A 61,455-nucleotide genomic window follows, 5' to 3' on the forward strand; every position below is an offset into this window, starting at 1 on the left:
AGGTGCGGATATGCTCGGTGACTTTGGACAAATCCCGGAACACCTCTAGGTCAATTTCTCTGGCAGCCCCGATGGAAATAAAGCCACTTCCTACTGCACCTTTCACTATCAGAGGGTCTAAAGGATATTTTCATGCCAAGAGATGCTGGATCTTTCCAATAATAGCAAGGATAACAACACTACTGACTCTTGAGCACCTACGTGCTAAATTCTTAAATGACATCTTCTCATCCTAGCCTCTTGTGGCCAGCTGTGTTTTCTAACACAAGCAATCTCTCCCAACCTATGTGATCTTCTGAAACCTTACCTCTCCCCACCTAGAGGGAGTCTCTTCCCGCTCCCCTTGAACTTGGGTGGGCCTTCGTTACTGCCTCTATGAATAGCATGGAGAAGACTGACCCTGAGTGACTTGTGAGGCTAGGCCATAAGATCTGGGCCCTGGGAACCCAGTCCCCTAGGCCGCAAGGAAGCCCCCTGTGTAGCTATTCTCGCTGATGGCCCCAGCTGAGTCACAGATATGTGAACGCATGAGCTTCCAGATGATTCCAGGCCTTCAAGCTGCTCCAGGTGCTGTCTGATGGAGTCGAGTCAAGCCATCCCCAATGAATCCGGTCAAAACTGTGCATATATGAGTAACGTCACGTTGCCATTGTTGAAAACCATTAAGTATTGGAGTGCTTTGCTCCGCAGCACTGGTAACTGGAAGTTACTAGACTTACTAGACTGTAACTTACTAAACGAGGGACTGTTATCCCTTCTCAGAGATGAGGAAGCAGTGTCTTGCTGACTAAAGGGGTATCAAGAAATCAAGTTTCAGTGCCCGGAGTGAAGGACTCTTAACTGATAGGCCGGGGTCATAGGAGTGACCTCAAAACCCAGCCTTGGGTGCCTTCTGATCTGTGAACTGTGTGGTGGTTCTGGGTTTGGGGTGGCGGAAAGGGGATGCAGAGAGCAACTGACAGACAGGCGGTGGTCCTGAGCAGAAAGTCTCTCCAAGACATGGTGATTCTTGCTGCATGAGAGCTGCCCCTCAACCTCCTGGGGACACTGACAGGCAGGCCATCCCCAAGGTGGTCGGCAGCCCCTGAGCCTCATGCCAGGACTTGCCACGCCGCCACCGCGGCCCCCTGAGATGCCCTGGGTGAGGTCCTCCGGGCCACGCCCAGCGCATACAAGAAGCTTTGGGGGCCCACCATGCTGCTCCGCTTGCGAGCCTCGGTTATCATCCCGGGTGCTGAAATGCGGGGAGCTGAAGAGGAAGGGGGCTGGGAGAAGTGCTGGGTTGTGGAGATGAGGTCCGGGGTGGGAGACCCAGGCTTGTGGTTTCATCTCCTTCTTCAGATCCAAATACTCAAGGAGTCCCAAAGCAGCACATGGTTCTCCAGGAATGATCTCGATTCCCCTGCCTCTGTTCCCAAGAACAGGAAGATCAGTGCTTCCAAGAAAATAGATTACAGGGTGCGAATTTGGGCAAGTTGCCTCCCCCTCTGGGTGTGTTTTCTCATAAGCTAAATGGGAGGTAAGGACCCACGGCATCCCTGGTGATGTCCGGGCTCCACTGGCTGGAGGTGGCAGTGGCAGCAGGGGAGCCAGTTCACCTGGTGAGTGGCCAGGATGGGGAGGTAAGTGGGCGGATGCTTTGCACCCTCAACATCCATCTCCCTCTGGTCATTCTATCCCAGGTTTCCTACCCTTCCCTCAATCCTTCTTGGTCCCATGAGGTTGCCCCTACTCCAACGCTCTCGAGCTGGGCAAATGGCCCAGCCTGACCGACCAGAGTACCCCATCCCTCTGGCTACAGTGTTTGGTTCAGGAATGTCCTTGTGACCCGAGCCAGAACTTTCCCAAGAACTTTCAGGAAAGGGGCACTCTGTTTTGGGAGGGGTTGCTAAGTGGATAGATTGGAACTGTTGCCACCAGTGGTGGAGGGAACGGTGGTGGGAACTCTCAGAGATTTAGGCCAAAAGGAAAACAGGGGCCCAGAAAATTCCTGATATCATTTAAGCATCTGGATCCAGCTATGCCTGAAGCTAGAAACCCCTACACTCTTCAGTTACATCGGCCAAGAAGTTCTCTTTTTGCCTAAGCCATTTGAGCAAAAGCCAAATTCTCCAGGTGGATATAAGAATTTTCTCCATGTTCTGGCGCCATGGTAACAAGAGGCTAGCAGAGGGAGAATAAACTGGGGTGGGGGGTTGTTTTACATGTTTGGGCAGAACCCAAATAGAAATACCCTGGACAGAAACTTCCTGCTGCCTCTGCCTTAGAAAGGCTTCCTTAGTCTCCACTTTGGGACTACCAGTCCAGCTCCCACCCCAAAGTGGTGACTATTTATTCAACAAACACTGGTGAGAATCTAGGGTGAGTCTGACCCTAGGGCATACCACAGACACAGAAATGGAAAGATGGTCAACTCCCTGGAAGGGTTTTCAGATTGGAGGGGGACAAAGGTCTGCAAACAAGCCTTTATAATGCAGTTTGATGCTTTGGTGGGGGACACACAGGCAAGGAGCATTTGGATCCCAGAGGTAGAGGCGGTGCAGAGAGAGTATCTCTACCAGAGAGGGTCTATTCCCACTACAGTGGGGAGGCAATAAAGGAAGGCTTCCCGGAGGAGGTGATGTCCGAAATAAGACCCAAAGGACAAGTAGTAGTAAGCCAAGGAATACCAGTGGAAAGGATTTATCCATGTAGAGGTAACTATCAGAGCAAAGTTCCAGAGGCTGGAGAGAGCAGAGAGGGTGCTGGAAAGGAAAACCAGCTCCTCGTCATGAGGTGCAAAGACTTAGGGAAAGAGCGATGAGGCTGGAGGCCAGATTCTGCAGGGATCTGTAAACCACTAAAAAGTTTGGCATTTAAAACTGAAGGGTTTAAGCAAAGAGGTCAGGGGCTGGATTTGTGTCTTGGAAAAATCACTCTGGCTGCAGCAGCAAAGATGGATTAACAAGAGTTCAGTTCTGAGGCTCTTGTTCTCCCCTCGGCAAGAGATGAATCAGCCTGGCCTCGGAGAGTGACAACAGGGAGGAATGATGACATTATTGGGCTGTCATTTATTGAGCCCTTAGTATGTGCCAGGCTCTGTGTTAAGCCTTTTACAGCAATCAGCTTTCTCATCCTTTGAACAACCCTATCAGGTCATCACCAGCATCAACCCCATTCGACGGAAGTGGAAACTCAGCTCCAAGCAGATGAAGCATACTTCTGGAAGCGAGAAAGCCAGAACTCCCCCCGTGACAGGCCTGCTCCCTGGTTTCTGTCCCAGGTGCCTGGAGAAGGTTGGGCAGTTACTAGTGATGGAAAAATCCAGAAGTTTGCTTAGGGCAGAGTGGGGGAATAGAAAGTGGGGAGCTCAGTTGGTTGAGCAGCTGCCTTCAGCTCAGGTCATGATCCCAGCGTCCTGGGATCGAGTCCCACATCGGGCTCCTTGCTTGTCAGGGAGCCTGCTTCTCCCTCTGCCTCTGCCTGCCATTCTGTCTGCCTGTTCTCTCTCTCTCTCTCTCTCTCTCTCTCTCTCTGATAAATTTAAAAAAAAATCTAAAAAAAAAAAAGAAAGAAAGAAAGTGGGGAGTTCTGTTTGAGACTCTGAGGTTTGCGTCCGGGTGGATGGCTCTGGGTTTGGCACTCAGAAGTGAGGTGGGGGCCACAAGTCCGCACAGAGCACCAGGTTACCAAGTTCAATGTTGAGTTCAACACCAGCGCATGTGCTCCCTGACATTGCCAACTGATCCCCAATGATGCTTCTCAGGTTCCTTCTCTGGGTCCTGCCGCCAGCCTGTCCCTGCTACCACCTGGGTTCCAGCTGCTCCTCCAGGGATTGGCTGATTCCCATTTCCCTGAGGGCAGGGAGGTTTTTTGGAAACCCTCTGCCTCTGGTCTAGATTTTGCCCCCAGCTACCTTGGACACTGGCCTTAAGGACCCATATTTGAAGATCCTCACCAGCCTGAGAGTTTGTAAACTCTGCCTAGAGCTCACCTCTGAGAGATCTCCTGGAGGCGTTCGTAGAGTCTGTTTGACCCTCCCTTTGACTGAGGAAGAGGAATCTGCAGGCCAAAGACGTCAGCCATCTGCCCAAGGCCACTGTCATGTCTGTGTCAGCCGGTCTTGCTCTTTTGGTGCCGCCCCTGCCTTCTGCTCCACAGCAGCCCATCTGGGAGAGCCTTGGTCAAGCACTGCATTCACTCACTCACTCATTCATCCACTCATTCACTCACTCATTTACTCATTCATTCATTCACTCATTCATTCACAGACTCATTCATTCATTCACTCATTCATTCATTCATTGGCAGATATTGAGAACATACTACATATCAAATGCTGGGGCCAAATAGAGAAAGCTGAGTAATTACACAAGTAATTCATCTCTTAACACCTTGAAGAGGGTTACAATAAAAGGTGGGACTATGAGAGGGGATTCTGAACTACGACAGGAACAGGGCTCCAGGCCCGGGCTGAGCATGCATCAGTTCCCTTGCCTGTAGCATTTCCCAGCGATGGCTACGTCAATGTAACTCCCGTCCTGTGTGCTCTTCTTGGGACAATGACTTCCATCAAAAGGTGGGGTCCATGTTCCCAGCCTTGAACTGGGCAGACCCTGATGAACAGACAGAGGCAGAAGTTCCAAGCCTAGGTCATGAAGTACTATATCACTTCCACCTGGCTCTTTGGAGACAAGAACCTTTGTAGCCCTCAGAAACCTTGTAAAACCTGAAGCTGGCGTGCTGGAGACACCATCTAAGGAGACCATGAGGGAGCCAGGGCAGCGGGTGGAAGGCTGAGGTGCTGACAGGTGATGGAAGAAGCCTTCGGGATGACTATCATTCAGCCACCATCCAACTGCAACCTCTTGATGGCCCGGCTGCGCTACTCCTGAATTCCTGACCCACAGAAACCCTGAGAGATAAGAAATGGTTATTTTTGTTTTAAGCCACCAAGTGTTGGGGTAATTGGTTGACAGCCACAGTAACAGAAACACTTTCTGAAAGGTGGGGATGGGCAGACAGCAGTGCTCTGGACAGAGCAAGCAGCATGTGCAAAGGCCCTGAGGTGAGAAAGAGGTGCTGAAATGAAGGTGCTGAGGCTGCCAGGGTCATCATTTCCCAAGCTTTCCAGAGCTCTTCTTTTGGTCCTATCCACATTTCTCCCATGAACAGGTAATCTCGTTTCCTCTTCTGTGCAGAGAGCCATTCACATAATAATGGGACCTTGGGAAGAAAATTACATTCATTCTTTAAGATTAAATGCATGGCCTGGGTGTCTGTGGGTGGGGAGGAAGGGAGAGCTCCAATGCTCTCAGAGGTGGTATAGATGCTCCCTGCTGTGCACCGAGGAGGGGACTGGGGCTGGAGGTGGGCTGGAGGTAGGCGGGGAACAGGTGGAGGCCAGGCTCCTGCACTGCCCAGAGGGATAAGTGGGAGGAAGTGAGATGGGCTCCAGACCCTTCCTGCCCCAGCTCCAGGTCAAGCCGTCTCCAGGCTTCGGGCGAATCACCCTCCTGCTCTGGGTTTGGGTTTCTCCTCTGTTAATGGGGATGATAATGACACAACCTTGGGCTCATACCATGTGACTTAATCATTACATCCTCATGAGAGTCGCCCCTTACTCTGGGCTCATCTGTGCCAGGCACCAAGACAGACACCTGACTTGAGTTAGCACACTTCTTCCTCACAAGGTCGGGGATGGTATGACCCCATTTACAGTCAAGACAATTGAGGCAGAGGTGGGCAAGCAGGGTCCTGAGCACACAGGAAGTTCAGCGAATGCTGGTGGCTGATAACCAGCTGTCTTTCCTTTTCCTGCCAAAGCCCCACACACCTGGTTTAAAGTTCTCAATTGGCCGGATGAGCCCCCTGGTTCCTGCTGCCCCCAAGCAGGCTTCCCCATTCAAAACTCTGTAGGATTTGGGAAAACAAAGGGGAAAAAAAAAAAACAATACCAAACAGCTGGATGCACTCCCCACCCCACCCCCCACCAGCTCTGGGAAAAGCAGCAGAAGAAGACAGAAGGCAGCACACCCAGGAGAGGAGCCAGCACTCCTGGGCATCTCCTGCCCAGTGACCGTGTCCCCCCAAAATAAGTCCTGCCCTCGTGGGGTTTACATTCCCAAGAGCTCAGGGAACAGATACACAGTAACTATGACGCTGATCACCGCCGTACAAAGTATTTATTTAGTGCTCACCTCTGCCATCCCTGCTCCAACTTACTGAATTTTCACACTCTGTGAAGTGGGTGGTATTATTTTCCTCAGTTCGCCAAGAGGAAACAGTGGCACAGAGAGGTTAAGTGACTTGCCCAAAGTCACACAGCTGGCATCGCCAGGATTTAGACCAGTAAACAGGTAAGCGAGTAAATCAAACATTCCTCAGTTTCCAGGCAGAGGACTCACATACATTCATCCTGTAAGAGAAGGGAGTGGCCCTGCTGACAAAGCAGGATATGGGGACACAGAGAAATTCAGCTGCCTACTCAAGGGCCAGGGGCTGGAGAGAAGGATTTAGAGGCAGCCCCCTCTGGCTCCAGGGCTGGCAGAGATACTTCTTTACCCCAAGCTATTCTCTTTGCAATCCATTTCCCCACTCCGGCCAAAGGCAGTTCTAGAACAATCTGCCCCAGGACAGGACAGCCTCTCATTAGTGTCCCAGCCGCTGAACCAGAGCCACCCTAGGTCACAACATCTCCCCAGGCCCCAAGGGAGAAGGGAGTGCTGGAGCCAGCTCCCGGCTAAAGCACCCACTTTCCCTGGCCTGGCTAAAGCACCCACTTCCCTGGCCTCGAAAGGATCTTCTCCTTCTCTAGGAACAGTTTGGACTCACCACCTCCTCCCCAGCCTCACCCCTCTGCCCCCTCTTGCTCTCTCTGGGGTCACTTCACTCATGTTCCAAGCGCTGACATGGAATCAGAGGGGGGAAGGTGCGGGGGAGCGGGAAGGGGAAGGGGAGCTGAAACTTGAGATCCCAGCCTTGGTGGGGGGAGTTTGGAGAGACACACAGAGAGAGAGAGAGAGACAGAGACAGGAAGAGAGGGTTCAGTTGGGCTTGGTTTTCTGAAGCAGGCAGCTTTGGGGGTTTGGTGCGTGTGTGTGTGTGTGTGTGTGTGTGTGTGTGTGTGTGTGTGTGTTGTTTTCTTTCTCACAGGGAGGCCAAGCCTCCACTGGATAATAAAAGAACTCAGGGTCCAGGCCAAGCCGGGGGAGCAGGGCCGGTGTGGGGACAGGGCAGCCGTGGGCAGGAGCGCGAGGAGGAAGGAAGGGAGAGGGGGAAGATTGGAGGTGAGGGGGTGTCTGCGGGCGGGAGCACGGGCGGTGGGAGGAAGCCGAGCAGCTGTGGTATTTGGAGCAAGTATAAATAGCCGCCTGGACAGAGATCGGCCAAGCAGGGGTTTGCCGCTGCAGGGCTCGGGGGCAGGCCTGTCCGCCCGCGGCTGGCCACGGCAGCACATCCCGGGTGCAGAGCAAGGCGGGGGGCAGGCGGAGCGCTGGGGGGGCTCTGAGCCCGCAGCCCTCGCCCTTGCCGCTTCTCCTGATGCTCTCCCGGCTGGCCATGCTGCTGGGTGGCCTCCTCCTCGTCGTGGCCGCCGTGACCGTGGCCCAGCGGAGGGGGCAGGAGGCAGGCGGGCGCCGCCGGGCACACCGTGTCCAGCACGGCCAGTGCAGCTACACCTTCGTGCTGCCCGAGCCGGAGCCCTGCCCGCCGGAGCCGGAGCCTTTCGGGGGCTCCAACAGCCTCCAGAGGGACTCGCCAGCTGCCACCCTGAACCTAGGGGACTGGCCTGCCCAGCGAGTGCGACAGCTGGAGAAGGTGCTGGAGAACAACACTCAGTGGTTGCAGAAGGTAAGGGCTGGGCCTGCAGGGGCGTGGTGTGGGGAGGCACAGGGGCCTGTCCGGTGGATAGGTGGGGGGTCCTCCCCAGAAGCCTTCCCCAGTGCAAAGGCCAGGCTGATCGGACCCGTGTCTCTGATTTGTACAGACTGGGCTAATGGGGAACAGAGAGGGACAGCGATGGCCCTGATGCCACACAGCAAAACGAGGCAGGCTCAGAGCTGGAAACCTGGCTCCCTCATTCATTCCCTTATCTGAGGAAAATCCACTGAGCTCTGATCCGGGGCCTGGCCCATCCTAAGTACCAGGGATATAACTGTACACAGAACAATATGACCCCTGCTGGCCTGGTGGGGGCCATAAAGAGCTATGTCAGATGGTGACAGATGGTGAAGCAAGATGAAGGCGGAAAGAGGGAGAGCAGTGACGGGGCGGCTATTTGAGGTCAGATAATCTGAGAGGACTTCTCAGAGGAGGTGATGTTTAAACCCAGAGAACAAGTAAGATAATGTAGCAGCCCATGCGGATACATGCGGATACCTGCTGGGAAGGCGTTCGCTACAAAGGGGCCAGCAGGTGCAAAGGCTGTGAGTGCAAAGGGAATGCAGTCAGGGTGCCTGGGGAACCGCGGGGACCTGGAGCAAAGGAGGAAAGAGATGGCTGCTCTGCTGCTCGAGCTGGAGCTGATCAGAGAGGTGAGGGAAAGAGGGAGAGCATGTCGTGCCTTGGGGTGGGGCGGGGGGCACTGGGAGGACTTTGGCTCTTGCTTGAACTTCGCAGGAGCCAGTGCAGACCTTGGAACAGGGGAGACACAGCTGATTTGTTCTGAACAAAATACGCTGCAGGGAGCAGGGTGCATTCTGGGAGCCCAAGGAGGGGGGCTGCTCAGCTGCCAGGCAAGCAGAGATGGAGGCCTGGATGGAGCGGGACGGGGCTGGGCAGATCCTGCTTTATTCTGCAGGGGGCCACTCAGCCCTGTTGATGAGGAGCTGAGGACACCCCGGGCTGCTCTGGCCCAAGGCCAGAACCGCTCCAGAGTTCTCTGTTCTCATTCTTCCAGCAAACAGTGAGCTCCCATTGTGTGTGGGCCTGCGACAAGGCACTGAGCACAGAGATGAACAAAGCCGGGTTGCAGGAGGCCCTAAGTAGGAGCAATGGAAGGAGAGAGTGAGACCCAGGCCGCAGGTGCAGAGAATGGCCTGAGCAGCGACATATGATGGAGGGAAGTGGCCCGACTTCTAGAGCCTTCGGGTGTATTAAACAGCACACAGCAACCGACAGGGAACTTCTCCAAGGAGCAGTGCCTTCTCACTCCTTGCTTTCCAAACTGTTCAGATCGTGCACCCAATCACCAAAGAGTGTCCATGCACATTTAGTTAACAATTTTTGCACATGTACCCATATTAATGCAAGTACAGGGAATAAAATGAAAAGGAACCCTCCATTTTCAAAAAGGTGACCTACGAAATCATCATTTCAATTGAAGTTCTGACGGTTTCCTCTGTTTTCCAAAGAATTGCCTTGAGCACACCTGGGTTTATCTGTCCCCAAGGTGGGGAGACTGCCCTACGTGAGACTAACCAACCTGCTTTGCACACACTCGCATATCACTTACGGGCACGCACACTTAACCGCCTGTCTTGCTCCTGCCCTGATCTCAGTCCCCTCATTCACCATCTCCCCATAGGCCCTTGCCTACCTGCCCTCTCACCCCCCCCCCACTCTGCCACATTGCCAGCCTGCCATAATCCTACCCCAAGGTCCCCTCGAGAAGGTTCTTGCCCTCCCCTGCTGGAGTGGGAGCTCCATGCAGCCTTGAAGTCTGTGTGTTTCCTGTTCCATGAGGGTCATTCCAAACCTCACCTCCTCCTCAAGCCTCCATCTTTACTGTCGCCCATCCTCTCACCAGAACAATGATGCCCTGCTTCAGTGAAAGATGGGGACAAAGGGAGAGCTACCCGTCAGCTGCCTCTCCCACACCTGCACGTTCACCCACGCATCCATTAGTCCCCAGGAGTTTTCTTCAGCTCAGAAGGAAGAGGTTCCTTCAGGGGCCAAGGCCACTGTTCCTTCCTAGGATACAGATCCCATCCCCAACCCCTACAGCCCCTGAACTTCCCCAGGCCGACTATCCCCTCCTGTGCTCCCTCTCTGCTGATTCTTCCCCTCAGGGTTTGATCCCATCTAAGTATCATCCATTTAAAAAAAAAAAAAAAGGAAGGAAAAAAAAAAAAGAAGTAGAAGTAGAAGACAGAGGAGGAGTAGAGGAAACAAGCCTCCTCCCCAGCCCCCACCCTCTCGGACTTCTGGCCTGGCTCTCAGAAATCCGCACAACCTGCCTCCATTTCCTCACCTCCCATGTACTCCTTCCCCCAAAAGTCACCTCCCACATGCCACCTCCCACATCCCAAGGCCACGACTCCATCTTCATCATACTTGATCTCATGACAAATATAATGTTGCTGGCCAGGACTATCCTTCCAGAAACGGTCTCCATCAGCAAGTCCTCAGCCACAAAACACGCCTCCCCTGACCTACCTCCCAACTGCTTTCCCTCCCTCTGCAGCCACCATGGGCTCCCTATTTCCACCCTGGCTCCCCACAGTCCATTCTCTTAGCAGACAGAGGGAGCCTAAGTTAGATCCTGTCCATCCTCTGCATAAAACCCTCTTAGGAGCTCCCATCTCTTTGGAATGAAAGCAAAAATCCTTAGTCCCTAGGACACCCCTTCTCCCAGATGCCCACATGGCTCACCCAGCCCCTCTCAGGTCTCTGCTTAAATGTCACCTCCATAGGGAGGCTCTCCCTGTCTGCTCCATTTAAAACAGCCGCCCTGCCTCCGTTTCTGCATCCTCTCAACCTGACTTTGGTTTTCTGTCTTTGCACGTCCCACTACCCATTCTTAAAGCACTTCTGTGGGTCTTTGTGCTCCAGAAGAGCAAGGATCATAGCTGCTTTGTTCATGACTGAGTGCCCAGAGCCTGGCACAGCGCCTGGCAGAGCAGGTGCTCCTTACATGTCTGCGGAGTGAACGAACGCACGGATGCATGAACATCCCTGAGTCCCTCCAGTCGCTTCGGGCCCCCTCCCCCACCCCCCGAAATGCTAGTGTTGCCCAGGACTCTGTCCCTGCTCTTCCTTTCCTCTCACACTTCATGACACCGTCCCCAAGGCTGCCCCCAGCACTCCTGTGGCACTGTCTCCCACATTCCCCCTGATGACACAGAATTGGCATCTGATAGTCTCCTGAGCCCCAAATCCATGACCGTGACCCCACAGGTGTCTCTCCTCTGAGAGGTCATGGTGCCTCAACCCCGAAGCTGCCTGACTCTCAGCTCTTCCCTTCCTGCCTACCTGTCTCTGTTAAGGCCTTCTGCAGCTCTGGGCTGTCCTTCACGCCCACCTGTCCCCAGGCAGCAGGTCCCACCCGCCTTGTGGCTTTGGCCTCTCTCCTTGTGGTTCATTGTCCTATCTCCCCAGCTGCCACCCCACGCAGGCCTTGTCACCTCCCCACTGGCTTCTCTACTCCGAGCATCACCCACTCATCCCTCTTTGATTCCCCTGGGCACCTGGTGCTCGGCAACATGGACTGAGCCGAAGGATGAATTTAGACCAGAGGCTCTCAGGTGAGGTCCCCCCGGGCCACCTCTTCAGCCTGAAGTGCAATGTCTTCTCTAGATGTCCATGGAGCAGAGAATGCCAGTGTTGGAGTCAGGCCAACCTGAGTTCACATCCTGGTCTGACACTTGCCACGTGGTTGTGGATGAGCAAGTCTCAGTTTCCCCATCTGCAAAATGGAGCAAATGGCAACATGCTGGGGGATGGCCGGGAGGACCACTGAGATGGCTCCCACGCTGCTCTCAGCCCGCTGCCCTCCGGGCAGAGCATGTGCTCCGTAAGACCCAGCCAGATAGGAAGGATCAATGGGCTCTTACTTCATTCAGCCGCATCACTAGTTTGAGCCCGGCACTGCTGGGTGAGGGCGGCTCAGCCCTTGGACAAGTCAGTCCAAGGGCCCGAGCCCAATCACCTGGGGGCTGGCAATGTCGCTCGTCCCTGCTGGTGTCCTCTAGGGCTTCCCAGTCCTGCCTGATCTCTGCTGGGGTCCAAGTAGGTGTTTGCTCTTGGTTGAATGCCCCCTTCGTGCCCTTTGGGCTGGGCCTATCTCAGAGTCTTTGAAACCCAAAGACCTCTTCTTGGTTTCTGTGGTAACATCCCAGAGAAGAAAAAAAAAAAATGAGATTCACAATATGCTGTTGTAGAAGCATCATCATCACCACCATCGCCATTAGGGATTCCGGGGGATGAGCAGAGAGGTCTGGCCTCCCCAGATCAAGCTCTTGGCAAGATTCCAATCATCAGGGCGCTTGGGTGGCTCAGTGGGTTAAGGCTCTGTCTTCAGCTCAGGTCATGATCTCAGAGTCCTGAGATCAAGTCTGGCATCGGGCTCTCTGCTTAGCGGGGAACCTGCTTCCTCCTCTCTCTCTCTCTCTGCCTGCCTCTCTGCCCACTTGTGATCTCTCTCTGTTAAATAAATAAATAAAATCTTAAAAAAAAAAAAAAGATTCCAATCATCAGGGTGGACGTAGAAGAGAACCTCCCTGCTGCCAGTTGTCAGTGGCCAGCACCTGCTTGGCCCATGCCTCCGACTCCAGCCCCTGTCCCCTGCCCACCCCCCCCCCCACCCGCCCAGTACACAGGTGAGGAAACAGGGAAAGGGGACTTCCGGGAGGCACCTGCAGTGACAGCAAGCCTGCAGTCTTACTCCAAACTCCAGGTCCTTTCTCCTGACTCTGGAGGGTGCCAGGGAGGTGGGTGAGGCAAGATCCGAAAGATGGTATGGGGGGGCGGGGGTGTTCCGTAGTGCCTTAGAATTCCCAAATCCCTGACACTCACTCCCTTCTCCCAGCACACCCGCCAGCTGGCTGGTGTCCTCCTGCCTGTGCTGGGGTGCATGGGGTGGGGGGCTACTCCCTCTCCCCTTTCCTCACTCCCCTCCGTTTCTTCCTTCTACTCTTCTCCCCTTTCTCCACCTCTATTCTTCTCCTCCTCCTCCCCCCTCCCTCTGGACCGCCTCTGCCCTAATGACTCACGTCTGGAGTCTTCTCTCGGTGGTCTGGGTCCGTTGCGCATCAGCTCCTGGCTCTGCTCCACCCTCTCATGTGGGTGGAAAGCTGCAGCCAGGAATGTTGAGGGGGTGAGTGGACAGAGCCAGAGGGGGCGGGGGTGGGCAGGCTTCCCCAGCAGGCTGTGCAGCATGGTGGGGCCTCCTGGGTCCACTGCCCGGGCAACCTCGCGCTGGCCCTGCGTTCCATGCCTCGTCCGTGTGATAAGAGAGTTTGATGTGGGCCAAAGAGAAGCAGAACTGGGAAAGCATCTGCCTGCAACAGGTGCTCAGGGAAGGGTCCCTCTTGTTCTTGTCATTCCCTGAGCTGACCCGAGTCTCTGCCAGAAAGTGCCCCACTCTGTCTTCTCCCGTTGCAGGATCCATTCTACAGATGAGGAGAGCAGGGAAACCCAGGCCAGACACAAGGGCAGCCCAACTTCCTCTGAGCTGCTGGAGTCCCAGGGGCAGGGCAGATGTCAGACCCCCAAACCATGGGGCCTTCTGCTCTCTCCCTGGTCCCAGTGACAGTGGGCCCTCTCTGCTCACCTCTTCGTGTATCTCTGCCTCTCCCTTTTTATCTCTGTGTCCTTTGCCTCTCGTGGGGTCTCTCTCCTGAGACCTTCACCTTGGCCTTGACATTGCCTCTATCTCTGTGTGTGTCTCTGCCACTGGTCTCTCCCTGCCTCTCTCTCAGACCCTCCTTCCCTCCCCCCCTAGATGGGCCAGCCCTCCCATCTCTACCTTCCTGGGTGTCCACAGGCTCTGTCCACCCCAGAACACACAGGACCCACAAGCCAATGGCCCAGTGTCCACCCTTCAGCCAGGGCGCTCATCTGGGGCCTCTTTCTCTTCCCTCTCTGCACCCCAAAGCCAAGTGGGGAGGGAAGAGGGGCTGGACAGCAGCCTCCCAACCTGGCACTGCCCCAGCTTCTGCTACTCACTCCAGATCCCTGACGCCAAACCTCAGAAGAGCTCCAGACCTCAGCTCAGCGCTTGCAAAGCCCTGCCCGGCTGGATGTGGGTCAAAAGCACATCCAGCAGAGCGCAGCGTGGGTTCCTGGCCCAGCCCAAGACCCTCCCAAACTGGCCCAGGACTCCCAGCTGCCCCAGCCTCCCCAGGCTGCCCGTAAATTCTTGGCATTTTCGGCCTTCGGTTATCCAAACAAGAAATGAGTCTCAGTTGCCGAACAGAATGTCTTGGGGTTTGGTTTCCTAACCTCACCGCTGGCTGCTTTCTAAGCAGTTTGGGGCTGGGGGGGCGGGGAGAGAGAATAGCATCTGCTTCTTGGAGAAATGGGGCTATTTTCCCAAGAAGGGAAACTAGAAATGGCTGGCACAGATGCCCTTGGCCTAGGGATGACCGAGGGCGCCACAGGGGCAGTAGCCCCCCAAGCAGCTTCCCCCTAGCGAAGGACAGGTTTATTTGTTCAAGCTCCTGGGCCAGGCCATCCCATGGGGGCAGGGCCTTGCTTTTCTGGCTCTCTCCTCTGGGGCTCAACAGCTAAGCTGGGCTCACAGACCCTCTCCCCCCATCGTCAACTAGGGCAGGAAATGTGAGAAGACAGGCCCCAGGTCAGCCCCTACGTCTGCACCTCTGGCCTTGGAGCGTTTGCTTAACCTCAGAGTCAGCTCTGAAATGTCTGGAATGGACCCAGATGTGGGGGGGTGAGGGTGGGGGTGGTCATGTCCCAGTGGGGCTACTGACCAGCTGTGGGACCCTGGGGAAGCCACCAGCATCACTTGGTCCCTGTAAAGTGGAAATCAAAACACTCACTGCCTCCTGGAGAGCACACAAGACAAAGGAAAGAGAACAGAATTCAAGCGCAGGGTTCATGGAGCATTTACCATGTGCCACACACCGTCCTACATCCCTCGTGAGAGTTCCTGTGTTGGAGTCTCACAGCGAGCCTCTGAAACCAGACTGTTTGCCCCTTCACAGATGAGGAAAATGAGGCACCCAGAGGTTCGGGGGCTTGCCCCAGGTCACATGGCCAGAAAGGAGGAGATCAGATCTAACCCTCGAGCTGTCTGCTGCCTGAACCCACACTCTGGGCACTAAGACCAGTTTCCTGGCTAATAAATCAGACGTGTCCATTGTGGCCTGGTCCCCGGATACCCAGCTGGGGTCTGCAGAACGGAGAGAACCCTGGTCACCCGAGAGAAACTCACTGCTGCTAGATTTTTCCCTTCCTCACGAGCCCCTCAACCACCGAGGGCTTCTGGAAGACTCTGTGCCAGAGAAGATTTGATAAGCATCTCAGCAAACCTCAGCAGCTCTTGAAAGCCAAGGGGACCCAGAACACCATGGTATCCCCCATCCTTGGCCAGAGCCTACACTAAATCCCACAGAGGCAGACAGAGTGTGGACCTTGGAGCCTCCTCCCCTCCCACGCACGCAGTTTGAACCCCAGATGCTCCACTGCTTGTTGGCTGCGTGTTCTCAATTACTTTGCCCCTTCTGTGCCTCAGTTGCCTGATCTGTGAATTGGGGGAGCATGAGTTAACACATGTGCAGGGCCGGGTAGGACACAGAGGGAAAAATAATCACCTGTCATCCCAATTCCCTGGTCACCTCCCAGTTAATACCCTTTCAGTGTATTCTCTACTTGTTAAATATCCACAGAAATGTTTCAGAAGTACGAAAAGATAGAAAAATCAGATAAAGCTCTCGTTCCCACAACCCAGCTTAAGAAGCAAAAGCTTCCCGATGCGTCTCAGCTCCTGCCCCTCCCTCTTCCTTCCGACCAGAGAGAGTCACTGTGAATTCGGTGTCAGTCATCTCTTACCCCATGGCTCACCCTCCCTAACCAATGTATAGTATTTGTTTCCTCTATAAACAGTGTTGCACGATCTAGATCTTTCTACAACTCACTTTTGTCCACTCAACCTCACAGCTGTGAGATGTGTAACTCTGCAAATGTGGGAAAGGCCTGAGCTTCAGTCTTTCCAGCTGTAAACTGGGAGCGGTGGTACGCTTCTGTCTGGGTTTACCATGAGGCCCAGATGCCCAGCGCATGCCAAGGTCCGGGCACGAACCTGATGCAGCTTCAGCTGTCAGGGAAGTTTCTCCTCCTTTCTGGGGTGTGTGATGGCCACAGACTTCCTCTGTGCCAGGCACTGGCTGCCTATCGTGTGACACAAAGATCAATCCATTAAACATCACAACATCCTCAATGCTGAGGATGGTTACAATCCCCTTTGATTTTTTTTTTTACATATATATATATATTTTTTAATATTTTATTTATTTGACAGGGAGAGACACAGCGAAAGAGAGAACACAAGCAGGGGGATTGGGAAAGGGAGAGCAGGCTTCCTGCTGAGCAGGGAGCCCGACTTGGGGCTTGATCTTAGGACCCTGGGATCATGACCTGAGCTGAAGGCAGACGCTTAACGACTGAGCCACCCAGGCGCCCACGATCTACTTTAATTAAGGGGACACTGAGGCCCAGGGAGTTCACATAGCTAGGAAGGGAAAGAGGTGGATTTGAACCCAAGTGGGGTCCAGACCTCACACGCAAACACCATGGATGGCCTCTCTAGGCCCCCCCATCTTACAGATGGGGACACTGCCCCTGGGCATGGGGAGTGACTCAACTATCCTCACTCTGACAGTGACAGGGGTTAGATCAGAACTCAGGGCTCCTGACACCTAGCTGAGGGCATCTTGTCCCTCCTTCCCTATAGCAACATGACACACTGCATGTCACAAACCTCATGAAAAATTAATGCGTCCTTACAGTTACTAAGTTCTGGGCTCATGTGCAGGCACGCTTTCACACAGGCGAAAATGTTCTTCTCCATCCACTCAATCCACATTTAGAAACTCTTTCCACAGAGGTTTATTAAGAGCTTGCATTGTTAGGCACTGTGCCGGGGATGCAGATCCCGCAGTAAGCAAGGGAGACTCAATCCCTCCCCTCTGCAGCAGCAGGAGAGACACCAACCTAGTAATTTCTCATGTGTAATGATCAACCATGATACACGCTGTGAGGAAGACCTCACCTGTTCTAGGAGTAGATAACGTGGGACCCGACCTTGATGGAGGTAGGGCTCTAGGAGGAAGGACAGACCTGGAGAAAGGAAGGGAAAGGAAAGAGGAAGAGAAAGGATAAGCATTCCAGGCACAGGGAATAGCCAGTGCAAAGGCCCTGGGGTGGAATGAACAAGTGATTTAGAGGAAGGGAAAAGAATTCCTTGTGGCTAAAGCATAGAGAGCCAGGAGACGTGTGGTCAAGCTGAGACTGGAGTGCTCATCAGGGGCCAGACCACACCCCCCTGGTCCCGATCCTGCTGTCAGGGATCTTGGGTGCTGGGCACTTTTCTGCCCTGTGCCTAGTGAGGGTTGCTCTGCAAAGTTGCTTTGTAATGAGCTACGGACTTCTGGACCTGCTCCTCCCTGATCCCTCCTCCATCACCCTGTTTTCAGGGTCAGCCTCAGACACCAAAGATGCAAGATGGGTGAGTGGCAAGAGCTCAGCCACTGGATTCAGATCTGAATGTACAAGCTGTGGGTACTGCTCGGCCTCTCCAGGCCTCTGCTTATTCCTTTGTCGAGTGGGGGAGCAATCCCTCTTTTCCTCCAGGCTGCTGGGAATCAGACAAGAACAGTCACACACCAGAGTTTTGCTGCAGGAAAGCCTGGGGCCACATGGTGAGATACCCCAGCAAGGCCTCCCTCTTTCTAGAACCTGCTTGGCTCGATTCCCCAAGGTAGAGCTGGGTTGGGAGGCGGGGTGGGGGGTGCTGCCAAATGATCACTTCAGTCAAGGAGACTTTGCAGAAGTGTGACCTGGTCGATCTGCTCCCAGACAGCCTGGGTTTGCCCATGACAAGCTGCCTGACCTTGGATAAGTTGCTTAACCACGCTGGGGCTCATCCGTAAAATGGGATGATAGCACAGAGAGTGGGGACAAAGATCTAATAAGCACAGTGGCTAGAACAGTGCCCAGCACATACTATGTATGCGAAGCAAAATGGACACACTACCCCGTCCTATGTAGAAGCTGGTCCCCAGGTGGCAGCAAGGTGAGCAATTAGGAGAAACATGCTTCTTCACTTTCTCCCCATTAAATTCTCAATCTCTGCACAAGGGAGAATAAGGAGGACTCATCTAATGGGCCCCCTTTTAGACAAACCTTCCAAGATCAAGGTTGAGACTCAGACAGCTACAAAAGGAGAGTGGAGCCTTGGAAGGCCAATGGCCCCGGCAGCCTGTTTCCATCTTCTGAGAAGCACCCCAACTTCAGACAGCAAATGTAGGCCTAGCCTCCCCTCCCCCTGCTCTCCCTTCCCCACTCCCCTTCTCTTCTCCCTGTAGCTTCCTTTGCTTGAACAGACACTGGGCAGCCCAAAGACACACACACACACACACACACACACACACACAGACACGCACCTCATTCGACTTAAGGCTCCAAGAGTGGGACAGCCACGAATATTCAACAGATATTGATAAACCCCTCCACATGCCAGGCTCCGCACTAGGTCCCGGGCTATACCAGTGAACAAGATGAAAGAAACCCAGCCCCTGTTGGGCACAGATTCCAGCACTAGCCGCCTTTATTCCACTGGCCCGTCTGCCAAATGGAAGCAATGAGCCTCATTTTCTGACAAGGCCACTGAGGCCCAGAGAAGCTCCATCACTGGCACAGAAACGAAATGGCAAAACTGTGACTGGACCAGTGCCCGACTCGGTGCTCCGGGTCCCTGCTAGACGCAGGGCTGCAGCGCGAAGTTTGGAGAAGGCCGGCCTGTGCCGGGAATCGTGGGCTGGGTGGAACAGCGCCTCCCTCCACAACAGCCCACTGGTCCCTGACATACTCCACCTCTGGCCCCCTGCCCACTTGCTCTACACTCTCTGAGCCCTGGCCCAGAAGAAGAGCAACGGAGGGGAAAGCAGCCAGGAGGGCCGGTCCTGGCAGCTCAGAACTGCAGGGTCAGGGTCTGTGTGGGCCCCCAGGGGAAAAGGAGGGGGCTGGAGCAAGGCAGAGGAGGAAGGGCCAACCCTTGGCCATCAGGCTCAGAGCCACAAAGTCAGCCTTGTTGCAAAAATGAGGAAACTGAGTCATGAGGCAATGAGACAATGGGGCAGGGGTGTGACGCACTCAGCCTGGTAGGGGGAGCACCTGGGAACAAGAGGGTCTGACTCTGGCAACCACAGCAAAAGTAGCGCGTTCCTTCACAACTGTGGCACAACACATTCCCCTCCAAAATGTCACAGCTTAAAAGAAACAAACACAGTTACCATCCCTCGGTCTCTGAGAGTCTGGAATTCAGGCGCAGCTTGACAAGGTAGCTCTGACACGGGTTTTCTTCATGCGCTGTACTCATGCCAGCTGGGGCTGGGGTCCTCTGGAGGCACCCCTGGAGCTGGAGGACCAGGCTCTGGGCGGCCCATTCCCAGGGCTTGTAGGTGGGTGTCGGCCCACGGGGTGGGGGTGGGGAGGCTCCACTCCTGTAGTCAGGCTGCTGGCGGGTCCTCAGGACAAGGCGGCCAGTAGCACCCCCCCAAACCAGAGGCCCAAAAGGGTGCAAAGCAGAAAGCCTCACTCAGACATTTCTACAAGGTGCCATGGTCATCGTGGCCAGTCCTGGCCCAGTGAGGGACGCACAGCGCCTGGAGCACATACCAGGAGGTGGGACCCTTGGAGCCTGGAGTCTTGGAGTCTGGCTGCCTCCAGGTGCCCCCTGAGCAGTGAAGGTTGTGCTCTCCACAGCTGCAGGCCCGAGTTCTGAGTCACCTCTGCCGCTCAGAGGCTGTGTGACACGGGCGATGGGCTCATCTTCTCGTGCTTCTTTTCCTCACCTATAAAATGGGGATGATGAAAGAGCCAAGGACGAGAGAGGCTCTATGTGTCGGGCCCTCGAGGCCAGGCCAGGCCCACACACACCTAGTGCTTTGGAGACCTGACGGCCTTCCGAGGTGCCTAGCTGCAGGGCAGAGCCCGGCTCACCTTTCAAGCGGGAAAAAGGCCTGCTCTGGTCTCTGCGCTCTCCCCAGGGTCCATGCACCGGTCCCGCCACATCTGAGCAAATCTGTTGAACAGACGAATGAGTGTCACGTCATTTCTAGAACGTGTCTCCTGAAGGCAAGCCCGGCTGGCTCCCTGCCTTGCTGGGGACCTCCCCGAGCTCCAGCTGTTGAGGAGGCCCCAGCAGCTTCGCCAGCGTTTCTGCTCCTGTCCGTCCGCCTCTCTCCAGGTGTCTCCAAACTGATTTCCAGCAGCCAATTATTCCGTGGAAATCTGCCACTCCTGACATAACACCGACTATTCGTCCTTTCAACAAATATTTACTAAGTGCCTCTCGGGGGCCTGGGACGTGTTGAGCTTAGAGGATGTGGCCGTGACCATGGCAGTCCTGCATGCCTGGGGCTGGTATTCCTGGGGAGAAAACGGACAGCTAGGAGATCCCGGCCGTGATCTCAGATGTGTGGAGTGCCCTGAAGAAACCAGGTGGCTGCAGTGGGAGGAGGAGGGAGAGGGGCTCCGTGTTTACCTTTGATGGGGTAGCCAGGGAACCTGTCTCCGGAGTGGTGACATTTGGGGGGAGACCCGAGGGTCAGAAGGAGGCTGACAGGGTGCTCCTGAGCTCGGGGCTGTGGATTGGTGTCCGGAGGACTCGGTCGGGCAACACTCTAGCTCCTGTGGCGCCTGCCGCAGCCCCAGGGCCCTCCTCCTCCGATACGAGTATGGAAACCGCAGACAGGACCTCTGCCAAGGGCCGTTTGTTCACATCACAAGTGTCCATGCCCTTGGACTTGGCAGTTCTGCATCAAAGACCTCATGCCTGACACAGCGGTGCAGGAGAGCTAGGTGACCTGTGGGTAAGGATGCTCCTAGCAGCCCCGGCGTGATGGCAAAAGCCTGGAGATGACCGCAGCTGTCGGGGACCGGTTGCACAAATAGCGGTGACAGCGGACAGAGGGCTGTGAGCTGTTAAAGCCGTGAGGCAGGGCTGTCTGGATGGCTCTGGATGCAGGCTCCACACCGTGTTTTCAGAGAGAAGTGGCAGGTGCAGAAGGGGGTGCAGAACCTTTACGAGCCCAAAGTGCGGGAGATGTGAGCGTGCTCGCTGGGGCCACCAGCATGGACATGGAGTCTCCCTGGAAGTGAGCCCCGCATGTCCTTCAGTGGCCTGTGGGAGGGGAACCAGGGCAGGGCTGCGAGAGGCGTTAGCCTTCCTCGTCCTTTGAGTCCTTGGACTTCTGACAATGTGCTCATATCACCCATTCCCCACCCAAAAAGAAAAAAAATTAAAATTATAAAAATACACATTTAAATTGAAACACACACACACACACACACACACACACACAGAGATATCAAAGTTCTGTTCTTCCAGATTTTCATGGTCTGGCTACCTTGGGCCGTTAGCTCCTGTGTGCAGCCTCCTATAAAGTACTTTCCTGATCAGGGCTTCGGTTTCCCCACATGGGAAATAGAGCTGGCTGTGTGGTCCCTGCAGGTCTTTCAGATTCCCATATCCCTCCTGCCTGGGCTCGGATCTCTGGTTGGTGGGGGTGGGAGTGGGGGTGGTGCTGCTTTCCTCTTTATCACCAGGCCAGCCTCTCATCTCCCGCTACCCTGTACCTTGGGCCTGGGTTCAGCCTGGCTGGCTTGACCCTAATTCCCCCCTCCCTCACCTCCAATGCAGCCCCAGTTCAGATCCTGCTCTTTGGGGTAGTTTTGCCTGTTTCCTGTTTTTTTTTTCCTCCTGGAAAGGAATTTGCAAAGAAGCATGGTTTCCTCTATTAACGTGGGACTCCCCCAGCAGGCTTTTGAGCAGAAGGTGCTATGACCCGGCTTAGGCGTGCTGCGCTCTCTCTGGCTGCTGGGTGGGGCACAGACTGGGGGCTGGGGGACACAAACAGCAGTTTGGGGTGGCGAGGCTGGGAAGCCGCACAGGAGATGATGGAGGCTGGGTGCGGGTAGAGGTGGTGGGACTGGGGAAAGTGGTCAGTTTCTGCACATGATTGCAGAGTAGGGACCACAGATCAGATGTGGGCTTGGGGGAGGAGGAGTGAAGAAGGGCTCAAAGAGTTTGGGCCTGAGCCATGGGAAGGATGGCATTTGCTCAGAGATGAAATCATTTCGCCAAAGTCACGTAGCTCAGAGCTGGGGAGCTGAGACGAGAAACCGTGCTCCCCACTGCCTCCCTGAAGTTTCACGGGGGTTGTTTTGGGGCGAATCCCTGGCCTTTCTGTACCTTAACAGACATCTCAGCTCTTGGAAGCCCCTGATTCTCTTTTGATCTGATTCAGGCATAAGCCTGAGCAGGGGACCCAGAAACTCGGGCGACAGGCAGAAGCCAACATCAGGGCTCGCCTGGCTCACTTGTCCTTGGTGCTCCCTGGCAGGAGGGCTACACCCGACTCCTGCACCAGGTGAGGGGGACACGGCTTCCACTTGCTTAGCTCCTGCCCCAAACCTCCTGTGCCCGCCGGACCTGACCTCCTGGCTTCCAGAATCAGCAGATCTGGGGATGACTCCAGGATCTGCTAGCTCGACAGATGACCTCAGGATAGTGAGACTTCATTTGCTCATCCATAAAATGGGGTCAATAGCAGAGGCCCCACGCAGGGGGAGGAGAGGCGATTTCTAAGGTGCCCAAGCACAACCAGCAATCATGGGGTGCCATAATGAGTTACCGGGACAACTATCCCCCAAGGGCCCCCAACTCCTGTCCCCACTCTCACTCCTGGCAAAGTCCCACCAGCAAAGGACAGAAGGACCAGAGGCTGAGACATATGTTCTCCATAAGGACAGAGGCTCCAGCCTTCCTGGGGTGCTGCAGGTGGAGGAATGCCCAGCCCCCACAAGGACAACAACAGTAACAGCTAAAGTCACTGTGCACCTGGCACGCGCCAGGTACGGGATCGCTGCACCCTCCCCTCACCCCCAAGTCTCATGTGATAGACCCCACTACTGTGTCCATTTTACAGCTGGGGAAACTGAGACTCTGAGAGACCACACAGCCAGGAGGCCTCAAAGCTAGATATAAACAGAGGCTTTCTCCAGGCCTGTAGAAAAGAAGTCCGGTTAATGGAAGTTGAAGGTTCCAGAGTCTCCTAAGGGGAGATGCAGGGAGCATCTGCTATGGGCCAGACACCCTTGGGTTCTTTGTCCAGGGGTCTCGTTTAGCCTTCATGCTAATCCCAAAAGCGGGTTTCTTGGTTCCCCCATTTCCCATCTGACAGATAAGGAAATCGAGACTCAGACGGAAGACATTCCACTCAGTTCCTATTGCCAGTGTGTGGAGCAGGTGGGATTCACACCCAGAGCCTAGAGTTCTGACACTAGAAGCCTCACCAGCCTCTGGAAGAGTTGCTACGAGGCCTCATTCTCTTCCAGTGTCCTTCCCACCCCAGGGGGCCAGTCCTACACCCTCCTACAAGATCCCGCCCGCAGTGACTCAGAGCTAGACACCGTACAGAGATGGCCTTGACTTCCAAGGGGTCCCACAAAGGTTGTGGGGGATCCCAGTCGCTCATTCCAGAGCAGCTTTGGCCAGTGGGGGTCATGACGGTGGGCTCTCCCTTACTGGCTTCCTGGCACAAAGGCCAGAAGGGACAAGCTGTGAGGTAGCTCGGGCAGGGATTTAATTTAATTTTAATTTTTAATTTTTTTTTAAGTGCGATTCTGTCCTTAGCCATTGTTCTGTTTCCCAGAGGCTGCCCCACAGAGCCACGCAGTGGTATTTCTTCCAAAGGCAATTCTTCCAGGAGGGGAGGTGTCCAATCCATTCATTCATTCAAATAAACGAGCATCCGTGGAGCTACGAATTGCCAGTCACTCCCTGAGGCTCCAGAAGCTAAGGGGGGCCGAGCCCCACATGCACTCTGGGGCACATGCTCCAGTCAGGGAACACCAGTGAGGACATCTGTGTTCACTTTCCCCGTGCCCTGGGCCTCTCTGGCATCTGGCAAAGCTCTGGACCCTCTCTCTGAAGCAGATTTTTTCAAATGTAAAATTAAATGCATAGATTGACAGAGGAAACACATTGCCTTGAGAGACAGGTATCCCAATACTTTTTAAGCAGATTTGCAATACTGACCCCTATGGCTCCTGTATTAATACAGTAAATAACAAAATCTGACAATCTAGTACTTTCCATCATTTTGCAGTCATGATGCGTGTAAACAGGATGTCCTGTATGTCCGCAGTCACTGTGGTGAGACACAGGGACGTCTGGGATGTCTCCCGGTAACAAAGTCATGGGCATTAGTACCACCAGAGTAGCAATCTGTGGCCCATAGTCCTCACTGTGGGTGGAGCTCGGTTCAGTTAGAGATTAGCAGGCCCACTGTGGGAAATGTTCTGCATCTTGCTGATTTCCCTCAAGAGTATAACTGGGACTTCTTTTTAGACCAGCCTCCGATGAAGGTCAGCCTCCATCTTTTTAACAGTTGGCTGGCCATCCATGACACAGCCATATTGGAATCTGTCCTGTGCTGGTTATATAACCACACCCCAAGCCCTTTAGGTAGGTCATGTCAGGAATCCTCCTCCTCCCCACAACCCAGAGATAGGAGCCATGATTACCCTCATTCTAGAGAAGAGGCCCAGCCAGGTAGAGGCACCTGCCCAAGGTCACACCGCCTCTAGGTTGAGAGCTTTGATTCGAACCCAGGGTCATCAGATACAAAGAACTAACTACTCTTTCCTCATTGGATTTTATCTGTCATTGACAAAATGCTTTCCCCAAATATGAACCTCGGGCACCGTTTTCCAAGGAAGAGACAGGCAGGCCAGGTCACCGTCACTGACCTTCTTTCTGATTCTCGAACATGCGAGATGCACTCACACCTCAGGGCTTGTGCCTTTGCCTTTCCCTCTGTCTAGAACTCCCTTCCTCCTGAACCTGGCACAGTGGGCAAGCCTCTCAGCTCCAGTGAGGGGTTTCCTGCCATTCCAGCCAAGCTCTACCCTGACCTCACTCACTGCCCTGGCTCATCTCCTTCAGCGCACTGGTCACTACTGGAATTTAACCGATGACTTAGGGACCGTGGGCTGGAATCAGAATTTTGTTGCCAATTTTGTTCATTCCTGATTTCCTAGTCCCTCGCACAGGGCCGAGCACACAATAGGTGCTCAAGAAATTCCTGAGTGAATACATAATAGCACTCAGAGGGATTCGTTTGAAAAACTGTATTTATCATTGTAATACTTGCTTTCATATGGGACATTTTCTAGAATCTTGTTTCAGTGGGTTTGTTTTTTACCGAGGTGTAGACACAAGGTGAGGCACACCCGTCTAACATATGGTTTCATGAGTATGACGAATGTTTACAGACATGCAACCACAACCACAATCATGACACAGAATACTGCCAACACCTCAGAAATTTCTATGACCTTTTGCAGTCAATTCCCAACCCCAGACTCCCGTTCCTGACAACACCATGGATTCCGACTTTTCCAGAAGTCACATCAATGGAGTCCTACCATATGTAGGCTTTTAAGTCTGGCTTACTTCACTCTGTGTAGTTCATTCTTTTTGTTTGCGCACATCACTAGCTCCCTGGATGGAGTCAAGGATAGTTACTTATCCGTAGACGGTTGCTTCTCCATTCTCTAGTTGTAAACTTTTTTTGTACAAATAACGTGGGAGAAAAGCAGGCTTGAGGGGATGCCCATCTGCGATCTGTCCAGAATACCTTCCTTCCTTACCCAGCCCCTGGAGTCTAAACTCCTTTCCTTTCCTTCAAGGCCCTTTTCAGCTGCCCCCTACCCAACGAGGAGCAAGGGCTCCTGTCCCCGTGTCACAGATCAATAAAGTGAGGCTCAGAGAATTGTAGCCCTCAATTACTATAGGCCCACAGTTGGAATGTTGTAGAGCCAAACTAAAACCCGTGGCGAAGGGGGGGGTGGTTGGTAGCCCCAAGGCCAGAGATCAGCCTCTTTGTGGGCTGGAGAGATGGAGGACAGGAACCTGTCATCATCACAGGTCAAGGCCCCTGTCCTCCATCTCAACCCTGAGAATCTGCCAGCATGACGGTGACAGGGAAGAGGCAGGTCCAATCCTAAGGTTGGGGGTGGGGGTGGGGAGGGGACTTTGGCAGATCTCATCCTAGGCTGGCTCCATCATTAGGACCCTTCCCCCATCCTTCCAGCCTGTGCCTGAACCCTGGACCAGACCCAATCCCCACCAAGCAGGCCAGCATTACTCACCAGAGTCCAGCATGGCCAAAATGGGTCCATCTGGCCCAAATTACCCATCCCAGGACCCATGCTGGTGGGCGGGTGTGGCAAATTGGGTGATGGGCCCCAGCTGTGGGTGGCCTGGGTCCCACCCAGCCACTCACAGCCACAAGACAAGTGGGGGACCAATGAGGGTACTTAGGGAACTCCTGTCACTTGAGATGACCCCTAAGCTACCCTGAGTCCCCAACCCAGCTCTGCAGACCTGAAAAGAACCCTGGGCAAGGAGTTGGGAAACCTAGCCTACCAGGCAGTGACCTTGGGCAAGTCTTCTGGGCCTCAGTTTGTCCATCTGCAAATGAGAGGCTTGGGGGAGATGCACATGAGTCTCATCTCCTGAACACACTTACTATTTGTCTGCTTAGGGTCTGGGAGTCTGCATTTTCTGCATTTTAAGCCAGGCTCCAGGAGGTCTGTGACTCCTGAGAATGAGCAAGAGCAGCCTCCTTATAGCTCTGCCTCCCCATCCCCCCTGGGCACCCCGGCAACCACACATTAGCAATCCCAGGGAGCTGACAGAGGCATGGTGTCCAGCGCACCTGAAGCCAACCCCGGGGGACAGCAGTAGCCTGGCCCAGGGCCCAGGGAAGAGAGCAGATTCAAAACTGGCATTGGGATCTTAGTGGTAGGAACTCCCTAGGGGGATGGAGCGCAGCAGATGAGAAAAATAAAAAGCATCAAGGATAAGGTCTCTGTTTGGGGCCAGTTGCGGAGATGGGAAAGATGGGGGAGTGAGGGAGAGTCGGTGGGGATGCAGAGACAGGGCAGTGAGCGCAGAGGAACCAAGGGGTCCACGTTGGATATTTTTGCCTGAAGACGCTTGTTGGAAGCCCACGTGAGGATGTCAGGTTGGTGGCTGTGGAGGGGAGAAGGGCGGTGGGAGGCAGAGGTGGCACCGTCAGCACTTGACAGTCGTAGGACCAACAGGAGCACCTGCAGCGCGGGGCCTGATGCATTTGGGGCCCCGAACACTTTGTCCTCTGGTCCTGGGTGAAGCTAGTAAATCTGTTTTCAGAGCAACGCTTTTAAATGCGTAAAACAAAAGCCCAAGACCACCCAGCGATGTTGTCTCCGCTGTCATCAAAACCAGCATATAGCAAGTCTGCGCTCTAGTGGGAAAGCCGTCCCCAGGGTGGGTTTGAGAAGGTTCATCATTCTCAGGTCACGATGAGTAAAACCAGTATTTAAGATGCTGTAAGGGGGCGCCTGGGTGGCTCTGTCGGTTAAGCATCTGCCTTCAGCTCAGGTCATGATCTCGGATGGAGTCCTGCATTGGGCTCCTGGCTTAGCGGAGAGCCTGCTTCTTCCTTTCCCTCGGGCCTCCCCTGCCACCACTCATGCTCGCTCACTCTCTCTCTCTCAAATAAATAGATGAAAGATTTTTTTTTTTAAAGGTTCTATAACACTTGCACTATGGTGTGGAAATATTGGTGATTTCTATTGGTAATGAAGTTGCAAGATCCGCTAATAATGCTGTGTGTGGCCTATGCTCATAATAGAAGGCAATGCCAAACTTTCCTTACAGGTTAGCAAACAAAAGAGTTTTTTCTCACCCAAGGTCATGGACTCCCTGAATTCTTTCTGCAGACCCTGAGGTCCCCACTGAGGACCTCTGACCTAGGGAGAGAACGTACAGAGAGACAAGGGCACAGAACTGGGCCAAGAGCCCCCCTGACATGTAGGAGCCTGGTAGAAGAGGAGGCAGAGAAAGGGTGACCACGAGTGGAAGGACAAATAGGAGGAGCATCTGGGAAGTGCTTCCAGAACTCGGGAGTGGCCATCTGCCCTGAGTGCTACTAGGGGACGAGTAAGAGGACATGGAAGGGTCCCTGGGCCTCCCTTGTTCAGGAGAAGACAACAACAAGGCAAGTTAAGGAGAGAAGGGGCTCCCAGGGCTGGGGAGGCAGGCAGGACACAGGATTCAACAGGATGGGTTATAGATATAGATATAGATAGATATAGATATAGATATAGGTGATATAGACTGATTGATTTGAGAGACTGAGCAGGGAGAGAAGAGAAGCAGACTTCCTGCTGAGTGCAGAGCTTGATGCAGGGGTTGGGGGTGTCTCACGACCCAAGACCACACACTGAGCTGAAACCAAAAGTCAGGTCAGCTTCTCAGCCCGCTGTGCCGCCCAAGCACTCCAGTATGGGTTATACTTTTTTTCTTGAACGGGGTAAAGACACAGACCTCATTATATCGTTCCTTATGCTTCTTTGTATGCGGGCCATACACCAAATAATACTGTTAATGTTTTTAGAGGCAAAGGTGGGGATACAGGTGAGAAACTGGAGGCAAGTTGAAGAAGTTTTGCCTTTGAGGGGACCAAGGAAATTGCAGCACAGCTGGAGGGACTGCAGAGTCAAGAATTTGTTCTTAGATGGGAGCGGCTGGGACAGTGGGGCAGGGAGCTGATGGTGCAGGAGAGGACTGAAGGGCCCACATGACAAAGACTTGAGAAGCTCCAATGGGCCAGTCTCCCTAGTCCTTGGTCCCTTTTGTGACTGCCTCCCTGGGAGTTCTCACCCTTGAGTGAGCATCAGATTCACCTGCATGGCTGGGCACCACCCCAGAATTTCTGTTTCAGGAGGTCTACGGCGGGAGGTAGAAATCTGCATTTTTAACAAGCTCCCAGGACACTGCCCCAGGGTACCCACTTCGAGAACCACCGCTGTAGTCAATATGGCACGACGCACATGCGCCCCCTCCAGGGTCTGACTTTGCACGTTGCCCTCCTTCAAAAACAGGGGTAGGAGGAAGGGACAGGAACAGACTGTTAAGACAGAAGAAGGGAGGGGTGCCCAGGTAGCACGATCCATTAAACTCTGACTGTCGGTTTTGACTCAGATCGTGATGTCAAGGTCCTGAGATGGAACCCCACTTTAAGCCCCATGTCAGGCTCCGCAGTGAGCACAGAATCTCCACTTGAGATGCTCCCTCCCTCTGCCTCTGCCTCTGCCCCCACCCGCTCATGTTCTCTCTCTCTCTCTAAAATAAATAAATCTTTTAAAAAGGAAAAGAAAAAAAAAATGGCAAAGGGGAGAACAGACCAAGGAGGAAACAGCCAGAGTCTACCCCATCACCCTCCCCCCCAGCCAAGGTCACCACCTCTCCCTGGGGAGCGCTGGTCTTCCCAGGGACCCTGGGAGCTGCCTTGTCTGTCAGACCTCCTGGAAGACTGAGCAAGAGGGCAAGGGAAGGAGCCAGGGCTGAGGTGGGGGGGGGGTGATGGCTGGAAGCCAGTGTGTGTGCAGAATGGAGAGGGAGTGGAGGAGGGGCACCGGCTCTCTGCCTGTAGGCGCAGATCCCTGAGAACACTCTGTTCACCTTTGCAACTTGATCCTGGTCTCATGCCAGACAAGTTTCAACTGCCCTTGGGAAAGAGAACAGCCCTGTCAAAGATATGAATGTTAGTTCGTGGGATCCCAGAACATCCGAGCTGAGAGAACCATTGGAGACTGTCCGGTTCAGTCTGTCTGGCAGTTGGAGGGGGCCGGAAAATAGAAAGTCCAGCGGGGTGGACAGACCTGCAAACTCTTATAATAGGCATGACACTGGGGGCTATTCTCCCACCCTTGCTGCTCCCCCTTTTCCATCGATTCATTGATCATGTATGTATTGAGTATCCACTAAGCACAAAGGATTGTGCTAGATACAGAGCTAAAGGGGTAAGACCCAGTCTCTGTCTTCATGGAATTAACATTCCAGTGGTAAGACAGACAATAAATATGTAATATAAACTCCAGGAGTGAAAAGAGATAGGAAGAGACCTGAAATGCCATGAGGGAGTGAGCCATTTAGATGGAGGTGGGGAGGAGGGAGTTTCCAGGCAGAGGGAACAGTATGTGCAAAGGCCCTGAGGTAGGTGTCTGCTTGCTGTGTTGGAGGGATATGGCAGATGCCGGTGCATCTGGAGCAGAGTGTGGGAGAGGACTGGGAGAAGAAATCAGAGTGGGAGCAGAAAGCTAGGTCATGGAGGGAAGAATTTGGCTTTTCCTCTAAGATAGGAATCCTGGGAGGGTTTCTTTCTAGCAAAGGAGGAATTTTATTTGACTTAAGTTTAACAAGTTCACTCTGGCTGCTGAGTAGAGGATGAATTGTACATGGGACAAGGATAGAGGCAGAGAAGCCAGGGAGGAAGCTACTGGAATAGTCCAGGTGAGAGGTAATGGTGGCCTGGCCTGACAGAAAGGCCTGTGCTCGTTGCTCTATGTCCTTCATGAAGGCACAGGAAGGGACGGGAGCCTTCCTCCAGTCCCTACACATAACACCAGCCCACGGTCTCCCCACAGCTAGAAAGGTACATCCAGATGAACTTGAGGTCAGAGCTGGCCCAAGTCCAACAGCACATGGTCCAGAACCAGACGGCCACCATGCTGGAGCTAGGCACCAGCCTCTTGAACCAGACCACCGCCCAGACCCGCAAGCTGACTGACGTGGAGGCTCAGGTACGGAGGCCAAGTCTGTGGCATTGGGGGGTGGGGGGAAGGACTGTGGCCAGCCTGGCTGACTTACAGCCTGGACCATCTGGCCTTGACCTCTGTCCCTGGATAAAATCTGGGCCTCCTCTGGGCCTGTAGCACCCTGGGGCCCTTCCCCGATGACCCCCATCACGAACCACTCTGACCACCAGGCAGTGCCCCTGGGGGCAGGCCCTGGGCTTGGGTCTTCTGCCTCTGTGACTCCAGTGACTGGGCGTCTGTGTTGGGCACTGGCATGAGAGAGGGTAGCAGCACTCAGGGGGCTCCGAGAGCTCCAGGGAAAGATGGATCGTGAAGAATTCATTCAACCTCATGGGGCCAGCAGCTCTGAGATGGGAGGCGGTGGGAGCGACAGAAGGGGAGGGAGGGAACAAACGTATAAAGAGGAAGGCGAGTAAAGGAATGGACAAAAGGACTGAATGACAAATAGGCACATGTCTGTTGAAACCCTACTGTGTGCCAGGCACGTCGGGAGGTGCCTGGTTCTAGTTTAGAGCAGTAAATGAAACAGGCATGCATCCCTACCCTCAAGCATCTCCTTTCTAATGACCCCCAGGAGAATGAACATGATAAACCTCCTGTGTATGGGAGAGGGTGAGAGTCTCAGGAGAAACTGGCATGGACAGAAGGGAGGGAGTAGGTGCTAGGAGTGGTAAGCGGAGGGCCTGCAAGTTTAGGCAGGGAAGGCACCTCCGAGGAGGCAGGATCAGAGCCAGGCTCACCGGGAGGGCCTTCCGGGAACAGGGAGAACAGCATGTGCAAAGGTCCAGCAGCAGGACCGTGCTGGCAAGCTCCAGGAACATCGAGGAGGTCAGTGTAGCTGGAGCAACCAGGGGGAGAGGGTGGGCAAGGGTTCACAGAGCCACTGGGGCAGAGGACATCGCAGGACGTGGCAGGCCATGGCGAGGACTGGGACTTTTCCACTACGTGCTGTGGGAGCCACAGGAAGATTCTGAGCAGATGGGCCACATTTTAAAAGGATGCCTGGGGCTGCTCCGCAGAGGAAGGAGTGTAGGGGACAAGGGTGGGGACAGGGAGTCCTTGAGGAGAATGGCACAGGACACAGGGCAAGAGATGACAGAGGCCAAGAGCCGGGTATGGGCCATGGGAGGGGAGTGGAAGCTGGATCTGACAAGATCAGATGGGGTAGGAGGGGGGCTGGTCAAGGGGACTCCTCCTGGAGCCTTAGCATCAGGAAAAATGGAACTGCTGTCAAGAAACAGACCACAAACTCAGCAAGGGCCTGTGAGTGAGTGAAGAAAGGAAGGGATAAATGAACGACTATAGGATCTAACTTCTAGGAGGAAATAGATCAGCACCTTGCTAGAATGGCAGAGCCCCCAGAGAGGGGGGTGGCTGCCAATCAGGGCTCCTGCAGGGTCTGTGTCGTCGCCCCCTTCCCCTTCTTGTTTGCTGGGACAGGTCCTGAACCAGACATCCCGAATGGAGATCCAGCTACTGGAGACCTCACTGTCCACCAACAAGCTGGAGAAACAGCTACTCTTGCAGGGCCACGAGCTCCACAGGCTGCACGGCCGCAACAGGTGGGTGCTAGTGCCCTGGCACCAGGCCAGACCTGGGGGCGAGGGCCAGCCAGGGACCAAAGTCGGCTGGGACTCAGGATGGGGTGGGGCTGGGGGGCACCAGAGCCAGGGCTGGACTGAGGCCGGGGCCAGGGTTGGAAATTGGACTGGGGACTAGTGCCTGGGCCCCAGGGCTGGGGTCAGAGCTGGGGGCCCGGCTTAGGACTGAAGTGAAGGACCATTTACAGGGGGGTCTCAGGCTGGAGCCAGAGCTGGGGTAAGGACTAAAACCAGGGCTAGAGTCCAGACTCAAGCTGGGAGTGAAGGTGGGCCCTGGGGCAGGGCTGGGGGTCAGACAGGCATCACTGGGTGGAGACAGGAGACAGACATTTCCCCCGGGAGTTCGGGACACCCTGATTCTTTCTCCATTCTTTCTCCTTTTTTTTTTCTCCTTTCTTTCTTTGTTCCTTTATTTTATAAATTTTTAACAGTTTTATTGAGCTACAGTTTAGTTTATATGCTGTGCAATTCACCCTGTAAATTTCTATTTGATTTACTTGCTTGTAAATAAGTAAATCTGATCTTATCCACTAGTTGCCTTTCCCAGAAGCAACCGCATTGCCAGCCTCTTGCCTACACAGGCAGAGAAGAGAGAGTCTCAGCATTTGTAAGCAAATACACTTGAGGGGAACACCCTGCAAATTACAAAGAATAAAAAAGTCATGGGGTACAGATAAGGCAGAGAAATGGACTTCTGAGGCTGATTTCATCTTGGTTTCGAGCTGAGTGGAGAAAAACTGTCAAGGTCAAAGTGTTAGGGGAGGCAAAACCCACGCTCTGAAGCAGCCACCGGCCCGGGGTGCAAGGGGAGATGTCATTGTCGCTCACGTGCTGGGTCAAGATCAGGCCATCAGGCCCGCCCAGCTCCCTCTGATCTGTGTGCAGCTAATGATAGTTTGTCCACTTCCTTATTTTTGTGTCCCCACCCCGAGGTGGGGGAGAGCAGGGACTGGGACAGTCTGAATTGTCACCAGGTGCCTAGAAGTCACAGAAGACAGACGATGCCATCAATAAGCACTTGGCCCATGGAGAGAGCTAAAATTCTAGAACCTGAGTGTGCCCCCAACTTTTTCTCTTCCTGCTGCAGAATTCGGGGCTCAGGGGAAATTCCTTGTGCCCTGGCTAGACTCGTTGTTCTTGTCTGGAGAATGGGTCAGCATAACCTCATAAATAGAAGGATGTCTCCCTCCCATCCTATCCCTCGGCCACACACCTGCCCACAGCAGAGGTGACCCCCTTCCTGGTGTCTTGTCCTCTTCCAGTCATTCAACCAACAATCACTTTTTTGAGCTTTACCACATGGGAGACATTGTTTTGACAAAGTGAACACAGAGACAAAAATCCCTATCCCACAGCAGATATTCTACAAGCTGACATTTGAGAGTTTCCTATAATATGTAAACAAATACGTGCGCATAGCCCTTTTGTTGCCCTTCTTTTTTTTTTTTTAAAGATTTTATTTATTTATTTGACAGAGAGAGATCACAAGTAGGCAGAGAAGCAGGAGAGAGAGAGGAGGAAGCAGGCTCCCTGCTGAGCAGAGAGCCCGATGTGGGACTCGATCCCAGGACCCTGAGATCATGACCTGAGCCGAAGGCAGCGGCTTAACCCACTGAGCCACCCAGGCGCCCCTGTTGCCCTTCTTGAACCCAAATAGAGCGTACCACTCTGCACCTCTATTTTCCAAGTATCCTAAAAACTGTTCCATAATTGCATGACACACTTGTCCATTCTTCTCTCTAATTGTATCATGTTGCACCCTATGGCTGCGCCCACGCTTATATCCCCAGTCCCCAATTTGGGGGATTAAGGTTGCTTCCTGTCTCTTACTCCTGTTCAACACCAAGCCCCTAATTATGTCCCCATACCTCCTGCACACACGCAGGAACAAACCGAGATAAAATGCCAAAAGTGGATTGCTGAGTCAAAAGATTTTTTTTTTTTTGCTTTTTCTAAAACTTTTTTTAAAAATTCATGACAAATATGCTCCATGTTTACTATATCACCAGACCATAAGGATCTATAAAACGAAAGGGAAGGTGGGTTCCCTCCAACTGCCCCCATCTTCTTCCTCCCTGTCCATCGCTCACCTCCAGAACCACCTCATCAGGAGGATGCGCTCAGGCTCCGCTGTGTCCTTCCACGTGTCTTTCCATGCCTTTTCCTATCAGTTCCCCGGTTTCCCTCTCCATTTCCCTGTAGACCTTTTTTCTTTCTCTTGTTTTGTCTTCCCACACGTGGGGCTGCACTAGAGGCACTGATGTGCCGGCGCAGTTCCCTCCGCGCCCTGGGCGTCTTTCCAGTTTCGTGCAGATGCGCTCTGCCTCCTTCCTCTTCGCGGCTCCAGAACATTTCCAGGGACACGGAAAGCAAACAGACTCAGCCAGCTCTGTCTGTTGGACGTCGAAACTGTTTCCTTTTTCTCTAGTATAACTAATCCCCCAAGGGGCACTCTCGCGCCTGCTCCCTGGAGCTTATCTCCTGAGAGCGGACTGCTGGCTCCAAGGGCAGGCATACTGGGGATCTGGTAACCACTGCCCAGATGACTGGCATGTCCCCCCACCCGCACCTCTTTCTTCTATGGATCCCAATCTATCTTCTTCCAGGGCGGGGTATTTCCTCCCCTCCTCACTCTCTGCCCCCGGTGCACTTCTTCCCCTCCATCCCCTCCGCTGTGTAATCCAGGACAGCACGCTCTGCCTCTCTGGGCCTCCGTGCGGATCTGTTCCGCGGAGTGCCCCCCACCTCAAGCCCCAGAGGCAAGCGCGCGAATGTGGCCGTGTGTGGGGACCCGCGGGATGACCCGCGTGCACCCCCGCCCCACAGCGCGCTGGAGACGCGGGTGCAGGCCCTGGAGACACAGCAGCAGGCGGAGCTGGCTTCCCTCCGTGGCGAGAAGGAGCGGCTGCGGCGTCTGCTGGGGCGCCAGAGCGGCGCCCTCGCGGGCCTGGAGCGCAGCCTGCGCGCCGCCAGCGGCAACTCCAGTCTCCTGCAGCGGCAGCAGCGGCAGCTGCTGGAATCCGTACAGCGCCTGGTGCGCGTCGTGGCCCAGGGCCCGGGTGAGCGAGCGGGGCGCCTGCGCGGTGTGGGAGGAGGGCAGGAGCGGAGAGGGAGATCCTGCTTACCCTGCCGGCTCGCTTTCGAGGTGGGGGTAGGGGTCGCCCAGAAGCCACTGTGGGGCGGGGAAGGGCCCGGCCCCTCTCCCAGCACCTGTGAAACAGAAATAACCACCAGTAATGATAGTGGTGAGGACGAGTGTGCCAGGGGGAACCAATCCAGACTCTACCTCTTGACTCCGTGAGTGACCTTGGGCAGGCCCCCGTCCCTCTCTTGGCCTCAGTTCCCCATCTGTTTAAAGGAAGTGAAGCTAATAAGGATACCACCAGCCCAGACAAGTTTGGGTTCCAGGATCCACATGCTCCATCCTCGCTTGCTCAGACTTGCCCCACCCCTCCCCTGTCCTCAGTTTCCCTCTCTGTAGAATGGAGAGGTTAGACTCACCGTTCCCCCAAAGTCTCCTGTCACCCTGTTGCCCTTGTCCCTAAGCCCAGGAGAGCCAAACAGAAGGGAAGAGGTGACTCTGGCCCTAGCTTCTGAGAAGAGGGAACAATGCCTGGTGCCCCCCCACACACACACACACCACCACCAACTCTCACTGACTCCTTCTGATGGAGTCCATTTAGGGTGGCCAAGGCATTGCTGGTTTCAGCTTCACTCAGTCAGCGAAGCCATTACTGAGCATCCACTATGTGCCAGGCCCAATGCCGGGTTCTGGGAATGCAGCAGTGAACAGCCTAGTCTTGCAAAAATACCCACCTGCCCATCTCTGGGTCTCTAAGTGAAGAAGCAGGAAGTGAATTTTTTCAGTATGTGCCACTATGTGCTAGCTGTGTGTTTGAAATTTCCAAGCCACTGAAGGCCTTGAATGGCTGTGATGAGGAGAGAGAACATGAACTTGAGGACAGCCAAAAGCCACATGAGGGTTTTGCATCAAGTGGGACTATATTTGGGGAAGCCTAACTGGAACTGGGCAGTGGAGAATGGCATAGGAAGGGGTTTCTAGGATTGCCATAGCGGAGCCTGGGAAGCCTTTAAGTTACAAGGAATCAAGCAATAGTGATGGGTTCCAGGTACGATGGCTGGCAAGGATTTGGGGCCAGAGGATGGCACCAGGAGCTTGTCTAGGTCGGGCAGGCCCTGCTGGGTTAAGAGATTTGAGGCCCCAAGGAAACCACAGGCAGGAGAAGTGGATGCCTTCCAAACCATGCGATATGGAGTGACCCGAACCCATCACTGGCTTGTGCGTAACCCTGGCAGGGAAGCCGCCTAAATGAGTCCCATGTGTGGGGTATTGTAGCTCAGCCCCCGTTGCAGGCCCCGGCCCAAGACCTTTCCCCAAGACCTCTCCCCACAGCTAGCCCGGTCTCCAGCTGTGACCCAGTGTCTGCTCCCCAGTCTGGAGAGCAGGTTGCTTTGGGCACCTCGCCTCAGGCACACTTTTTTTTTTTTTTTTTTTTTTTTAAAGATTTTATGTATTTATTTGACACAGAGAGAGAGAGAGAGAGAGAGAGATCACAAGTAGGCAGAGAGGCAAGGAGGGGAAGTAGGCTCCCCACTGAGCAGAGAGCCCGATGCGGGGCTCGATCCCAGGATCCTGAGATCATGACCCGAGCCAAAGGCAGAGGCTCAACCCACTGAGCCATCCAGGCGCCCCGCCTCAGGCACACTTTGCCCAAACACCCTGTCCCCCTGCCCCACTGTCACCAAAGAAGGGCATTGTCGATTTGTGCCTCCAGCCCAAGGCTCTAAGGACTCCTTCGTATGACCTAGAGAGAGGGGAGGCTTTGCCTGTGCCCCCAGCTATGCGCCCTTGAGTCAGTAACCTTACTCTTGGGCCTTGGATTCCTGGTCTAAGAAAGGGGGAAAGATCTCCTTGGAGTTCAGACCCCAGTTACCTCTCCTGGAAGTCCTGGAAGACTCTAGAAGCCTGGTCCGTGGCCACCCTGCTTTGAGTCTCATCCCCTCCGGTCCCTGTTCCACACTCTAGCCAGAGCGCTCCTCCTTGGCACAGCCCAGGCTCCTCATCCTGGCTCACAAGGCTGACTTGGCCCCTTGCTGAAACTCAGCCTCGTCTCTCCTTCTTTGGTGACCATGCCTGTGCTGGCTTTGCCCTACTCCCATCAAGTTCATTGGACAGCCAGAGTTCTCTCTGGCCTCAGCTCTGCTCTCATGGGTGGTGGATCTTTTCCTTCCTTGGCCTCCACCACGTCCCATCACTGCACACACCAGAACTGTTCCCACCTTAGAGCCCTTGAACTTGCTGTTCCCTCTGCTTGGAACATTTTCCCCTTCTCCTAGGTCACTCCTGCCCTGTATCCACATCCCAGCTCATGGTCACCTCCCCTAAGAAATTTTCCCAGTGCCCGGCATTTCCCAACCCAGAAGCTGGCAGGAAGTAGTGCCCACCTGGCCCCTTCCCTCTCTCCTTAGCTTACCTCCAATTGCTTCTACTTTGTCCCATTGCAGCCTCTGTGAGGGCCGCTGAGCACGTGTTCCAGGACTGTGCAGAGATCCAGCGCTTCGGGGCCAATGCCAGCGGCATCTACACCATCCATGTGGCCAATATGACGGAGCCCAGGAAGGTTAGGGGACTCCCTGGGGGCTGAGACTATCCAAGGGTGTTGAGTCAAGGGCGTCCCTGGCAGGCCATCCCCCATCAGCTTCAGGCTTTCTACAACATCTGACCTGTCCGAGAAGGTGGGCGGACCCTACCTTCTGGAGCCCCCATCCAATCAGAGGTCAGAATGTGGGGGTAGAGAAGTTCCCAGAATGCTTTCAGTTGGAAGGGCAGAAAATAGTCTTGTGTTTCTTAAAGTAATGTTAGCTGATTCAGTAAATCAACCCTGAAAATCCAGGGGCTTAACACAAAGAAGTTTCTTTCTTTCTTTCTTTCTTTCTTTCTTTCTTTCTTTCTTTCTTTCTTTCTTTCTTTCTGATTTTATTTATTTGTCAGCGAGAGAGAGAGAGAGAACACAAGTAGGGGAGCAGCAGGCAAAGGGAGAAGCAGGCTTCCCCCTAAGCAAGGATCCCAATGCCAGACTCCACCCCAGGACCACCCCAGGACCCTAGGATCAAGACCTGAGCCAAAGGCAGACCAGACACCTAAGCAACTACACCACTCAGGCATCTCAAAAGATTATTTCTAATTTACATATAGCCCAATTGAATGAAGGTGTGGGGGCTCTGCTCCACGTGGGAAATTAGGGACCAGGACCAACAGAGACCCCAGTGAATGTTTCCAAGTTTGCCCTGGGCTTTGAGCTCCAGTTAGCAGGTGGATGAGGGGTCAAGGGACCAGGCCCTTGACCTGAAAGACTATGGGGAACAACTAACCAGTCTTTGCTCTTCCTAATTCTGTTTGAATTCCTTTGGATTCCATATCAGTTTGTCTCCAGACTATGTTTACCACTTCATGTATACCTGCTCAACTCTTCTTTTGACACAGAGATCAAGCCCTTAATTTTTAGCTAGAATTTCACGTTTTTGTTTATTTTTATAATTATCTGAATAAAAACAAGGGTTACTAGTTTTCAATTTATAGTACTATAAGATTTCCTTTTAAAATGCAGTTAATCTAAGTATTTAAGTTTGTTTGTTTGTTTGTTTTTTAAGCGACATGATGTTTTAAGTAAATATTCTACATGAAACTAAGTAAGTTCAGCTATCGAAGAATTCTGGGAGACCCAAGTTCTGGGCTCACACCTCAGCTTTTCTTTTTTTCTTTTCTTTTTTTTTTTTTTTAAGATTTTACTTATTTATTTGACAGAGATCACAAGTAGGCAGAGAGACAGGCAGAGAGAGAGAGGGGGAAGCAGGCTCCCCATTGAGCAGAGAGCCCGATGTGGGGCTCGATCCCAGGACCCTGAGACCATGACCTGAGCTGAAGGCAGAGACTTAACCCACTGAGCCACTCAGCGCCCCTCAGCTTTTCTTGTCTCCCTTGCCTTGAGCAAGTCCCTTCTCCTCTCTGGACCTCAATTTCCCTTCTTGCACCTTCTGCTACTTCCACAACAAAAGCAACTGTCTTCTCTCCCTGAGCTGGCCTCTACCTTGTCAGAGCTGCTCCCTCCCCTGGAGGGGCCATTCCCCTTGTCTGCCTGTCAGGCACATGCCAAGGCCCTGTTCTAATGCTATCTCCTCTGAGAAGACTTCCAGGGTTGCCCAGTGACTCCTTAGAAGCTCTCCTTCTAGCTACCCAGATGTTCATAATCCACAGTCTGCCTACCCCATCATGGCCTCCTCCAGACCAAGCCAGCCCTGAGGGTTGATTTATCTGTCACTGAACACTTAACTTATACTGAACTGGCTGGAAAAGGGATATGTGAACAAAGATTAGGCTGAAAGAGAAGATTATGATACAACGGATGGTGAGCCTTTGAGAGAAAGACTTTTTCTGTCTTATCCATACTGGCAACCCTCCTTGTCCTGAATAGAGCTTGGTATGTAGCAGTGCTCAGAAAACATTTGTCTGCTGAACGTAAGAGCAATTCCTGAATCTGCACTGTGGGCCAAGTGCTTTACACCTCTCTGCATTTAATCCTTACAACAACCTCACAATACCAACAAGGGAAAAGCCTCCACTTACTGAGTGCCCAGTACACCCAGGCTCTGTTCTTCAGATGGCTCAGCTTATATAGTTCTTACATCAAGCCCATCTGCAGATGAGAAACTGAGGCACAAAGAGGTTACGGTCTTAATACTTGCATTTTATGAATGAGGAAAGGAAGGCTCTGAGGGGGGCATCACTTGCCTATGACTTTAGAAAAATGATGACAAGAAGTGGGAAATGTGGACCTGGATATTTCTGATGTCCTCAAGCACCAGGCTCACTTGTTGTTCTGTGAGAATGTCAGCCAGATCAAAATTGGGCTGGCCCAGACCTGTCTCTGACACTCCCAGGGGCTTCCGAATCCCTACCAACCACCACCCAACTCCTTCCAGGTGTTCTGTGACATGGAGGCCAATGGAGGTGGGTGGACTCTCATCCAGCGCCGTGAGAATGGCAGCGTGAATTTCCAGCGGAACTGGAGAGATTACAAACAGGTAACACTACTACCCTGGGAAGGGGCTTCTCCACCCTGAAGCCTGGTGGAGATGGATCGGAGGCAGGGCACTTACCCTCAGCCTTTCCCAGAAAGAAAAAAAAAAAAAAAAAAAACAGAAACCCACCTAAGACCAATTACCCTCAAACAAATTTTCCCAGTGCACATTCGCTGTCAGAGACCCTGTCATTGAAAATCAGACCTTCTTTTTGCAAGTTCTAAGACAGACCCTAAGAATAAAAGTTTAACTTTATTTCTTTATTTGTGGAAAGATCATATATACATGTTGCTTAGAAATTTTTTTTTAAGAATACAAAAAAAATGGAACAGAAGAAAATAATCTCCCCTGCCCACCCCTGGCTGCGTTGCTTAAGTCAATGTCCTTGTCTTTGCACATACTAATATCATTACATCTGCAAGAGAGATTCTTAACATGGAATTGTTGGCTCAAAAAGACCCCATGCATTTTACAAGATGAGGCATAGTGCTAGATTGTCTTCCAATTTTTTAATTAAATTTTGAATAAAGGACCTTTGGCAAGCTGACTTAAAAGCTCTTAAAGTTTCCACAAGCAAAAGAAATAGAAAAGGATACGTGGAAATGCAACAGTGTCATTAGTTGTGTCTGCTTACTGTTCATTTGATAAATACTTAAAAAAGAAATACCAAATTAAGATAGGAGTGTTCTTGAGCCAGTTTGGTTTTAAACAATTATTGAAAGGACAAAAAGGAATAAGTGTGCAGACACAGAAACACACAAGGGCAATGATTATTAATCATTAGGCTGATCAGCAGCGATGCGTAACTGAAATGGGGAGTGGGGCTTAGGTGTGTCCCTGTCCTTGGTGCTGAATTGTGGCTCTGCCCAGGGCATTGATTGGTTTCTCCTCGCTCAGGGACACTGGTAACTCCTAACATTCTTAGCTTTGTATTTCTATGTTGCTGAAATTTTGCAGCAGCTGCCATGTCACTAAACAAAGTTTTCTCTACAATGTATGCAGCTGATTAAAATCTTTAAATTTTTGCCGCTAAAGGCACAGATCTTAGGTGTAAGATATTTAGTGGATTTTTACATACAATACGTATTCACCAATGTGACCACCAGTCAAATTTAGGTATACAACACTCCTGGCACCACGGAAGCCCTCCCTGTGCTCCCCTCTGCCTCTGTGCGTCCCGGTCAAGAAGCTATTCTGACTTCTATCACCACAGATTCATTTTGTTTGTTCGCAAACTCTGTAGAAATGTGATTTCAATTATTTTGAACAGAAATTTACATTTACAAAAATCTTAGTCTTTTTGCTCCAGGAGGTGGGGAACTCCCATCCCTAGGCCTGCCCACACTGTACTTTATGGACTTGATCATCAGGCAAAGTGGTTTTGGATTAAGTGGCCCTGGAGCCTGGCCCAGCCCAACTCCTTAGCCAGCGGGGCAGCCTCCCATCACAGCACGAAACCCACCCCTACCCTTCCCTCTTCGTAGGGCTTCGGTGACCTGGCGGGGGAGCACTGGCTGGGCAATGAGGTGGTGCACCAGCTCACCAGCAGGACAGCCTATTCTCTGCGCGTGGAGCTGCAAGACTGGGAGGGCAACGAGGCCTATGCCCAGTATGAGCATTTCCAGCTGGGCAGTGAGGGGCAGCTGTACAGGTGGGCTTGGGGCCCAGGCTGGTGGGCGGGCCAGGGTCCTGGGCTAGTGGCTGTAGAGTCTGCACTATGGGTCAGTCCCTGGGCGTCTCCTGTTTCTACCATCTGTCCCCCATTTGGGCATACGTCACGGGTTCTGGAGGCGGCTGGTTAACACTCAACACCTCCTAGCCACTGGGCGGGGTAGAGAGCATGTCACTGACGTTGCCGGCCTAGGAGCAGGAAAGGGCCTTCTAAGGTCAGTCATCCCGAGTCAGCCATATTACTGAGGCCCAGAGCAGGGAGTCCAGGCTATCCATGCTGTGGGGTGAGGTGGAAAGGGAAGGGAATCAGGGGACCTGAGCTCATTCTGGCTCTGTTTCAGCTCACTTTGTGAACTTGAGCAAGTCAATGTTCTGGCTTCTCTGTACCTCTGCTTGTTAACTGCAGGATGGGCTTAAATAAGTATAATGTAAAACCAGCAAGGTCTCCCACACCTCCCTTGGCTTGGTTCTTAGCTCTGTTTAGGAAAAGAAAAGAGCATTTATTGAGCACCTACTGTGTTCCCAAAGCATATTATTCCATTTAGTCTTTCTACAACACTCTGAGGTAATCATTGCTGTACTTGCTCTAGGGAGTTGGGAGCAGGCACAGAGCTTAAGTCCTCTGCCCAAAGTTACAAGTTAGGTAGAGCTAGGACTTGAACTCAGATCTCACTGCTACCAAAACTCGGGGTGTTTCCACTACGTGATGTTGCCTCTTTGAGAAACTCAAAGTTCTCTTTGAACAGGAGAGGATTGAAATCATAGACTCACACTCATGGGTCTGCAAAGGACCTCACGGTGTCATCTGGGTCTTCCCATGATGCTAGAATCTCCTCCACAGCCATAGTCATCAGCCAGCCAGGAATCCCTCCACTGACAGGAAGGTCACTTCCTCCAAAGGAATCTCTGGAGGCTCTCTGTCCTCCTACACTTTACGTCTAATTCCAACTTGGGAGCTTTTCAATGAGTGCCCTGCCCTTCTCTGGTCTTTTAAAATGCTCCCGGATTCTCCAGCTACATTGTCCTGGCATCCTCTTTATGGGGACCCACCTCAATCTGATAATAGTCCTCCTTAAACTGCAAGTTTCAGAGCTGAATGGACCATGCCCTGGGTTCGGGCTAGGCAGGGCAAAGCTGGATGCCCCTGTACTCCTCAAGGTGACCAATGAGTCACCACAACACCCTGCTGACTCCCCTTTAAGCCACCAAAGCCAAGGTTTAAGTCCTGACTCCCTGAGCGACCTTAGCGACCTCCCTGAGCATCCCCAAAGGACTACCTCCACCTTCTCATCTGTAAAATGGGTGCCCTGCATACATCTGCTTCATTCAACATGTTATGAAGCTCAAATGAGATACTGCCCATAGAGCATTTAACACAGTGCCTGGCACTTAGTAAGTGCTCAGCAAATAATGTTGTAATTGCTGTCCCCAAGGCAGCCTTAACACACTCAGCAGGCCTGCTCTGTGTGAGTTCACTGCTGTTCTCATCCCCAGTGCCTACTTCACAGTCCAGTGTGTCCTGTGTGTCTGGGGGTGAGCAGGTCCACAGGCAGTCCCACACTCCCAGGAAGACAGTAGCTGCCTATGGGGATACTGCAGGGGCACAGAGATGCTCATGCAAACAGGGAGGACTCCTAGGAGGAGGTAAGGCCTATAAATGGTAGGTATCCTCCAGACAAAGAGAGACAAGGAAGGGCATCCCAGGCAGAGGGGATAAGTTACATCCAACTGGTGACAGATACCCCAAACCTGAGCAAGTCTCTATCAAGATCATAAGGGAGAATCCCCCACTCATTCAGGAAAAGCTTGGGAGCCGGGGCAGGGGGCGGGGGGCAGAGGAGGTAGAGATCCTAGAAGACACAAACCTGGAAACTGCCAGAGAAGAGCCAAGGAGATGGTGACAGAACAGAGGCCGGCCTCCGTGCCCCCACCATAGAGTCAGCTGGCTGGTGAGATGGGGAGCATCCCCCGCAGGGAAGCCGATTCAGCCCTGGGGCCTGGGGGTCAGGGGCAGGAGGGGTGCCTCTGGGTATCAGACACAATAATGGGGGCCTTCTGGAGCCTGGCTGAAGCACACGCATTAGCCCGCAAGAGGAAGTGGCCCACAGAGCAAGGGAGAAGAGGCACGGACAGGCACGCACACACACAGATGCCAGGTGTGTGCCCCCCAGAGGTGCCCACACAGCCAGATTTGCTTATAAAGGCAGGATCCACATAGAAACCCACACAGAGGTACCCAGGGGCATGCAGAGACATACATGCCCATGTGGAGGGTGATGGGAGGGTGCACTGGGCCTACAGAGTGCCCGGGCTATAAGCACACAGCTACACAAAGACATACACACCATCAGACATAGAGACAGATTCCAGGGCACACTCCGGGACCCACCATAGCTCTTGCTGCACAAACGTCAAACACACACACACACACACACACACACACACACACACACACACACATGCAGGCATGAAGAGCTGTACACAAATGCTCACACCAGTAGACACACAGACCCCACCCACAGATCCACAGACACGTGGAAACATACCTTGTGTGTCTAATAACTTGGGAATACCCAGAGACTTGTGTATTTGAAGTCCCTGGGCTTGAGCTGTGAACATGTTCAAAGTGCCTCTGAACGATGGGTCACATGGGGGTTCCTGGTCCCCGACTTAAGAATTTTCCAAAGGTCACAAGATTCCCCATGCTAGTTCCCACAGAAGAAGGGAAGAGAGGCAGAGCCCAAGCTAAGGACTTGGAGACATTTAGGGAGGCCAGTGCTGCTGGAATGATCTCGTGAGACCATTGGCTTTGTCCAGCCATGATTCCACGCACCTCGGACTGAAAGGGACCCCCAAACCTCAGCCTGAGCTCCAAGACTGACCTTGAACTGACATCACTGAAACATCAAGGGGAGCCTCTAATGGCCACGGAGAGAAGCCAGGCCAACCTGCTATCCCCACCCGTGGGAGCTCTTGGCCAGATGGGTCCCTTTACAGGGAGGTTGCAACACCAATCCCATAAGTCCCAGGCTACACGTTTAAGGGCACAGTTAGGGTTTCCCAGTTGGGGCACCTGGACCCTAACGGCCATGCCACTGCGACTCTACAGACAGGCAGAGCCCACGGTGGGAGGAGCAGGGACTGAGCCAGTCCCCACACCCAGGTCCCACGTTCCCTCTTGATCCCACCAGTGGCATCTCCCAGGCCCTGCCCTGAGGGAACCAGAGCTGCCCCGAGCTGCTCTGGCTGCATCTGGTGTCCATTTTTCTCCACCCTTAGGACCCTCAACCCCCAGGGCTGCAAGCACCCAATACCCTCTCCCATCAGGTTGAACAAGAGCCCATGGCGGCTGTGTGTCCCGAGTGGGACCACAGGGACAATGGCTAACAAGCACTAACGTGCAGTTCTGCCCTCCTCAACCCCGGGGGCTTGGATCACAATAACACGATGAAGTTGTCACGGGTAACAGGACTATCGTTACCATTTCACAGAAGGAGAAACTGCAGCTGACAGGCAACACAGTCTGCCCACGGTCATACCATTGGCGAGTGGCAGAGCTGGGATTCGAATCCAGGCATTCTATCCCCAGAGTTCATGGTTGTAATTGCCACACAGCCTTGGCCATGCCCACCAGGGTCTCATAGCCTGGCAGAGAAAGAGAAACCACCAACTGGCTGCAGGTGTGCAAGTCACAGGGCTGGGGATGCTGCAGATCCATGTGGGCTGGTGTGGTCAGGGAAGGCTTCCTGGAGGTGGCAGGCTGGGGTTGCAGGGTGGTCAGCTGGGGAGCAAAATGCACACAGCTCTCCAGACAGGCCACCCTAGGCGGGGACCTGGCTTTCACTGTCTTTCATTCCGAGGCCTAGGGCAGTCTCCCTTGGTTCTTGGGATCTCTGTTTCTTCATCTGTAAGATGGAAATAAGAGGGTGTTGTGAGGATGCCAGGAGCAGGAGCTAAACCACAGAATGCCTAGCACATAGAAGGTGTTCAAAAAAATGTTGGGCATTGCTCTCATTATTAGTATTATTATTTTGATCCTTTTCACTCCTGTCCAAGACTCAGGGTCAGTGAGATGGGGGAGGCCTAGCACACAGAGGGTGCTCTTTCCCTGGGAGGCAGCAGGCAGGGAGGGCAATCCAGGGGCCCAGACAGCCCAAGCAGCCTAGACTGGGGCTCCCCCTCCCAGAATAACTGGAGGAGGAGCCCCAGTCTCAGCAAAGCCTCTTGGGCAGGGGGAGACCTTTTTTAACCAGTCCTGACCTAACTCTGGACCCATCTCCCATCACCACCTCCGGGTGGCCTCCAGGCTTTCTCTGAGCGGGTACAGCGGGTCAGCAGGGCGCCAGAGCAGCCTGGTCTTGCAGGGCACCAACTTCAGCACCCGTGATGCAGACAATGACAACTGCCTCTGCAAGTGTGCCCAGATGCTATCTGGAGGTGGGTGCGGGGGGCTGAAGCCCCATGTGTCCCCAAGTTCACCTGGCGGGACACCCCTATTACCTCCCATCCAGGTCCTGGGTGGCCAGGTGTTGTCGGGAAAAGTGTGCAGGTGGGGGTATCCCACCTGCATGCTGGCCTGGCCACACTCCTCCATCCCTTCCCCTATCAAGTCCTTGAGGTTCCCTTGGGGTTTCCCCTCATTCTACAGGCACCACGGATCTTCCTTGAGCCTGGGCTAGGGGAACACTGAGGATGGGGTATGATGCCTGATCAGTCCCAGCCCCAAGCCTAAGAATCTGCTTCCCAGGCCGAGCAGGACCAGGATGGGGAGATCTGGGCAGGGGAACAAGGGGCAGCTCTCCACCAACCCTGGTTTCCAGTGGTGTTCCTTGGGAAGGACAGAGGTCAGAGAGAGGAACAGCAGGACATAGAGACATGGAGTAGTGGACACAGAGAGCTCTGTGGGGATAGAAGTCCAGAGGGGGAGATAGAGAAAGACAGATGGACACGGTATGTGAGAGACAGACCAGGAAAGGCAAGGAAACGCAGACCAAAGAGAGAGACAGAGACATCCGACAGAGCCCCAAAGAGATACTTGTCACAAGCTGGGGGCTATCGAGGTGCTGCCTTCAGTGGCTGCAGGCTGAGCAGAGGGTCTGGGAGTCTCCCTGCTGCCCCCATGCCCTTGACACTCGGCCCCATCCCCTGAGAGCTGGCTTCCCAGAGGAGGCAGCAGCCCTGATGAGTCCCTGGGGTGGGGGACTGCCCTCTGTCCACTGGCTGGCCCCCACCTCCCCAAGCACGTCCCTCTCCCTCCCCCAGGATGGTGGTTTGACGCCTGCGGCCTCTCGAATCTCAACGGCATCTACTACCCAGCTCGCCACCACGTGCGCAAGCTCAATGGCATTCGCTGGCACTACTTCCAGGGCCCCAGCTACTCGCTGCGGGCCACTCGCATGATGCTGCGCCCCGTGGGCATCTGAGAAGCAGATGCGCCTGGAGGTTGGACCCAGAGGAAGAGACGGGACTGGGCATCTCCTGGAAAAGCTGGACTCCAAACATGGGACAGAGCGCTGGGCGTTGTCCTGGGTCCCCTGTGTCCCCAGGGGGGACAAGCCCAGCGCTCCTTGCCCAAAGTCAGAGGGTTCACAGCCTCCCTGTTCCCTTCCAGTTGAGAAATGGTGGGTCATGGGGAGATCCTGCCTCTATAGTGCCCCTCTGTCCTCTTCCTTTCTGTCTCCTACACGGGTCCCCTGCCAGCTTGAGGGTCACAACACACTGAATGAGCTGAGAACAGAATTCTTTTAGGTGTTCGAAGAAATACATGACTAACAGTCCACTCCTCCGAGGCCTCAGCATCTGGAGCCCTGACCTGGTCTCTTGGAGGCGTCAGAAGATCTAACAAGGATTTCTTTACCCCCAGCATGTCCTAGAATACGTTCTGGAGAGAAATATAACTCAGGCTCCCCTCAAAAATTACCTATGGTCAAGTGAGGGAAGGAAACACCTGGTTAAATCAATATGAACAGGCATTCTTAGTTGCAGGACATGTCAGAGACTTTAGAGAGGTCATATGCCTTTGTTTAAAGTGGGCAGCTTTCTCCAAGTGTCCTTATTTGAAAACAGGTCCTCTTTATCCCAGAACATCTAAGATGCCCTTGGAAAAAGTTGGTCAAGTGTGACCAGAAGGAGCCGCTTCTCCCCACCCCCATCTGCACTCACCCTTTCTAACTACAAGAGACAGAGTGACGATCTCAAACAGCCTCTAAAAACAACTGGAAGAAGCTTTGGTTTAAAGAAGACACATGCCACCCCTGAAGAAGGGTCTAGAACTAAGTTTCTAGTCTGTGCTTTGGGCTGGGGTCCTGCTAGGTTCCTTCTGGCCCTAAGAAGCCAGATCTCTGCCTGGAGGCTACCCTGCGATCCTAGCTCACCTCAGCTCAAGTTCAGGAACTGTTAGGGACTATCCACTCTGCCTTGGGCAGGACCCCAGTCTTCATGTCCAGAACCTTCCAGCCTCCAAGCCAGGACCCTAGCCCTCTCCTCCCACCTGATCCAACAGTCATGCTACAGCTGGGGGTTCGAGGGAGGTAGGTGTGGGGGGCAGAGCTGGCCTTGGCCTGGGTCTGGAAGATCAGGGGCTCCCCATGAGCTTCCATCAGAGGACAGGGTCAGAGAAGGGCCACAGCCACTCTGCCACCTACTCCCATCACGGTCACCCTCCTCAGGCCTGATGAGACCAGCACTGCCCTGCCGTCCTCAGCCAACACCTAGACCAGCCGAGACCATCCTGCTTTCCCACTAGGGTATGCCTCTGCCTTCGGGAAGGTTTCTACTGGATAAGGCTGGAGTGGTGGAAATGGGTCCCACCTGTCCTTGAGTCTCACCTCAGACAGTCCCCCAAGCAAAGCCAACAGAGATTAACGCTGATCTCTTTGAAAAAAACAAAGAGGTGGTTGCCAATGGTGGCCTTGCGGGCATGAGAGGGAAAGTACCAAAGGGCAGGGCGCTGCCCAGAAGGCCCACGTGGCCTCGCACACCATTTGCTAGCCAGGCTTTTATTTAGCGTCTACTGTGTGCCCAGTCGTGCTGTGGGTGGGGCTCTGGAATTGGACAGACCTGCTCCAGCTCCTTGACTTGAGGCCCGTGGCTCAGCCTCTCAAGGCCTCAGTTGCCTTGTCTGTGAAATGGAAATGATGCTCCCTCCTGGCTGGGCCGTGGCAGGAGGCGATGAAACTGTGTATGTCAGCTTTGTAACAGGGCTCGGCACAAGCAGGTGCCTAATAAAGTTTAGTTCCCAAAGAGGAAAGTGGGGTGAGGAAATTCACCCCTAAGTGCATGCCCCCCTTCTTCCAAACCCAAGTAAGGTGAGCATTTGTTTTTGAATCCGTGGCACTTATGTTTGCATTTATGTATGGGCCAGTTGTGTGCTGGAGAGGAGATGAAGGCAGAGCTGGGAGCCCCAGAGACAGACCCCTCTGGATGGGCTGAGTCCCAAATCCTGGTCTGTGCTCATTTTCTACAAAAGGCTGAGAAGCTGATTTGGGTTATCCTCAGATGCCTGTTGTTAAACATTCATGCTTCCTTCCTACCTCCCTTCCTCCTCCATGCCAGGACTTTTCTAGCCCAGGAGATAGAAAGGAACTGGTCCTAAGGAATGGATTGACTCACATACCAGGAAGTCCAGGGGTGGGTTCAGGCACGGTTAGATCCAGGGGCTCAACCCATACCTGTCTTCACCTCTCAGTTCTGCATCCACCATGTTGACTTTACTCTCCTGACAGGTGGCTCCAGCAGCCCTAGGCTCACATCCTCCGAGGTGAGCATCCCTAAGGCAGAGAGTTCCCCTGTCTCCATGATTCTGGCAAAGGCATGATTTTCTCCAGCTGTGACTGGTCCTCCTGTGCCCATCTCTGCATTTATCACTGGGCATCTGATTGACCAGACCTGGGCCACCTGATCATGCCTGGAACAGGGCTGGGGTCAATCCCACCCAAGTCACACGGACTAGCAGTTTGCAGGCACTATTTCCAGGCTGACAATCACTTTTCCTCCTTCCATCTCTCTGCCTCCCATTTCCCTTCTCTCCATCTCTGCACCCTCTCCCATCCTCCTCGCCCCCAAGCTTCAGCTCATCCCAGGGTTGCCCCAAACTATCAAGGACACAGCTGTGGCCTGTCTAGGGATGTCAGACCCTGGTTTGCTGTCCTGGCTATGTCCCTGAAACAGAGTCCCTCTCCCGCCCTGAGCCTATGTTTCCAATCCGTGCAATTAGGACAGAGCAGCTCCTGACCTCTGTAAGCCCCTGACAGTGATGCTGACCCACAGCGACTGTGGACAAGACCAGTGGAAGGACTCTGGGTGGCACAATGTCCCTGTGGGGGCATGGTTGGTGTGGCCTTGGCCCTGGCTGGATCTCCTCCGGGCCCCTACATGTAGGACCTGGCTTCTGGGATACATGACTCTGCAGGTTCCTGTGCAGAATCCTTTTCACCTCTTCCTACACCAGCCCAGCAGTCTTCCCAGAGCTCAGAGAGGGAAAGGCTCTCAGCCAAGGTGGCACAGCCAATCACCACCTCCAGTGCACTTGTATCTATGAGCTGCCTCGCTTGTCCAGGCCTCTCTGGGACATCTTGGCACCAACCACAAAAGTTCTGGAGTAGGGTCCCCTCTCCTTATCTCAAGGACTGAAGGAAAATTCTGGAAAGCTCTCCAAGACCAGTCTGCCTTTACCACTGGCACTCGATCACATTGTTCCTAAGGTCTCTGCATGTCCCTAGCAAAAGCAGCTTCCACACTGAGGGAGAGAGTCACTGTGCACACTCCAGAGCTATGGCCAAGGTCAAAGGTGGCCCTTTGCAGGGAGTAGGGGAACAGCCAGCATCAGGATGGTCTATCATGCTGGCTGGGGGGATTTGAGTCCATTTTCAAGATTTCCCTCCACCTTGATGTCCATGCAAGCCTTCACGACTTCCATTTAAAGATGCTTCCGAAAACTAACAGCATTGCCTTGGCAACAGCAGGAGCAGCATTTTCCGAAGGGCAGCGCTTGGGAGAATAGAGGCTGGTCCAGGCCGCACCCAGCATAAATGTGTTACTTTCCTGCATTAGATGAACGTGAGGTTGCACAACAGAGGTTCTCGTGTGTCCTGAGGTCAGGGAAGTCCAATGGCCTTTAACACCCGACACATTTCTGCGCTACTCCATGAGGACACTCAGAGCCTCCCTTTCCCTCTCTGCACACTGGGGGCACTGGGGGCTGGTTCACAGGGAAATCATGTGGATTCCAGATGATGGTGGACATCCAGGCCTGGAACATTCTCTCGTGCAGTCAGTCATGCATGCATGCACTCATTCACATATGCTGAGGATCTGTCTGGGTCAAGGCCAAGCTAAGTGATGGGGACAGAGCCAACAAGACAGTCCTATACTCACAGAACTTAACAGGCTAGAGAGAGAGGCTGGCCCAATCCAATTTTTTTTTTTAATTTATAAAACTAAATTGACAATATATTGCAAATATAGAGAACAAACAGGAAGTAGAGATTACAGAAGGTCCAACTTCAGGTGATCAGGGGAAGTCCTCTCTGAAAAGACAGTACCTAACTGGAGGATTATATAGTGAGGAAGCCAGGGAAGGCTGGGTTCATTAGGAGGAACAGCAGGTGCAAAGGCCCTGAGGGGATCACAGGGAACTACAAGGGGGCCAGTGTGACTGCAGTCACAGTGAGCAAGGGGGAAAGGGTGGGACAGTGTGCCTGCCCAGCACCTACATTAGAGATCACTCCCCATTCCAATGCCTGCCAGGGACTGAATCTGGTCACCACTCTGCCTGAGTCATTATGGACTGGAAGCAAGTTCCTGCCCCTCACTAAACCTCAGTTTCTCTGTAAAATACAGGAGAGGGAGCACCTCCATCTGAAAGCCATCCAGATCCTGTTATTGTATAAAACTGAGTCAAAGGCCTTATTGTGTGCACTGCCCTGCGCTGGGTGCCAGTGAGGGAGTCCAAAGGAGGAAAAGAAAGTAAGGGACTTACCCTTGCACTGAATGGGAGGTTGGAAGTGCCTCCTCCACGTGGTCAACAATGGGGCTTGGGTGGGAACATGGGGCACTGTCTGCCTCCTCGGTGCTAGTTTACATGCACCACTTCTGAATCCTAATGGGTTCTAGTATTACCCCATTTTATAGATGTGGAAACAGAGGCTCAGAGAAATACAGTGCCTTGCCTATACTTGCACAGTGACTTAGGGTCTAAGCTAAGCTGCTGTACCAAGAGGACCCCAAAACTCAGCAGGTTAAGTATTTTTCTTCTCTGTAAAGTCTAGAGCTAAGCAGTCCATGGCTGGTGGGCAGCTCTGCCATCCTCAACCTGAGCTTCCCTCTCCAGCCAGGGCAGCTGCAGCCAAAGTTGCCATTTCATACCTGGCAGGAAGGGAAACAGGCCGTCCAGCACCGCTTCCCCTCCAGCACTTACCCTCTTTACTCCAGACTCATCTTTGGCTCAGAATATCCCAGCAGTCTCCCTAAGGGCTCCCTCTCCAGGTTTGCTCCCTCCTGGCCTATAGTCATGTCATTTCCCCTGCCTGAAACCTTCAGTGGCTCCCCAGTACCAGGTGCTTAGCCTGCGATCAGGGCTCTTCACCGTCCATCTCAAGTATTTCTTCAGCTCCACCTCTGCTCTGTTCTTACACTGGAATTCAGAGGCTTTGGGCCTGAGGAATTCCTTTTGGGTGCCAGGCGGCCATCAGTTGTCCTGGAGGATGGTCCATTTCCACTGGACTTGCACATCCCCGTGGCACAGAATTCCGGGCCCGGGATGCAGTGGCTACTATTTGTAGATAACACAATGTATTGGTTCAACCCTCTGGTTCTGCCAAGAGCTGGGCCCAAGTCCACTTCTGCTCCTTACAAGGATAACTTAAGAGCCTCCAAAATCCCCATTGACGGCTTAGTAAATTGCCAGGCACCCAGCAGAGAACCTGTACATAATAAACGCTCTGCAAATTGTCTCCAATTATTTCTCTGTGCCAGCCACCCCATGAAGAGCATCCCTTAAACTCTCCACGGAAGCCCCTTAATGACCTTAAGGGATAGGTACTATTATCATCTCTCCCCTTTCCCAATGGGGAAACTGAGACGCAGAGAGGTGAAGTCACTTGGCCAAAGTCACACAGGAAGAATTTACCGAGGTGGGTCGGGACCCAAATCCCCGGCTATAGGGGTTGCTTCACCTGGGTCTAGTGTTCCCAGTGACCAGGGTTCAAGGAAAATAAATAAATGCATAAGCAGTTGCCAAGCTGCCAGTGCTTGAAGCTCACACAGGAAAATAAAGTCCTGCTGTCCCTGCCTGACGTCCACCCCACCCCCACCCCCAGGGCAGGGATAGGACCTTCCTTCCTGCTTCTGACTTCCTGATTTCCCTGTCCCGGCTTCAGAACACATGGCCACAGGCTCACTGGCCCCAAAGCTTTTCCGAGTAGGACTTAGCTTTCTTCCTTGTCGACCTCCTAGACCTGCCCCCTGTGGCCTAGGCAGGGGAGGGACAGGAACAGGCCACTTTAATCTGGGGAGACTGGAAACCTCCCGGCTGGCCGAAGTCTCTTCCCTCCGCCTCTACCGGCCCATTGGTGTCTGGGACAGGCGTTAGGACCACAGCTGCCCAGGTCTGGCTGTGTCCACAAATGAGAAGACTGGACCAACCCCTTCTCTCTCTGGACCCCACTCTCCTCATCTGTACAGAGGGAGTGAGCAGCCCAACTCTCTCTGCTTGTTTCATGGGGTTGTCATGAGATTCAAATAAGATGGCCCCTTCCCTCATTCAGTATTTGCTTCTATGTGCCAGCAGCTGTGCCAGGCAATGGGGACATAGCCATGAACAAGACAGACCAACACTTGTCCTTAGGTGCTTATAGTCTGGAGTGGGTAGAAAGAGACAGAAATTCAATACAAATTAACCAAACCACCTAAAGTACAATGAATGTGAGAGGGGAACTATATGGTACTATTGGAGCAAAGGCAGCAACTAGCTGGGGAAGGCATCCTTATAGGATGTAGAAGAGTTAGGTGAAGAGGAAAAAAAATGGTTCCAGGCAGAGGTGATAGCACATGCAAAGGCCCTGGGATCATGACCTGAGCCAAAGGCAGACACTTAATGACTGAGCCACCCAGGCACCCCCAATAAATAAATCTTAAAAAAAAAAAAAAAAACTCAGAAAAATGAGAGCTTCCAGAGCTCCTGCTTTGAGACAACACTTTCCTCTAAGTTACTCATGTGGAAGCATTTATGGGGGATGCACAGGCTCATTACCTTGACCATGGGCGTGGCTTCACAGGTGCACATATATGTTAAAACTTCTCAAATGATTCACTTTAAATATGGGCAGTTTATCACATGTCAATTTTACTTCAATAAAGCAAGAAAAGTTACTGAATTAAACACTAGATAAGAGGCAAGCTACTGTTTTCTCTTCCTGTCCAAAGTTCCTCAGACACAGCATCCACCAGACAGGGAGGCTACCATTTAGAATTGAGAAAATGCAATACTTCATTTAGTCCTCACAGCTTACCACGTAATTGTCCATGTTCTTTACAGATTTTATTTATGTCGGGCGCCTGGGTGGCTCAGTGGGTTGGGCCGCTGCCTTCGGCTCAGGTCATGATCTCAGGGTCCTGGGATCGAGGCCCGCATCGGGCTCTCTGCTCAGCAAGGAGCCTGCTTCCTCCTCTCTCTCTGCCTGCCTCTCTGCCTGCTTGTGATCTCTCTCTGTCAAATAAATAAATAAAATCTTTAAAAAAAAAAAAAGATTTTATTTATGTATTTGGCGGGGGTGGGGGGGACAGAACAGAGGGAAAAGGACAGGCAGATTCCTCACTGAGTACAGAGCCCGATGTGGGGCTCGATCTCAGGACCCTGAGATCATGACCCGAGCCAACACCAAGAGTCAGACGCTTAACCAACTAAGCCACCCAGGTGCCCCTGTCCCTGTTCTCTAAACGAGAAAATGAAGTAAAGTGACTTGCTGTGATTTTTCCATGCTGCCCCCGCTCCTTGTAAAGCATCTCACAAAATTGTAATAATTGATCCAACATGACACAGATATGAGGATTAGCAAATAATGACCACAAGTAATCCAGGGGACAAAAATGTGTTATGTTTACTGCTGTCACTTCACCTTGGGGAGGCACACAACCGGCCAGAGCTGCGATCAAAGGGACTCTTCTTTGTGACTCCCCGTCCCAAGGCCCACAGGGTAGGAGGAGCCCTCCGCTCTGTGACTCGGATGGCCCACATCCAAAGACCTTTCTGGGGACTAATTGCCTTCAGGCTGGGGACCGCAAAGCCCCTGTGTGGGTGGCAGGCTTTCCTAGGTTCCTGCGACGTTATGATCTGTCATAAGAAACATCCCCGGTTTGGTCTTCATCTCCATTCCTGCCACACAGTTCCTAAATGCTTGGAATTCCCTGAGTGATAAGATCCAGGAAAGTAGCCTTCATCATGGTTTGGTGGTTTGTCATTGGTTCCTGAAAACGCTCCCAGCCCTGAAGGTGAAAGGAATTTCCTTTTCCTCACCTGAGTGTTTGTTCATGAGGTGAGTCTCTCGGAAAGCCCCATGGCTGGGGACTGGTTGTCAGGGGACCCAACCAGCCTCAGACTTTCGGGCCCCACCCCACCCGCACCCCCGGGACCGTGTGCAGCAGCTAGGAACTGAAGGTAGAATCTTTGGCCAATGATTTCATCGATTGTGCTTATATAAAAAAGCCTCCATTCAAACCCCAGAGGCTGGGCTTTGAGAGCCGCGGGGTTGGTGAGCACGTGGGGCAGCAGGCTGAGGAACACACTCCAGGGGACACGGAAGCTCTGGGCCCTTCCCACTTACCTTGCCCCACACATCCTTTCCACATTCCTAAGTCGGATCCCTTTATGATAGATAGGCGATCTAGGAAATAAACCGTTTCCCTGAGTTCTGGGAGCTGCTTCAGCGATTTTTCAAATCTGATGACAACTTGAACTTGAAACTGAAGGGAGGGAGGGTGTCAGAATGGACTTAAGTGGTGGGACACCCAGCTAGTGTCACACAACTCCTTGATCCTGGGAAAACCACACGTCTGGGCTCTGAAGGGAAGGGGTGCTGCAATGGAGTGCTGAGAGCCCAGGGGCCTTACCTGAAGGTGGCTTTCCCTTCCAGCTGCCCACAGCACCCCCACCAGGCAGCCTGGCACAAGAACCTTGGTCTCAGGTGTTCTTGACTCACATGTCCCTGGGCAGAAGGTCTCACTCTGGGACCTGCATCCTCTTTCCTCCACATTCCCTGTCCCCATGCTGTCCCAGGTCACAAGAGTAGGTTCAGGCCAGAGGCCAAAACCCAAAACGATGCTGGCCCTCTTACCCCTGCTTCACCTGCTGCCCACCTCACGCCCAGCCTGGCCCCTGAGCTTTCCCCAGCCCAGCCCTTCAGCCGGATATGAGGATGAAGTTATGATATGAGGATGCGGTTCCTCAAAGTGATCCCAGGAGTCAGAAGGCCCAGAATGGTTCCCTTTGCTACACATACGCATTACACACACCCACATGTAGAAATGGAGATCCACAGGCCCATGTGCCTGACACCAGCCTCGGGATAATCACACGCACGTGCATAATACAGAGAACAACCCCACAGCAGCCCATAGGCTGTGCAAAGAGCCGGCAGATTTAATAAGCACAACCACTCAATATCTGTGTGATCTTGGGCACACTACACACCTTCCCTGTGCCTCATGTTTCCTCCATTAACAAGCTGATGATGAGACCTGTCTGTGGGGTCACTGGAGGAATGAATTAATGCACAGGGTTCTCCTTGGAGAACCCTTCTCAGAAAGCGGCTTTCAACTGCTTGAAATAAAATACATTGAATTCTGAAGGAAACCAATTATATTCATTAGAAACATGGTACTCAAAATAGTTTTAAGAACATAGTTGTGATATGTGATATGGTATTATCATGGTATTTGGTGAACACTTAAATAACAAGTTCTCATCGTCTAAGATTCATAAGTACTGTAATGGCAAAGTAATGATGAGTGCCAAGGATACTTGGAGATACTCTTAACTACTGTGGCGGGATACGCAAGTAGCTATGGTTTCTAATGGTGGCCAAGTTCCAAGCACTGCTGACACTCTGTGCTTGTATCCTGCGTTCATATTGAAGGAAATGCTGAATTTAATTATAGGTGAATGAAGATAAGTGGCATTTATGGACCCCAGAAGGACCGCAAGTTAAGAATCCTTGAGCTAAGACATATAAGATGCTTAGAACAGCACCTGGTACATAGCAAATGCTTGATAAATATTAGTATCATCATATCTTGTTACTAATAGAATCCATTTATGTATAATCAATACCGAAAGTGAGATTAAGATATTGTTAATAGAATATATAAATGGGAAAGGAAACACTTTTGGCAAAAAAGTACCTAAAGATGCCTGCCCGATTGGAGCAGGAATGAGCCTGTGGCTCCAAGGTGAGTAATCGCTGGAGATCTTTACGGAGAAGGATCCTCCTGGACCTACCAGCATTGACTTCAAGTAGGAAAGAGAGAGCAGTCCCAGTATCCGGGGAGCTGGCTTGGATGTGACTGGCGGAGCCCAATACTCACAGGTAACAGATGATGTCCTACTGAACCGAACCAAGACAAGGTGTTCTGTGCCTGATGAGCCAAGACAAAAGCAAGACGCTCTGTAATCTGGCTGAACAAAGACAAAACTCAACAACTTCCAAGCCACCAAAATGATGGCACAGGCCGCCACCCTGGCTGGTCCAGTGTCCTGGCCCCTGCAGGACTCACTCGGAGTCTTTGCCCTGCTCCAGTCCGCCTTCCGCGCAGAGCAGGCTTATCAAGAGCCTATCTGTGGAACTACTCCCACTTCCTGACAGCACACAACCTAGAGGAAAACCTACTTCCTTAAACTCTCCTCTAGATCATCCAACACAAGCCCAGATCTTATAATAAGCCTTTTCCAACAGCATCTCACTGAGATGCCACAGAGTTCCCCTCGGGTGTGCGTTCTCTCCCACTGCAATGAGTCATCAGCCCAGCTTGTCTGACTCCCAGCACTCCTGGTGGTCTCAGGCTGGAGGGCATGGACAAAAAATCACTGTTTGTGTATATGCATAAAGATGGGCTCTCAGCTTCTTGTGGTTCCCAAACAACTAGGGGCACCTGGGTGGCTTAGTCAGTAGAGCGAGTGACTGTTGATCTCAGGGTCATGAGTTCAAGCCCCACACTGGGCGTGGAGCCTACTTAAAGAAAAGAAGAGGGGCATCTGGATGGCTCAGTTGTTAAGCATCTGCCTTTGGCTCAGGTCATGATTCCAGGGTCCTGGGATCAAGCCCCACATGGGGCCCTCTGCTTGGCAGGAAGCCTGCTTCTCCCTCTCCAACTCCCCCTGCTTGTGGTCCCTCTCTTGCTGTGTCTCTCTCTGTAAAATAAATAAGTAAATCTTTTTAAAATTTTGAAAAAGGAAGAAAAAATCTGAACACGGTTCTTAAAAAACTAAAATTTGGGGATAAAACTACAAATTAAATAATAACACACTATAAAATTAGTTATTTTATTACTATTATTATTAATCAACTCAAGCAGTTCTATGTACTGACCTGTCTCACTCATTCAACTTTCACCACCTCCCATGAAATCAACTTTGTGTCCCTGTAGGATTAGGTTCAACATCACATAACAGAAAACTCAAACAACATAGACTTAGAAAGAAAGTGGCTTGTGTGGGTGCCCCTCTCCCCCAACCATGTGCAGGCTTAAACTAACCTGGGCTTTGTTCCTGACTCCTCGGCCTGGCAGTTTGGACGGGGCTCAATGGGAACAGCTTGTGTCTGAGCTCATTTCCCATCTGCTAACAGCTGTGGTGAAAGGCCTCCCTCCCACTGCTGTGGGCAAGGGCAGTGGAGGTAAGTGGGCCACACACCCTCTATCTCCCCAGGCTGGAGGGTTGCCCCCATGGTGCTCTCAGAGCCCCTAGGGCAGCAAGCCCCAGGCACAAGGCCTTTCCAAGCTTTGGCTTTTCCCCATTGACCAAAACAAGTCACGCAGCTCAGCCCAGATTCCAGGGACTCAGGTCTTGATGAGGAAAACTGCAAAATCACATTGCAAAGGGTGAGCATACAGGAATGGGAGGAAGTTGAGATCATGACTGCAAAAGACCCACCTCAGTTTGTTTTTCTCTCATGTCAAAAAGTCTGGGGATGGGCGCTGGGGTGGCTCAGTGGGTTAAGCTTCTGCCTTCACTCAGGTCATGATCTCAGGGTCCTGGGATCGAGTCCCACATAGGGCTTTCTGCTCAGCAGGGAGCCTTCTTCCCCACCCCACCCCAGCCCCTGCCTGCCTCTCTGCCTACTTGTGATCTCTCTCTCTCTCTCTGTAAAATAAATAAATAAAATCTTAAAAAATAAAAAAAAAGAAAGAAATGAAAAAAATCTGGGGAGCCAATCAGGAAAAGCTCAATGACCAAAGTTGGAACAATTTGAATGAAAATATAAAGTTGTATATAGAGTTATAACTTAAAGAATAAAATAAATATCCATGAGTCCTTTCTGGAATATGGATATATTCAAATACGATATTTATCAAATAAAATATATCAAATAAATGATTGAGTAAATCAGTGATGGATATATGGATAGACAGACAGATAAGATAGGAGAAATAAATCTCTTGTGCTGAAGAACTCCAAGTAATTTATGTAAGATGGTCTACCCTTCAGGACGGGGAAAATAAGTCCCCACGCCTTAAGTGTGGGTGGTATATAGTGACCTGATTCCAAATAGCACAGCATGGGAAGAAAGAAAAAAGAGTAACTTGACAGCAGAGAATCTTTGACAGTGATCAAAGTTCGGATCTATATGGATAAGTCACATTGCCAGTATCTATCCTGGAGGGAACGTGAGAAGAGCCGCTTTATCTCTGTGGTCTTCCTCAAAAAATATATTCCCCTGGTCTAATCATAAAATCTTCAGACAAGTCAGGCACAACATATCTGACCAGTCCTCCGCAAAACTGTTTAGGTCATGAAAAACAAAAACAACAACATCTGAGAAACTGTCACAGCCATGAGAAGTCGAAGAAAACATGACAACTAAATGTGATTTGGGATCTTGGATGGGATCCTAAAATGGGAAAAGGACATTTAGGAAAACCTGAGGAAATCTGAATGAAGTATAGATTGTTTTTAGTTAATAGTAATGTAACAGTATTGGTTTGCTAATTGCGACACGTGTACCATACCAGTATGTTAATATTATAATATATATGATAATATATAATATATATAATATAATAATAACCAAGATGTTAATAAGGTAGACAACTGGATGTGGGTTATATAAAAATGTTGCACTATCTTTGCAACAATTCTGTGAATCAACAGCTGTTGTAAAAAAATTAAAAGCATATTTTAAAAAAATAAGTCTGAAAGATCAATCCAGGCCAGGGCTGGTACAGTCTGTATGGTATCATCAACATTTCTTCTTCCTGCTAGTTTTGTGTTGCTTCATTCTTACTTTGTGGCTTCATCCTCAAGATCAGTTATTGACCCAAAATGACTGCTGGGGCTCCAGCCATAATGCCCAAGTTCCATGTAGGAAGAAGCAGAAAGAAGGGCAAATCGGCTTTCATCCCAGCTGCATCTGTGTCTTCCAAGGATATTTCCCAGAAATCCCACCTAACAACTTCTACACATTGGCCACCAGTAGCTGCAAGAGGTTGAGAACGGAGTCTTCTAACTGCGTACACTGCAATCGCAATAAAATCAGGGTTTGGTCAACAAAGATTAAGGAAAGAAAGGAATTCCATAGGCAACTGGCAGCCTTTTGGGTGCTATTAGAATTCCATTTAGAGATGAGAAAAAATGAACTTGAGAGAAATTAGTGACTTGCCAGTGATCTGAGAACCAGGCAAGGAGGAAGATGGATCTGACCTCAAAAGCCATAACTCTGAAGCTTGTGGCCCTAACTACCGAGGCATGGATGCTGCCATGGCATCAATGTAACAACATTAATTTGGTGATAGGGATGATGTTGTTTTGCTAAACCTGAATTGCCACCAGCAGTGAGAATGTGGGACACTCGATCCAGCTGCCATTTCTGTCGGTTGCTCACACGCTTCTGCCCAACTCCGTGTCCTAATGACATTATTCTCCCACCACTGGGCTCTATTTCACCCACGGTGAAAATTCCTTCCCACCCTCTACGTCTGCGTCACCTGTCCTTCACTTGGCAGAAACTCGTCCTAGCATATCAAAGCCACTCCTGCCCTCTTCTCATCCCTCAGAGCTGGTGACAGTGGGAGAGCACAGGAGTCAAGATCACAGGCTCTGGAGTCAGCCTGAGTTCAAATTTTGGCTGTACCCCCTGCTCGCTGTTGACTTTGTTGCAAGTTACTTCACCTTTCTGTGCATCAACGTCCTGATCTGTGAAATGGGGATGTGAGTAGTCCCTATCTTAGACAGTTGTTGCGAGGATTAAATGAACACTCTGTGAAAAGTGCCAAGCAC

The 61,455-nt window shown here is 52.5% G+C and overlaps 1 protein-coding gene across 2 annotated transcripts; it reads left to right on the top strand.

The window, feature by feature from the left end:
- Nucleotides 1-6,982: 6,982 nt before the first annotated feature.
- On the top strand, nucleotides 6,983-49,218 carry ANGPT4 (angiopoietin 4). Of its 2 annotated transcripts, XM_082745851.1 has the most exons (9): nucleotides 6,986-7,830; nucleotides 30,427-30,582; nucleotides 32,038-32,159; nucleotides 35,025-35,257; nucleotides 37,725-37,840; nucleotides 40,200-40,301; nucleotides 41,783-41,949; nucleotides 46,276-46,406; nucleotides 47,232-49,218. In XM_082745851.1, exons 1-9 carry the CDS (start codon nucleotides 7,522-7,524, stop codon nucleotides 47,390-47,392), a joined length of 1,497 nt encoding a protein of 498 aa, XP_082601977.1. In that variant the 5' UTR covers nucleotides 6,986-7,521; the 3' UTR covers nucleotides 47,393-49,218. The 2 variants fall into 2 exon arrangements, with proteins under 2 accessions (XP_082601978.1, XP_082601977.1); XM_082745852.1 differs by lacking the exon at nucleotides 46,276-46,406 and having other exon boundaries at nucleotides 6,983-7,830.
- The last annotated feature ends 12,237 nt before the right edge of the window (nucleotides 49,219-61,455 follow it).

This window comes from Mustela nivalis (genome assembly GCF_964662115.1).
Source record: "Mustela nivalis genome assembly, chromosome: 8".
NCBI lineage: Eukaryota > Metazoa > Chordata > Mammalia > Carnivora > Mustelidae > Mustela > Mustela nivalis.

What these genes read in the sequence shown, in the direction of transcription:
- ANGPT4 (XM_082745851.1), top strand. Translation starts at nt 7,522, where the DNA reads ATGCTCTCCCGGCTGGCCATGCTGCTGGGTGGCCTCCTCCTCGTCGTG. An exon ending in AGGCTGCACGGCCGCAACAG is followed by an intron (nt 32,160 to 35,024) that starts GTGGGTGCTAGT and finishes CCCGCCCCACAG; the next exon opens with CGCGCTGGAGACGCGGGTGC. An exon ending in ATATGACGGAGCCCAGGAAG is followed by an intron (nt 37,841 to 40,199) that starts GTTAGGGGACTC and finishes AACTCCTTCCAG; the next exon opens with GTGTTCTGTGACATGGAGGC.